Raw genomic sequence first — 72,089 nt, 5'->3', positions numbered from 1 at the left:
TTGCTGAAAATATATTCAAAATTCAAACCTGGTTAAAATAAATTTGTAGGATTGTCCAAACTAATTTGCTGCATAGCTATTAAGGAGGAAATGAATCAATAAGAGCTCAGCAAAGCCTCTACTATGGCCCTTGCAATAAGTATAGCAGTTGATCTGACTGCTATACAGATGCAATTACAGTTATTTTCTGATGATATAATGAATAGTCCAATAAATTACAGTACCTACTGAGTTAGTTGAAGTTTAAGGCGATGTGACGTCTTTACAGTTTGAAACAACTCAAATAGATCTCTTCTTTCTGGCATTGTTATACAAATGCAGACAAACATAACTATATATTATTTTGCTAAATTTTTGACACATAAACCATAGAAGAAATTGTTTTTCCCCTTTTCCCCATATTTTCATTGGTGATAGAAGTCATAGTTTTAAGGGATTACACTAATTTTTAAAACTTCATGGCTAAATTGGCAACAATGTCATGTCTAATGGGATAAAAGCTATAGCAGGAAGAGACCTAGTAGTTATGGGTCCCATAAAATCTCTAGAGGAAATTGACTTCCCTGTATATAAAAAGATATTTAAACACCAACTGTTAAAATGATGGCATCTTTCAAAACACTATTAAATAGTGCCATACAAATTGTCACTTTTATTAGCTGAGGTCTTTAAATTTCATACTTTTCATTTTGTAATGACTTTGTTTGTCAGTAAAATGAGTCTTTCTGCAAAAAAAAAAAAAAAGTTTGAAAGCATTGTTAAGTGCTGGAAGTTTTATGACGTCTATGCTAATCTATCACTGAAAGCATTTCGTTGGGAAGGTAAGCAAAAATGATATTTTTAAAAAAATAGAGCTGACTGTGTAACAATTATTTATTCTGGACCAGACAACCATGATAAAAACTTTGTGCTGATGATTTCATTCAGGATGATCCAGAGACTGATTAGGTAGGATTAACTTCCTTTCCCATTTTAAGGATGAAGGTACTGAGGCTTGATGGCTTCAACAACCTTATCCAGGAGGTTGAGCCAGAAAGAATAAGAGGGGCTCAGCAAAAGCCCCTTTGTAATTCCTGTCTTAGCCCATGAGCTCTGAAGTCCTTTGGGGTGCTGGTCCCATGCTTTCCACAGTGGGGGCTGAGAGACTAGGGATTGCTGTATGTCACCTTATCCGTAAAGAGTGCCAAATGTTATTTGTTAACCAGTCATAAATCACCAAGATCTGTGAATCAGAAAGCATTCACTTCTGCCCATGATAACATCACTCTCCTCTGGTGTGCTTCAGTGTGATTTCTGAAGTGAAGAAGAAAAGGTAGGTCAACAACTGTCTGGAGAGCATGAATGGTCTGCAGGAGTGATTTGCATATTAAAACCATGCATCAACAGAAAAACTGGCTGCACACTCAGGTGGAAACCCTGGATCAGGCCAGGGATGAGGATAAGCACTATGATGCCCGAGAATGAGCAGATGATCTCCTTCAGCAAGATTTGTCAGAGGACAGTCACCTGGCTTTGTCTTTTAGCTTAATTGTTTTCATTGGTACAGAATACAGGATAATTATTGTAATAGTGGAATTCATAGTTATATATTTGTACATGCACACAATATAACAATATAATTTGGCCGATTTCCCTGCTTATGTTACCTGGGCTCTGTTGCATTTTGTAGCACAAGTTACTTAGGTATACCATCCCTACTGCACATGCAATATGGATGTTGTCATGAAACACAGGTACAGTAGAATGACAATTTCTTTAGTCCACTATTATTTTACACAAATGATAACAAGCATAAACACCTTGTTATCCTGAGAGGTGAAAGCTGTAAAGAAATTCAGTAAGGGAAGGTGGATTTATAGATGTTAGTCCATTAATGGCTCAGACACCAAGTTCATGTTTGACTTCATGTGATTACATAATAGCACATGGATCATGTTTTTATTCATAAAAGGGAATTACTATCATTTTATAGGTTGACCCAAAGGCATTTTTCCAATCTTAAACATATCACAAAGAATTAACATACATGATCTAGACCTCCACTTAAATAACTATCTCTGACTCTTGAAGAGTGTCCTTGTATAAAATTGGTTTCATGCCCCTGTTCTGAAGTGCCTATTTTCCCTTTAGTACTTCTTAAGAATTATCTTCTAAGAAGTCCCTTCCTGATAACACAGATCTTTCTTATAAAATAATTAATGTAATGTAAAATTAACTAATAAAGCAAAGGATAAAAAGGTAACCATTTGTAACTTAAGGAGGAAGCAAGTTTGCCTGACTGGTATTTTGAAATTAGAAATAAGTTTTCATCTAAGAACCACCCAATGACAGTGCACCCAATGCCAGTAAACAGCATTTATGTTTCGGAGTCTGTAATTGGTTAAAAATATTCTCCTACCATAAAATAAACTTCAGAGAAACACACTGAGCTTTCTCATGAATTAGTCCTAATGCCAAGTTCCAGAAGCTGTGAAATAAAAAATAAATAAATAAAATTAAGTAAACACACAATTCTGTTGAGCAATCTGTAACAATTTTTCCTTGTATGAAAAGCTCTCAGAAAGAAGCAAACCTGAAATTTATGTAATGTATTCAACCTATGGGTAGTGCTAAGGTATTTTTAAGAAAGAGTTACAGAGAATGGTGACTGAATTCAATTAGACAGTCTCCAGGGCCATCCGTTTTATCACTTCCTCACATATAGGTTTAGCAGCACACGCACACACACACACACACACACACACACACAAATAAAACTGGCTTTATGAAGGTGGATCCTTGACACACATCATATGTATTTTTTTAAAAACTAAGTACACTGATGAGAATTTAAAAGTCTCTCCCCTGCTTCTCTTATTTTTCCAGCTCGGATGCATGCTTTAAATATACAATCGGCACTATTTAGTCTAGGCTGGCAGAGATACCCATGGGATTGGAGGCGCTGCCTATAACCCAAAGATGGGGGAGCATTACAGATAAAATATGACTTGCCCTAGCCCTTTCCCATAACAGATGCTAAAGCCAAACCAAAACTGCTTTGAAGAGCATAATAAGAAAAAAAAAAACTGGGTTAACTTTGGGTTTTACTGCCTTTAAATAATCATTAATCTGCAATATCTGCACTTCTGAATCCTTATAATAGCTAGGTGCTGTAAGAAAAATGCCAGACTCACCAAAAGTTGGCCAGCAAACACTTATGGAGCACCTCCCCTATGCCACTTACAAACAATCCAGCAGGCAGTTCTTTGGGGATCTCTGAAAGAGTCAATACTTCAAATCCTGGTTGCAACAAAATGAGAGTCAATACTTCAAATCCTGGTTGCTACCTAAATTTAAAAGGACCACATAAGGTAATGGATTTTTCCGGGTTCCTATGTCTTCCAGTTATCTTTCTCTTCTACAGAAAGCAATCCTTCAATTCAGCATACTCCTTTGAGAAATCTGTTACCACAGTTATAATTAGTTATTTGCCTGCCAAGGAATTCTGGTGTAGGAATCCATGGATGGTCAGGGACCTCATCTATAAACCTCAAAGACAGTGAATGATCAAAAGACAGAACTGAAAACCATGCTTGTCTGCTGTCCAGAAGGGAAATGGAAAGTCAGTGTGGGGTGTGCACAAATGGGTAACTGCGAGCAGTGTGCAATGTTCATGCACAGGCTCCCTCACTTCTGCGTCAATTATGCCCAAACTATTCACAAGAAAAATGATGATGCCTGGAAGTGGCCCAGAAATCCCAGAACTCTGCCCAACATTTGCTTCCCACCCACCCATTCTTAGAATCAGTAGTCACGCTGGCAAAAAGTCTTGCCTTTCATCAAAAATAATTACCAACTAAGTGAATTAGCTCATACAATTTTAAAAGTTATTCAGATAGTGAAAATGTACAAAATAACCACAGTCAAGAAGGAGACATTTCCTGGGAAGGCAGGTGATTCTGTTTTTAAGTTCTCCCTTCAGATCCCAACACTGCCCATTTCTGGCACAGTGACATGTGCAACCTTCTGACTCCCCCATAAACTGTATATGCCACCTCCGTGGTCCATGAAGTTGCCCCAGGGCTAATACAAAGCACCAAACATAGCTGGTGCATAGCAGAGAACAGTATGAGTCGGGCTCCATTGTCCTATGGAACCCACAGCAGACACCACCTGTTTCAGGACCACTGATCTAGTCAGCAATGGCAGGTGACCCAATGTCAACGAGGTGACATTTGCTGGGACCAGCTTGTAAAAACTAGACAGAAACAAAAAAAAAAAAAAAAAAAGTCCTCTTCTCCACTGGTATTAAAAGTTCAGAATATTTTCAGCAACACAATGTATTGTGTTTTGCTAATAGGAGCCATGTTCCTCTCCCTTGCTCCTGTCCTTAACTCCTGGAAAACATTAAGCTGTTCTCTATTACTATAATTTCTATTATTTCAATCATGTTGTATAAACAGAATTATACATCATGTATCCTTGAGGGACAGGCTTTTTCTTCATCTAGTCTGTTTCTCTGGATATTTATATAGATTTTTGCTTGCATGAATAGTTCATACCTTTTTTTTGCTGAATACAATTGCCTGCTGTGGATGTGCCACAGTTTGTTTAACCACTCACTTGTTGAAGGACATCTAGGCTGTCTTCAGATTTTGGCTATTATCATAAATATCCCATGAACATTCCAGATAGGCTTTTGCATAAATGTAAGTTTTCATTTTTATGGGATAAAATGCCCTGGATTGCAATTTCTCATGTTAGTTGAATGTTTATTTGTAAAGAACCTGCCCAACTGTTTGCAAGAGTAGTTTTGCCATGTATGTTTCTATCTGCCATATATTGACCCAATTTCACTGCATGTTCATCAGCATTTGATGTGTTCACTATTTATTATTTTAACCACTCTGATATATATATATATATATGTATATGTATCTCTCCTTTGGTTGCAGTTTCTATTATATTGATTGTTAATAACGTTAAGAACAGCTTTTTATGTACATATTTACCAGCTATGTATTTCTAGCAAAATTACTGTACATGTTTTTTGCCCATTTTCTAATAATTTGAAGTTTTGCTGTGGTGGAGGTGGTGATACTGGTGGTGGTGGTGGTGGTGGAATATTAAGACTTATACTTTATTTTAGCTATTATATTTATTTTGGATATATATCAGTATAATCTTGTCTATAACTTTGAAATATATAAATATATCTAGGCTGAGTCTTCCTACTCATGAACATGGTATGTCTCTCCTTTTGTTTAGCTCTTTGACTTCTTTCCTCAGCAATATGTAGCTTTCAATATGTAATGTATGCTCTGCTTGTAGTTTGTTATATTTAAATTTTATAGTCTACATGGTCACTGTACAGAAATACAATTGATATTTTTATGTTGATCTTGTATCCTACAAACATTGAATTTTCCTAGTTCTGAGAGCGCTTTCTTTAATTCCTTGAGATTTTTTAAGTAGATAATTATGTCATCTGAATAAAAGGGAAACTTTTTATGTTTTTCTTTCTGACATTTATGGCTTTTTTCTTCTCTTGCCTTATTTCAGCAATTAGACTTTCCAGTGCTCTATTGAACAATATTGAGAACTGACATTCTTGACTTGTTCACAGAATTAAAGGAAAGTTGGGCTGGGGATGTGGCTCAAGTGGTAGCATGCTCGCCTGGCATGCGCAGGGTGCTGGGTTTGATCCTCAGTACCACATAAAAATAAAATAAAGATTTGTGTCCACCGAAAACTAAAAAATAAATATTAAAAAATTCTCTCTCTCTCTCTCTCTCTCTCTCTCTCTCTCTCTCTCTCTCTCTCAAAAAAAAAAAAAGAATTACAGGAAAACAAGCTGTATTTCACCACTAGTATATGTTATCTGTAGAATTTGTATAGATTCTTCATTAGTTTCCATATTTTCCTATTCTTCTGAGAGTGTTTAGCATAGACACTGTTAAATCTTATTAGATTATTTCTCTGCACCTTTTGATTTGATGGTGTGATTTTTCTTCTTTTGCCTCTTTATATAACATAGAACCTCAATCAATTTTCAAATATTGAAAAATCTCACCTATACACCAGGTTATAAATTTCTGTTTGCTAATATTTTGTAAATGATTTTTAGTTAATTTTTATGAGTGATACCTATTGTTTTCTTTAGTTGTACTGTTTTTTATAGTTTTGATTTCAGTAGAATGAATTAGGAAGTGTCTTTTTATCTTTGCTCTTCTAGAATAGGTAGGTAGTTTACAATTTGTGTTCATTCTTCTTTAAAGATTTGAAGGTTTTCTCCATGGAAACCATGTGTGCATGAACACTTTCTTTGGGGAAGGTTTTCAATTACTAATTGAATTTCCTTAAGAGTTATAGAGCTATTCAGATTACATATTTCATTATGTGTGAATTGTGGTGCTTTTCAAGAAATTGGTGTAGTTCACCTAAGCTGCAAAATTTATTTGTGTAGAATTGTTTGTGCTAACCTCTTATTATTTTGATATAGGCAGTGTCTACAGTAGGATTTTTCTGGCATGAATCTTAAAACTCCTCCAGTCTCTACCCATCATCCCATTTCAAAACTGCTTCATATTTTGGAATATTTGTTATAGTAGCATCCCACTTCTTGATATTCATTGCCCTCGTTTATTTTGGTAATTATTTAGGAAAATTCATTAAACTGGGTGGCTTATATACAATGGAAATTTATTTCTCACAGTTCTGAAGGTTCAGAAATCCAAGAATAAGATGGCAGAATCAGCATCTAATGAGAGACAGCTTCCTAGCTATGTTCTTAATTGGTAGGAAGGGAGGGAATTCTCTGGGATCTCTTTTATAAGAATGCCAATACCAGTCATGAGGGCTCTGTATTAGATCTAATCACCTCTCAATATAAGCACCTTCAATTGCCTTCATGTTCAATTGCTTTCAACCTATGAATGGAGGTATGCACAAATATTCAGACTATAGCACCAGGGAACTTAAGTCTTGAGCCAGTTTGCCTTCTTCTTTCCACCTTTGAGAGTCTTCTTATGTTCACTTGATGTTCATTGCCTATTGTGTCTATGTGCATTAGAGACAGGAACAAGGAAAAGTGCATGTAAGCATCCCCCAGAGAGAAGAAGTTCTGCCATGTTAGTATCAGCTTCTCTGTAGCCACAGAATGACTGAACAAAGAAGGCAACTTTGTTCCTTGCCCTTCAAGTTGTAGAAGTACCCTGAAGCTATCTGTACAGCCAAGAGAGCCTACCCAGGCATGGGACTCTGTTATGGTTTTGCTTTTTGATTGATTGTTTAGTTTGGATTGTTGTTTTATAAACAAGGATTATGGCATTTCTGAGAAGTAGGGACTCAAAATTTTCCCAGCCTTAGAGTGAATTCCCAATTTTCTGAAAGACAGGAAGGCCTCAAACAAATATGATAATTCGATCCAGTTATTCTAAATAAATAAATGTGATTTATTGATTCACTGTAATGCAGTTCATTTATTCTAAACAAGCTATATAGATAATAAATAAATCAAATAATTAAGTGAGTTAAATATTCAACCAAGCTGTCCTAAATCTCTGGTCATCCACACGATCCATCAATCAATGCATATTCATGAACCTCAAGGCTCTGTGCCCACCATGTGCCACGTTTCATGTCTCTGTTATCTTTGCTTGGACATGCAGTTGCTGATATAAAAGCATTTTACTTTTAACTAAAATGTTATCAGTAGATAGTTCAGATGATTATCTCAAGGGAAAAAGTTATTTCAATAATATGAAGCTCTGCCCCTGTTATTCAGGTTAGAGATGTTCGAGTCTGTTAGACATAGCGTTTCCTTAGAGTCAGTGTCTCAATCTGCAAAGGGTATTAAAGTGACCCAAGTTAGGGAAATATTTCAGTTTGATAAAAGAGGTTTTTGATTTCCAAGGAGTTAGGCTTTGAAGAGGAGAGCTTGTTGAAATGTAAGCACTTGAGGTCACCAGGATGAAGTCTCCTAAGAGGCTATCTACTGGATGGACAGGAAGGTCTCTGGATTCCTTGTGCTGCATAACTACAGGGGCATCTTGGACAGAAGGCCTCCTTCCCTTGACCCTGGGCTTCCCTTGCCCAACAGGCAGAAAGTGTGCCTAGAAACGTCAGAATATCAGTTCTGCATCTACTCAGGGTTTTAACTGGAGGATGCTGCCAGCATTTGATCAAATACAGAGGAAGAGTTATGAGAGCTGGGCTGGACTTGGAAGGATTTCTCTTCCTGGTCTTTTCTTCCCAGTGATCTGCTTCTTAGAGCCTCACAGAACATCAGAATTCATCAAAATAAATGGTTCCTAAAACTTGCTGAAGTCAGAATCACACATGAAACTTTTAAAGAAACACACACGTCCTAAGGTGCTTCTCCTACATGTTTATGAATCAGACTCTCCTGGGCAGGACTTGGAAGTCTCTATTTTTCCAAAGCTCTCCTAGGGGATTCTAATGATCCAGGGAAGATGTAGAAACTACAGGTCTCCCCTACCCGCCAGGGGCCTCCCTCTTTCAGGTAGTTCCCAAAATACCTGCAAGCAGAAGTTGCCTTGGACTCATGGCTTTCTTCCACCATTGCACCCTGCAATTCACAACACACAGTCTGTAGGGAGTTAACGGTCCTATTTCAGAACTTTCTCATCTGAGGAGGCAGAGGCAGGTAAAGATATGAGCATGCAGCTCTGCCTGAAGACCACTGCCTCTCCTACAGTAGCATAAAGCATACTGAGACACCGGTGCACAACTCAGGAATCCATACTGTTTCCTGGATGGGTTCATTTAAATCTGAAATGCTCAGGTCCTTCCAGACAGAGCAGCCCTCGTCATCTGGGACATCAGGAGAATGCCCTGTTCACTCAGATAAGGCCCTAGGAGGAGTAGAAAGATCCAGAGAAAAGTCTGCTTTACAAAGACCAAGTTGAATTTTTCCAATCAGGGATGTGCATGAAAGTTTCCCCCCATCTCCACCTCTTTTTTTTTTTTTTTTTTTTTTTCTCTTTCTGAATTCTATGGAAGAGTCTCCAGGGCACAGATCCTTTCCAAGCAAGAAAAAGAGAGTGTGTGCTATGGCCTTCCGAGCGAAGGCCTGTGGGTTTGGGCCAGGAACAGGAATTCCCCACACAGACACTGAGTCGGCCGCCTGAGACAGGGGCGGCAGCTCTACAGAAAGCCATTCTGTTCATGGCCACCGAGGAACGCCTCACAGGGCATACACACAGCCGTGGAAAAAGGGATGTTTGAAAGGAGTGTTTTTTTTCCCTAGAATACACAGTGCTCTTATTTCCTTAGGGGTGCAATAAAAACTATCCATGAATAGATTGCCAAACGCAGCTAAGAGTCAGTGAGAATATTTATCTCCACGGGCTGGGGTTTGCTGGGATGGGTCGCTGGGACTGACTTTGAATACTCAATAAATCAAATTGAAAGATTAAAATAAGAAAGCATTTGCTTAACATGTTTGGAAGGAATCTTTTATGCTGCTAGTTTTTCCCCCCTGCTCAGAGACTTCACTGGGCTTTTTGAATCCAATAGAAAAATGTAGATGTGTTTGAGGTGGGAGGTAGGAAAAAAAATAAAAATGAAAAACGCGGTTCATATTTAGAGCTTTGGTTTACAAGAATTTTTGAGGTCAAAGAAAATCCAATTGCTAACTCTAAGTACATACACTATATTAACTGTTAAAAAAAACAATAACAACAACAGAAAATAGTAACATTTCCTCGGGACACATGGATTCTTAACAAATGGATCTACTGCAATGCATCCCTTGGCTTTTATTGTATTAAAATATAAAGAATCCATTTCATGTAAAAAAGTAGGGAAACCCCCACCAATTAAAAAATACGAAATATATTTTTGAGCCCATGAGCAATATATTGAGAAGCCGTGAATAACCAGAAGTTGTAACTCTCTGAGCACACATGGAGACATGGTTTCTGTCCTTCTTTCACAGCATAAGAATGCCTTATTTGTGTAGAACAGGAAGTTAAGCCAAACAAGAGGAGTAGGTCTTTCCAGCTCAGAAGCTGATTTAGGCCTAACCCTTCCTGATTTAGGCCTAACTCTCTGGGACACCCAGCAGACCATGGAACCTTTTCAAAAGGCCTGGCCACCTCCTCTGAATCCTGGAGCAACAACAGGCAGTTACTGTTGCTATGGCTTGCCTCATCCACTTTCAGAATCTTGAGCTCACCTAGGCAGTGATTGCCTTAGACTGTAAAGGACCTAAGGCTCTGTTAAGGACCAACTTGTGTGTCTTAAAAAAATCCATATGCTAAAACCTCAAAGTATGACTTTGTTTGGAGATAGTCTTTAATGAGGTATTTAAGACAAACGAATGTCATTATGGTAGGTCCTAATCCAATATGACTAATATCCTTATTAGAGGAGATTAGGACATTAACATGTGGAGGGGAGATCATGTGAAGATACAACAAGAAGACAGCTGTATATAAGCCAAGGAGCAAGAGCTTAGAAGGAATCAACCCTCCCAACACCTTGATCTTGAACTTCTAGCCCCCAAGCCTAGAGAAAATAAATTTCTGTTGTTTCATCCCTCTAGTCTTTGGTACTTTGTGATGCAGCCCTAGAAAACTAATGCATGCATCTTCTAATGCCCCGTGGCACATAATCCAGAGCTTGGAACAAAGAGATCAGAAGTTATACTATAAACACAGATGAACTTTTTTTTTTTTTTTGTACTAGGGAGTGAACTCAGGGGCACTAAACCACTGAGTCACATCCCAGCATTATTTTTTTGTATTTTATTTGGAGACAGGGTCTCACTGAATTGCTTAGTGGCTCACTTTTTGCTGAGGCTAACTTTGAACTCGTGATCCTCCTGCCTCAGCCTCCCAAGCTACTGGAACAGATGAACTTTTCATCTATTTATGCAGGGATAATTTCTAACTACTAAAGTAAGGACAAGTCTAGAACATAATATAAAATGTGATAAAGCATACAAAGTAAGCAAGGGTATATATATATATATATATATATATATATATATATATATATATAGTTATTTTTCAGATACCTAGATTTTACTGTTCACTTTGCAGAATGAAAGTTTTCTTTCTAATGCATATAATCATAGAAACCAAATCTGTACCACAGCCAAGAAATAAAGTAGTCTACAAACCAGACTCAGAGTTGGACCTGGTACTCAAATAACAGTGTATATATGTCTGCTGAAAACACTCAGCAGAAAGCCCTGTGGAAACAGAACATTCTCTTTACCCAAAAAGCTCTGTCCACATCCATCTTCCAAGGGAAATAGCTCTCTAGGGACTACAGGCTGATAAGAAATGGCAAGTGATAAATGAAGCCCTGGCGTCAAGGACGAATGGCCCCATAAGGATGAGAAAAACAAAAATTTTAATGAGGGTTATACAGGCTAATACATGTATTTCCAAAACACCACGTTCTCTCTCTCTCTCTCTCTCTCTCTCTCTCTCTCTCTCTCTCTCACACACACACACACACACACACACGAATGCACACATGGATGCCCACACATGCACACATGTGTACTTGCAAATATAATGAACACCACACATGACCCAGAATTCATCATCAGCCAATTTGGAAGGGAAAACATAACCCCTCTAACTTTGAGCTCCACACTTTTCTATCTTGTAACTAAGCAATTTAACCTCTCTGAGCCTCAGTGTCCTAAAATGTAGGGCAGACAAAATAGTAGTGCAGACTTTATAAGGTCCTCATGAGAATTCCTTTAATACAAAACAATCGTGACCACAGAACCCAGCAAACAAGTACTTACTAAATAAAGTTTGCACTTAAAATTGAAGTGTGGATCGCCTTTGTGTGTGTGTGTGTGTGTGTGTGTGTGTGTGTGTACCCTCTATCTCTAACATTTCACTTGTTAAAACCTGAACACCTGATTATAAATATTGGCAAATTCCAATGAGACAAGCTCAAAACTGGTTCTTCAGACAGTCTTGTCAAGTTACCTCAGCTGTGTTTTCAGATGCTTGCTCAACATTAGCAACCCCAACTTCGGGGAAGAAAGGGGAGGAACCTTCCTTCCTTCTGGTCTTCTGGTCCCTTTTCTCCCAGGCATAAATATCTGGGCATTAGTAAGAGTAAGGAGCCATGTCCCAGCGGTTCCAGAGATCTCCCTCCCACGCACTCAAGCCAGTGAATCCCGAGCATGAGGTGAAGAGTACCAGCGCCAAGTCTCCCGCTGGAAAGGCACCAGCTGTTTTTGAAACAAAGCACTTCCTGGCGACCAAGAAAGTCCATATTAGTAAAAGCTGCCTCTTGGCTCTTCCTAGAGAAATCTCCCTCTCCTTGTTATTTTTAGGAGTTCCTTTCTCCCTGTAGAGAGAATTCCCTGGGTAATACCTCAAACCTCACACCTTCTGCTTCTTCTGGGACATGGGACATCTCCTGGCCACAGAGGGTCCCAGAGGAAGGCTGTGAGTACAAAGCCCAGCTCTGCCACACGTTCCTTCCTGGGAAAGTCACTTAATCTCTGGGCATCCATGTCCTCACTCTGAATTGCTGTTCTGAATTAAACCACACAGTGGATAAAAGGTCTTCCCGATTTCTGCAAAAAAGTAAGCCCAAATATAGATTATGTACTTGGTAGTAGCAGTAGTGCCCTGCTTGGTCATTACATTCCAGGACCCCAGTGGATGCTTGAAACCACAGGTGGGTACTATATCCTAAATGTACTGTTTTCTTCTTTGCATCCATGATGTAGTTTGATTTTTAAACTGAGACATCATAATATATTAACAACAATACTAATAAAGTAGAAGAGTTATAACAATATACTATAATAAAAGTCATATGACTGTAGTCTCCCTCTCCCTCTCCCTCCCTCCCTGACTCTCTTTCTCCCTCTCCTCCTCTCACCCCCTCCCTCCTTCTCCCTCTTTCTCTCAGAATATCTTGATTCCCTTCTGTATCTCTACTATATAGTGTTAAGGTACTTTTTCAGGTTACACTCAACCAGGAGTAAATGAAAATTTGGAAAGTGGAACTGCAGATAAGGGGGCTTACTCTCCACAACAGAATCATCCCTTCATGTCCCAGGGGTTTGACTCTAGGACCCTCTATTAACACCCAAATCTGCAGATGCTCATGTCCCTCATACAAAACGGTGTAGGATTTCCATGTAACCTACGTGTATCCTCTCACACACTTTATGTCATTTTTAGCTGGATTATTTCTACACAAACATCATGAAAATCTTATATAAATAGTTGGTTTATTGTCGTTATAGAGAATAATAACAAGAAAGAAAAGTCTGTATATATTTATTTTAAAATAATATTTTGAACTCATGGTTGGTTGACTCCATGAACAAGGCACTTTCACACATGGAGGGCCAATGGTTTTCACTGAGGCAATCTATTGCCAATAGTTTTGGAGATTCTCTCATATAATTTTCCAGAACCTGAAGAATGATGAAAACAGTGACAGAGTCTCGATAGGACCCAGTAGACCCATAGGCTTAGCTCTGGTTATTCCTGGATTTTGTCATCCTAGTTTACTCTTGCAGCAGAAAGTCTATAAAGATGGCCATGGAGATTTCCCCCTAGCCCCTCCAAAGTTGCCATTCTTCCCAAAGAGGAAAGCAACTTCCCACCCCTGGCATCTGGGTTGGTCTTGGAACTTTAAGAAGTAGAATGTGGGGCTTTGGGGAGACGTGGCTTTCAGGAGCCAGCAGCGGCCACTTGGGCTCTTCCTAATATAGAGAAGCCTGAGCTGGCTTCCTTAAAGATGAGGCATGACCTGGTGAGAAAGACCACCCAACAGCCTGATCAAGCCCCTGGAGGAGCTACTCGGATCATCTCCCAACTGTAGAACCATTGGTTCACCTGAGGCCATCAGCACAGTCCAGGTGAAAGAAGTCCACTTTGCCACCCCGTGGAACTGAAAGCTATAAAGGACTGTGACGTGAGCCACTAGATTCTGGGGTGGTTTGTTTTGTAGAGCTAGATCACTGACACTAATGTTGCTTTGGGTGCCATGACCTCCTTGTGGTTTCTCAAGCTTGATGAGCCTGACTCAGAGCCTTGCTTCCAGCTCCTCCTGCTTCCCTCAAGTAACTTCTACTCATATTTATTCTATGATTAAATCCTTTGTGGGCCTGAGGAATTTTCTCAGAACTTTTTCCAGTGATCCCTAATCCCCAGTCTTTATTACCTTATCCCAGGACACTCATCACTTTACAGATTACATGTTATATTCTCTGGCTATTTGCGGTAAGCCTCACACAGAAGACCTCCAAAAGGGAGGCTTCCATGGGTCTGGTCCTAGAATGCTACCTTCTACCATAAGCTACATTAGCTGAATATTATGGTTTAGATCTGAGGTATCCCCCCAAAACCTCCTGTTAATGCAGGAATGTTCAGAGGAAAAATGATAGAATTGTGAAAGCTGTAACCTAACCAGTCCATCCTAGTTTGAATGGTCTTACTGGGTAGTAACTCTGAGCAGCTTTCCTTGTCCGCCATGGTTTTCTACCTCACCTCAGTCCCAGAGCAATGGAGTTGACTGACCATGGACTGAACCTCTGAAACCATGTTCCCAAAATAAACGTTTTCTCCTATAAACTGGTCTTGTCTTCTAGTTTGGTCACAGCAACAAAAAGTCAACTAACATATTCAGGAAAACTTAGCTGCAATAATGAGGAGATTCAACAACAATCTAGTGGCTTAACGTAGATTAATCATTTCTCTTGGATCCAAGGTGAATTTTCCAAAGTGACAGGTAGCTCTGTTCACAAAAGTCTTTGGGGGAAGGACCTAAAAATCAGCATACTACAGTGATGCAGCCACTTCAGTGTTTGCAGCAACTTAATTCATAATAGCCAAGCTATGAAAACAACCAAGGTGCTCGACAACAGATGAATAGGTAGAGAAAACATGGTACATATACACAATACAATATTACTCAGCCATAAAGAGGAATAAAATTGTGGCATTTGCCAGTAAATGGATGGAAATGGAGAAGATCAGGCTAAGTGAAATAAACCAGTCCCCCCAAATCCAAAAGCAGAATATTCTCTCTGATATATGGATACTAACCCACAACAAGGGAGGGTAAGATGAGAAGTTCATGGGACTAAACTAAAGGGAAGGAAGGGGAAATGGGAATAAAAGAGACAGTAAAATGAATCAGATGTATCTTTCCTATCCTTTTATATGAATATGTGACCAATGTAACTCCACATCATATACAACCACAATAATGGGATCCTAATTGGAACAAGTTATACTTAATTCTATGGATGTATGGCATGTCAAAAAACACTTTACTGTCATGTATATCAAGAAAGAACAAACTAATTAAAAAATAAACAAGGGCTGGGGGCATACCTTAGTAGTAGTGTGTTCACCTAGGCTGCATAGTCCTGGTTTCAATCCCTAGCACCAAAAAATAAATAAACAAAGAAATACATTTAAATTAAAGTAATTAGAAATATCAACATGCAAAAAGCCTTTAGGGACCTGAGTTCCTCCATGTGACTCTTCACCATATCCTGTAAGGTTGAGACTTGGCAGAAAATCCCTTTTTCTTAGCTCATGGGAAGGTACAGGGAACTTGCTTGGATATCTTAAATCTCAGACTCAAGGTGTCACAAAAAACCCTGCTCTTATGGTCAACCCTACCAATAAGGAAATATGAGGCCAGAATCTGGCTGGGCATCCATGTGCCCAGTACAAGCTCAGGAGCATGTGGAGGAAATCAGTTTTCAAGTAACAGCAGGAGACGTGGCCACAATTTCATCACAAATGGATAGCTTTCCCAGGAATAGTTCTATGGAACTTGTACCAAAAGAACTAGCACTGGAATTCATAATAAGCAGAGGAGATAAATGATGCTCATGCACCCTCTTTTCTGAGGTTCTTTGGGTTTAACTGCATAGTGGATTAGCTAATGCGATCCACCAAAAATCTGCTGAGAGAAAAACAAGCATACAGACTTGCACAGCACAGAAATCAGGAAGACAGAGATATGAGGCACGGGAGTATGCAGTGGATGAAGAACACTATTCCTGCTTCAAGTCCAACTATGCCACTGACTGATGGTTTGTGAACTAATTGATTCTGATCATTAGCTTCTTTTTCTAGAAAATCCCCCAAATAACTTTAGAAGGTATCTTTGGGAATTAAATTATGAATATGAAAGCCGACAAGAATTCCAAAGGCAGAATAAATATTGGATGTGATTTGAGCAGACAGGAAATGGCACTAAAATATGGCCCAACATTTCAGAGCTGGCTTGGGGATAGAGAGTTCTGGCCATGCCTAAACCATTGACTATGCAAAAATTAAACCTAAGTCTTGTTGTAAAGAAAAGGGAAATAATAACAGCCTCACCAGAGCCAACCAGTGTGGAGACTTCCATCATGAAGAAATCATGGTTACCATTTCCCTTCAGAGGTTCATATTAAATAACAACTTTTCAGCAGAGTAACCTCAAGTGCTTCAAAATGCATCTGCTCATACAAAACTAATAATTCTACCACTAAGGCTGGCATTTATTTTCCAAGTAAAGTCTTAGAGACGATTGTATGCAAAACCTAAAGTAGGAATTCTGTACATTTGTATTATTACAGGGCTTTTATAAGTCAGTTACCCTTTGTGTTGTATTTGTCTATTATACAGCACTTTCCAAATAAAAATAAGACTTGCCTATCTGGTATCTGGTCAAATTCCTATGCAAGATGTATGTGGATATATATACACACATTGTGACAAAGACATTTAAAAACCTGAAATCCAGGACACAAAACACTAAGGATTCAATCAACATGAAAGACTTCTACAATACAAGCTCAAATTTCTTTTTAAACTCTGATCACTATACAGTGAAAAAATCAAGTTCCTAGACTGAATTTAAAAATTACAGGATTCCCCAATTAGCTGACTCTAACACGGTTAGATTGTGAAGACCCTAGTTAACAATGAGCCATTTGATGTCCCCAAGTAGACATTATATTGAATCATTCTCTTTATATTAAGGGTTACTAGTCTCTTCTATTTCTATGGAAATTAGTAGTCCCATAAAAATTCCTAGATTTCTCAAGAAACCACACTTTCCACCCTCCATAGCTAGCTTTTCAAATGCTTCATCACCATCTGCAGAAAATCAATTAATTAATTAATCAATTAATGCCATAATGATTATAAAACAACACTGCTTAATCAGTAGCTCCCTTGAGTAATCTTTTGCAGTTGCCTTATTAACTAGGCCATCTAAATCAATATCAATCATACTTTGTTTTATAGAGCCCTGGAGTGAGTGGTACTCTTTCAAGGAAATCCAGAAAGACACATCTAATGTGATGTTTCATTGACATAGAATGAATTGATTTACATTCTCCACACACTAGAGACTTTGGCGGAAATAGCAGAAACATCAACCTTTGTATGTTGTATTAGTCAATTGTTTTTGTTGTTGTTGTTGTTGTTGTTGTTGTTTTGGATGCCAAAAGTCCTGAAAGGAACAATTTTATAGGAGGAGAAAATTGATTTGGTACTCATGGTTTCAGAGGTCTGGGTCCTTGGATAGCTGACTTCATTCCTCAGGGCCTGAGCTGAGACAGAACATCATGGCAGAAGTGTGTGGTGGAGGAAAGCAACTGAGAGCATGGCATCAGGAAGCAAAGAAAGAGCTCACCTCACCATGACAAATTTAAAACACAAAGTCATGCCCCAGTGACCCACCTCCTCCAGCTATGCCTATCAGCCTACAGTTACCACCAAGTTAATCACCATCGAATCAATGTACTGATTAGGTTAAGTTTTTGTAACTAAATCATTTTTCCTCTGAGCTTCTCTTATATTTTTTCACAATAAGCTTGTTGGGGACACCTAATATCTAAACCACAAAAGCCTCCAAAAGTTTATTCCCATCTTACAATTCAAAATAAATTTAGTCCATTTGAAGAGTTCCATAGTCTCAACAGTTTTAGGATTACCCAAAAGTCCAAGTCCAGACTCTCATCTGAGACTCAAGGCAAACTCTTAGCATGAGCACCAGTAAAATTCAAAAGCATGTTACACATATACAGTATGTAAAAGTACATATTAAACATTTCTATGTGAAGAAATAGGGGCATAGAAAGAAGGAACGGGACCAAAGCAAGATGGAAATCCAGATGAGCAAACAAACCCTATACTTCCATTCTGGCATCTGGAACCCATGGCATAGTGATACTCTCTCCAAAGGGCTTGGGTAGCTCTGCCCCTGTGGCTTTACTTGTGGCCCAGATGGCCTCTCTCTTGGCTTGTATGTGCTTTATTCCTGCAGCCTTCCTCAGCAGACATTCCATGGTACTGACATTTATTAATTTGGGGAGTCACCACTGCAGCTTTGACTTCCTTTTCACATCTGTACTTATTGCCCTATCAGCAGCAGCCAACAGGGGTTCTGACCCAATTGCATTTTGTATGGCTTCCCAGGCCTTCCTTTGAAATCTCCATAGAACCCCCCCATGACCCTCTGACTCCAGCATCCTGCATTCCAGCAGAACCAGTACCACATGGTTGCTGCCAAGGTCTGCCACCATCTCAAGAAGTAGCCAGTCCTCCAGGGACCACAGCTACAGAAACTCTGAGTGCCTGAGTTGAGCAGGGTGAAACAACTTTCTATAACCCCCCCCCATAACCTCCTTCTCCACCCCAACCCCTGCGGCAAGTAGGGTGACACACTGGTCTCTTCTTAAAACAATTGTTACTTTAAACCCTTGAGCTGGAGATGGGTGTGGTCTTGCCAATTCCTGAGATGCCCTCAAGCTCTCTTTCCTATTGATCGGGTAAAGGGTTGGGTAAAGTATTCATCAGTGTCTCTTTAATGGCTATATCTTTAATAACTGCAACTTCCTTAGCCCCAGTTTTGCTCCCACTTTTCAAATCCAAGTTTTTCAAATCTCTCCACTCTGTTTTCTGCTCCTTATTATCACAACAAACTTGGCTAGAAGATTCAAGCAGTATCCATGCCAACACCTGAAGCCTATGCTACTTTGAAATTTCCCCACTAGATTAATTAGTCCATCACTTTTAAATTCAGCCTCACAGAAAGTCCCAGGAACAGACAAAACATAGACAACTTCTTAGCCGGAATGTAACACGAGTGACCTTCAGTCCCATTTCCAATAGAATCCTCCTTCTGGTCCTCAATCCTCACAAACCCTGTCTTTACTGTCCATAGTCCTGTGGGCATTCTGGTCCCCTAAGCTCCCACCAGGAGAGCTCTCATCCATTAAGCTCTACTTACAGCATTCTAAAACTTCTCCAGGGTTCATCTCTAAACTTTCCAAAATTCTTCTCACAATTTTCAAAGAGTTCAAAAAGCTTCTGTACCACATGGTGAGGATAGTTAGAGCAATGACATCACTTCTGATACCAACTTCTGCTTTAATCAGCTTTTTCACTACTCTGACCAAAATGCCTGACAAGACCAATAAGAGGAGCGAAAGTTTATTTGGGAGCTTACAGTTTCAGAGGTCTTTATATGTAGGTAGCCAACTCCATTGCTCTGGGCCCAGAGTGAGGTAGAACATCATGGTGGAAGAATTGTGCCAGAGGAAAGTGGCCTAGGGCAACCAGGAATCAGAGAAAGACTTTGTTCATCATATACAATATACCCAAAGGCATATCCCCAATGACCCCACCACCTTCAGCCACACCCTACCAGCTAGTTAAACCCTACCAGATAATTAATTACTGATTAGGTTAAGTCTCTCATAAACCAATCATTTTACCTATGAGTTTTCTTGCATTATTTCACACATGAGCTTTTGGGGGACTCCTAATGTCTAAACCATAACTACTGAGATGCTTGAATAATCATGGACCTGCCATCAGAGGTTTAATAAGACTGTTATATTTGCCAAACTAAAACCTTGACCTCAATCAGGAACTGATTCCACCAGGGATAAATGAAGAAGGAGGAAGATGTATTTGATTCTTACTAAGCTCTCTCCAAACAAACTAAGGTCATTGTGTGGCCCCTATAAAAATCAATACTTTATTAAAGTAAAGAATCTCTAGGATTTAAGTCTTCAAGTGTAGCTCAACTGTTTGTCCAGTGAAAGAGAACAGAAGATGAATAATGTTCTATCTGTTCATTATAAATTCAGTGGGGAATATAAGGTCCACTTGTCTAGAGGCTGAGTTGCCACCAAGGCTTAAAAAGAAGGATGTACAGTCATAAAACTGTAGGAATCTTATTATCCACAAGTTCAAACCCAACTTTGACCTGTTACATGATGTCATTTTAATGAAAAGCTCTTGTTGGAACTTTTTATTGTTTAACATGATGTATCTTTAGTACAGGACATGAAATCACTCTACAGAACACAATGAAGTTCCAGGTAGACAGATGCTCAAACACAATAGAAATGAGAAAAAAAAATAGAAAGCTGATTTCTAAAGTTTCAAAAACATCATCCAAAAGTATACTTAAGTATGTTAAGTAACTAAAGAGAATTTTACATGCATGTTGGAAACTTTAAGTTGTTTTTGTTCTCGTATTGTCAGCTTCCTGTCACTATAACAAATACCTAAGATAATGAATTTATAAAGAGAAAAGGTTTATTTTGGCTGAGTTTGGTAAGATTCTGTTCATAATCAGACAGATCCTTTGCTTTTAAGTCTCTGGTAGGAGATAGCACATCATGCCAGGAATGTTAGGTATAGCAAAACCTGCTCACAACATGACCAGGAACAAAAGAAAGAAGACAAGGGACTGAGATTCCATTTTACCCTTCACAGGTACATCCTCAATGATAGAAAGACCTTTCACATGGCCCCTCAAGTCTCCACCACTTCCCAGTAGTGTCAAGCTGAGGAATAACATATGGGCTTTGGGGGAACTTTCAAATTCAAACTATGGGAGCCAGGGAGAGAATATTTCTTGTGCTGTGAGAGGGAGGAAGGAGGGATGTAATCACTTAGGGTAGGAGGAAAAGAAGTAAAGACTTAGGAGATGATATTAAATGAGATGAAGTTTTGGTTGCTGTTGTTGCTGTTTTGCTTTGTTCTTAAATTATAAAGTGTATTTTAACGAATGTTCTCAAAATAACAGATGATCGGGTATGCAAAATAGCCATGTCTATTATAGTCCCTTTAGACTGCTCTAACAAAATACCACAGACTGGATGGCTTGAACCAGCTTCCCCACAGAAAAGTGCAGACCCCTGGTTTCTTAGCATCATGTTCTAGACCATGAATCTTTAGCTTTCCTTGAATGGAGAGGAAGAACCTAGCAGAAGATAAGAGATATTGTGCAGCCAGGCCTGGATATGGCTTATCTCACTTATGCCCATATTCCATCCACCAGAACCCAGCTATGTTGTACTATTTCAATGCAAAGATGCTGAGAAGTGACTATGTGACTAGCAGGAAAGCCAAATGTCTTTCTTAATTTTCCTCCTGGTCACATGGGCACCAAATATTTGCAACATGTCTATGCTTATGGTATTTGATCAATTCTGTTTCAGGATGGAGACTCTAAAGAACAGAAATGCTGTAATATTTGAGGAGATAAAAAGCTGATTACCCAGATTTGGACATCAGAACTTGTATACATGTGTCAAATGATAACAGTATGCTTACATAAATAAGTACAAATGATATGTATCTGTTAAACATAAAAGAAAGAGCAGACATGCCATAGAAGGTATAATTCTAATACAAAAGGAAATAGTAAATGCAAAAGAAGTCATTTTAGTGAAATACTGTGAAGATATAACCAGAATGAAGAGAAAACAAGACAAAAACCATTGGATAATGCTATAAGAGATAGTACCACACATAAAATCCATCTGTACATAATTTGTAGGCAAAGTTAAATTCAAAGTGAACAAGTAAGTGATGCAGTTAGTTTTCTACAAACAAGAGCTTCATAATGTTGGGAAATCTTACCAATAATTCATAATGAGAGAGGGAGTCATGATAGAACTTTTTAGTAATGCACTGATATTTGACGATTGAATGTGGCAGTGTATTTAAAAAGGTCACATTTAAAAAGTTGTAGAAGAAGTTGTATATCATTTTTTTCCTAAAAGTTAGTATTCCAGGTTGGTTAAAGTTTTTTGGTGATATGCATCTATGACTTAATAGATACTGTGAAGCTTTCAGCAATGATGAATGAATAATAATAAAAAATTCAGCTTCCACTGTTAGGAAAAATTATCAGGAGACTTGGAGTAGAAGACAAATTTCTCCATCTAATATCATAATATATATATATATATATATATATATATATATATATATATACACACACACACATATATACATGTACACACATATACATCAAATACATCATACAGTTATTATCGTATTTAATAGTAAAATAATATTGGGCACATTCTCCATAACAGAGAACAAAGCATGGATTTCTACTTTTACCACTTCTCTTCAACATGGTACTAAATGTCCTAATCAGCAAATAAAACCAGAAAGGCTGGGAAGCAGGAGAAACAAATGTATCCAGTTTAGAAAGGAAGAATTTAAATTGCTACCATCCATTAACAACATGAAAAGTCCTAAGGAATTTCCAAAACAGTTACTAGAACTAAGAAATGAAAGGTATTTAGTGAGTTTGCAGAATGCAAGATCAAAATGCAAAACTATATTGTCTCTATATATGAGCAACAAATCATTGAAAATTAATTTTCAAAGTAATATCAGGTACAATAGCTTCAAAAACATAAAATACTTAAGAATAACGTTTTTTACAGGATGGATATTTTTCAAAAGAATAGGAATAGACCCACCTAAGATACAGTTTTCCCATACCTTGTTATTTATCAAAAAAAAAAAAACAACTAAAATCAGCATATTACAGTGATACAGGCACATTAATGTTTACAGGAGGTCAACTCACAATAGCCAAGTTATGGAAGCAGCCCAGATGCCTGTCGATATATGAATGGATTAAGAAAATGTGGTATATATACACATTGGAGTTTTACTCAGCCATAAAGAATAAAATTATGGCATTGGCCAGTAAATGAATGGAACTGGAGAACATTATGCTAAATGAAATAAGTCAGACTCAGAAAATCAAGTCAAATTTTTCTGTCATATGTGGAAACTACATCAAATTAAGGCAAAAAAGGAGAGGATCAGATCTCACAAGGATATAGGGAAGATCAATAAAGTAGAGAAGGGAGTATGAGGGGTGAGGGTTAGCAAAATAGAGGAAATGCAGAATGAATTTGACAAAATTATGCTGTGTACATATATGGATACACCACAGTGAATTCTGCTTTTATGTTTATTTATAAAATAGCAATTTACAAAACAATAAATAAATAGAAGTCAGTAGAGGAGAGAACTGAGAAGGGAAGAAAGGAAGGAAAGAGGAGGCATTAGGGATAGGATGGAGGAAATTATGCATGCATATATAATTATGTCAAAATGAACCAAACCTTTATGTATAAATAATTTTTAAAAGAATAATTTTTTTAAACTACAAAACATTAATTGCCAAGACAATTAAAGATGAAAATAAAAGGAATATTGCATGCATGTGCACTGGAAGATACAATACTGTTATGGTCCCAGTTCTCCAAAATTAATCAATATACTTGATGATATCCAAATTATGACCTCAACAGTATTTTTATATAAAAATTGGCAAGTTGATTCAATAGACTTAGAGATAAGAACCATATGATCATCTCAATAAACTCAGGAAAAGCATTCGACAAAATACAGCACCCCTTCAGGTTCAAAACACTAGAAAATTAGGGATAACAAGAACGTATCTCAACATTATAAAAGCTATCTATGCTAAGCCCCCCCCAAAAGCCCAACATTGTTCTAAATGGAGAAAAATTGAAAGCATTCCCTCTAAAAACTGGAACAAGACAGGGATGCCTTCTTTCACCACTTCTATTTAACATAGTTCTTGAAACATTGGCCAGAGCAATTAGACAGATGAAATTAGACAGACTCAAATTAGCAATTAGACAGATTCAAATTAGCACTCTTTGCTGACAATATGATTCTATACCTGAAAGACCCCAAAAATTTCACTAGAAAACTTCAAGAACTAGTAAATGAATTCAGCAAAGTAGCAGGATACAAAACCAGCACCCATAAATCCAAAGCATTTCTGTATATCAGTGACAAATCCTCTGAAAGGGAAATGAGGAAAACTACCCCATTTACAATAGCCTAAAAAAAAAAAACCTTGGGAATCAACCTAACAAAAGAGGTGAAAGACCTCTACAATGAAAACTACAGAACACTAAAGAAAAAAATTAAAGAAGACCTTAGAAGATGGAAAGATCTCCCTTGTTCTTGGATAGGCAGAACTAATATTGTCAAAATGATCATACTACCAAAAGTAATATACAGATTTAATGCAATTCCAATGAAAATCTCAATGACATTCCTCATAGAAATAGAAAAAGCAATCATAAAATTCATCTAGAAAATAAGAGGCCCAGAATAGCTAAAGCAATCCTTAGCAGAAAGAGTGAAGTAGGTGGCATCACTATACCAGACCTTCAACTATACTACAGAGCAATAGTAACAAAAATAGTATGGTATTGGCACCAAAATAGATTGGTAGCCCAATGGTACAGAATAGAGGACACAGAGATTTACCCACATAATTACTGTTATCTTATATTTGACAAATGTGCCAAAAATGTACATTGGAGAAAAGATAGCCTCTTCAACAAATGGTTCTGAGAGAACTGGAAATTCATATGCAACAAAATGAAATTAAATCCCTATCTCTCACCATGCACAAAACTCAACTCAAAGTGGATCAAGGACCTAATAATACAACTAGAGACCCTGCATCTAATAGAAGAAAAAAGTAGACCCCAATCTCCATCATATTGGATTAGGCCTGTACTTCCTTAATAAGACTCCTATAATACAAGAATTAAAATCAATAATTAATAAATGGTATGGATTCAAACTAAAAAGCTTCTTCTCAGCAAAAGAAATAATCAGTGAGGTGAATAGAGAGCCTACAGCTTGGGAGCAAAATTTTTCCACTTGCATGTTAGATAGAGCACTAATCTCTAGGGTATATAAAGGACTCAAAAATCTAAACACAAAAATAACAAATAACCCAATCAATAAATGGGCCAAGGAACTGAACAGACACTTCTCAGAAAGTGATATACAATCAACCAACAAGTATATGAAAAAATGTTCAACATCTCTAGCAATTAGAGAATAATTGCAGATAAGATCAAAACTACTCTAAGATTTTATCTCATTCCAGTCAGAATGGCAGCTCAACAGTATTTTTATATAAAAATTAGCAAATTGATTTCCAAATTGATGTTGAATTAAAAGTATATTTAATCATATTGTTCACTAAGCTATAATTTTTAGTAAGACCAAAAGTCAAAATAACATTTAAATTTTTATTTACATATTTTAATATTTCCATGTTTATATTTTACAATATACAAATGTATTAACATAAAGTAAATGAGCATTAATGCTCATTATCAATAAGCTTATATACTAAACAAGCATATATTTTGAAGTATATGCATATTTTTCCCCATAGGAATATTTGGAAACTGAAAGTGTGGCAATTGATTCTGAAGAGTTGTACATGCTGAAAAGTGTATCAAGGCACCTTTTTATGAGAGTATCATAAATTTAAAAAATTATTATTATTCTATTACAGGTTTCAAAAACCTCAGCCTTCAAGCACCTAACACACAATTCATCTTTTTAAAAAAGAGAATGGGGCTTTCTTTTGCTTCTGATTTAAATAGAGGAGCAGGGATTAGATTTACCTTCCTGACTGAAGCAACAAGAAAAGCAAGCAAAATACATTAAAAATGGCTCGGGGCTGGGGATGTGGCTCAAGTGGTAGCACATTCTCCTGGCATGCGCGGGGCGCTGGGTTCGATCCTCAGCACCACATAAAATAAAATAAAGATGTTGTGTCCACCAAAAACTGAAAAATAAATATTAAAAAAATCCTTTCTCTCTCTCTCTCTCTCTCTCTCTCTCTCTCTCTCTCTCTCTCTCTCCTCTCTCTTAAAAAAATGGCTCAGGCTTTGAACAGGAGGCAGCAGAGGATGGTGAATGCCTAGATATGGTAATGAAGGGCTGAGTCCTGCAACATCCTGACTTACTCCTAGAAGGCACTGTCCAGGCCAGAGGCAGGCACAGGCTGAATCTCATTGAGCTGAATGACATTCAGACGGGCATTCGTGGAAGTTGAGATGACCAGAAATTGGGAACCACATTGAAAGAAGGGTATCCTTGAGTTTTAGCTCAATTCTGATCTGTGCAAGCATGAGAAAAAATTACCCTCAATAGGGAAACTAAATAATAAAAATCAGAAAAAAAAATCATCACTAGAACTCACACAGAGCTAGGATTAGTGTTATGGTTTAGATATGAGGTGTTCCCCTAAAAGTTCATGTGTGAGACAATCAAGGAAGTTTAGAGATAAAATGATTGAGTTATGAAAGTCTTAACCTAATCAGTGCATTGATCTACTGATAGGGATTAACTGGATGGTGATTATAGGTATGTAGGATGTGGTTGGAGGACGTGGGTCATTGGAGGGGGCATTGCCTTTGGGGATAATGTTTTGTCTGTGGTATGTGGAGATCACTCTCTCTTTGCTTCCTGGTGCCATGTCCTGTGCCTCTTTTCTCCACCACACTCTTGCACCATGATGTTCTGCCATACTTTGGGCCCAGAGCCATAAAACCAGCTGTCCATGGACTGAGACTTTTGAAACTGTGAGTTCCAAATAAACTTTTCCTCTTCTGAAGTTGTTCTTGTCAGGTCTTTTGGTCACAGCAGCAAAAAGGCTGAGTAAAACAATTAATCGTTTCATACATCTGAGTGAAAGACTTTAATTGAGGCTCTAGAGGAAGACCTTCAAGATTTTGTCTAACAAAATATAAAGGATAGCCAATTGATTCCAAGTAACATAACTTGGATGTGAGAACAAAATGCAACTACATGTGAGTAACACAAAAAAGCAAGCAACAAATGATGTAAATGCATAACGTTCAAATCTATTCCAGCTTACCAGGAATGAAAATTAAAACATGAGATCAATTTCATGGAATGCAAATTTAATTTAAATGTAGAACATTAGATGTTTTTATTAGAAGAAATATTTCACATTGATATCCAACTTTCCACCAAGAGAACTAGAAAAATAAAAGCAGGGTAAACCATGATAAAGGCAGAAGAAAGGAAAAATGACAAGAGAAGAAATTACAAAACAGGAAATAGAAAGACAATAGAGGAAATCAATGAAACCAAGATCTTAGTTCTTTGAAATGTTAATATAATTGATAAACTTCTTTCTAGACTGAACAACAACAACAACAAATAAGACACTGATTAAAAAAACCAAAGAGACAACAAGAAGACCAGCCCATTTCCAGGGCTAGTGACCCAGGAGAGGTTTGCTGCTGTGGGGCAAGAGAGGGCTTTATGGGGTGATGGAACATTCTATAATATGGTATTATGGACAGTCACATAGAAGGATCCATTTCAAAACTCATCAAATAAAATTCTTAAGATTGGTGGTCTTTGGTTTATGAAAATAACACTTCCCGAAGGTTTTCAGGGATTTGGATAAGATTTTGTTTTTGTTAGGATGCATGCTGCAGTTAAAAAATAAAAAAAAAAATGGGAAAAGGTGATATATTTATTTTCTATTGCTGTATTACAAATTACCACAAAATTCAGTGGCTTAAACCATTCATTTATCTCCTGCTTCAGGAGATAAATAAATTCTGAGTTCTCTTGTCAGGGTCTCACAAGGCCAAAACTAGAGTGTCAGTCATCCTAAAGCTGAGAGGTATGGTAGGGGCCCTGCTTCCAAGGTCATTCAGGTTGTTGGTAGGATTACTTTCCCCATGGTTGTATGTCTGAGGTTCTCATTGCCCTGAGGTATGGTCAGCAATGGCACAAGCAATACTTTTGTGCTTCGAATCTATCTGCTTTCCTTCCCACCTTCCTCTTCAGCTTTCAAGGATTTGTGTGGTAAAACTGAACCCACTGAGATAATCTCTTTATTTGAAGGTCAGTGGATCAGTAACCTCAATGTCATTGGCAATGCCTGTATTCCCACAGAAGGTAACATATTCACAGTCGGTAGGATTAGGGTCTGAATCTTCCTGGGGACTGTAACGTTGCCCCCACAGGCTGGGAAGTAAATGGGCGGAAGCAGATCCACCCACAAGCCCACTGCTACAGATAATGATCATAGCTAACTAATGGGCATTGCGTCCAATTTGCTGTCTCCCAGAAGCTGTACTCCATGCTTTGAAGTCTCCTTACAGTTCATCTCATCAGCCATCTCATAAAGTAGGCTCTATTTCTTTAGTTATTGTGTGGCAGATGATCACAGAAGAGGTTTGAAGGTTGCTAGGATCACTCCACTAATGAATGGTAAGGCAGATGTTGCAATTCATACCTGCTTGATTGCAGAGCCATCAAAGTATTTTGGTCACTGTGCTATTGTTGTTGTTGTTGTTGTTTTGTTTTGGTACTGAGGATTGAACTCAGGAGCACTCAACCACTACCCAGCCACATCCCCAGCCCTATTTTGTATTTTATTTAGAGACAGGCTCTCACTGAGTTGCTTAGCACCTCACCATTGCTAAGGCTGGCTTTGTACTCTCGATCCTCCTGTGTCAGCCTTCTAAGCCGCTGGGATTAAAGGTGTGTGCCACCACACATTTTCTCCTAGTTGTCATCCTTCTGAAGGCAAGAGTAATGGTCTGCATTTGGCCATTACTATGCTATTCTTGTTAGTTGGTCATTAACATATTTTAATAAAAAGTGACTGTGACCTTCCATAACACTTTGCACAGCTTGTACTTATCGTTTTTCCAATTATTTAATCAGCAAATGTCTTTTCAGTGAGCAATCATGGCCCAAGACGGATCTTCTCTGCCTTTGCAGTATTGTATATCCATGCCCCAGCCAGGATTGGTTCATGGTGTGGGCTCAGTAGGAGGTTATTGACTAAATGAGTAAATACCATGTAGTATACAGCCCTCTCCTATGGTCCTCTTCAAATGCAGATCATTACTCTTGCCTTTAAAGGAATGACAGGTAGGATAAAATGCAAGCCAAAGACACCCATGAAGTCCCAGGTCTGCTAATTATTGAATTAATTATTGCATCCAAACAATGCACCTTATGGTAAGAATAGCTAGGACCTGACATCTCTTGAGTTGCCTTACTTCCCCCAGAGATCCCATTCTTTTTTTCATAATACCCCATCACATCCTGTCTCACCATCATATTTGAATGGATAAATAAGGCAAGTCTCTCCAAAGTTTAAATATTTAAGAACTGTTACTTGAACTAGCATCTCCTAAAAGACTAAATCTCTTCGTGGAACCACACTGGGCAAGTCATTATCATCACAGACTCACATATACATGACTTGATCCATTTTCCAACAAGGAGGGTCAGTGCCCAACAGACAGGGACCAGGCACAATTCATTCATAACTAACATGACACACTTTGCTATAACAGTGGACACCTAAAACTATTGTTTGAATGAATTCAACAAGTGTGGCACATGGAAGCTGACTGTGAGCCTTGTATCATTTTTTTAAAAAGTCTTCCCTGAAACAGATTGAAGATATATAACCACAATAAAAAATACAATGTTGACCAAATCCTCCCTTCAATTCTGAATGTGAAATCACCTTTCTTTATTGGCCAGTATTTTAGTACTACAAAGAAAATGTCCCTTTGAATGTCCCTTAATGAGACCTTGTGTTGCAGATTATATGGGGGCAGGAAGATGATTTTCCTTAAACATAGTTGCATTTCTCAAGTTTTAGAATGCATGTAATTATGTGTCTTGGTTAGCAGCATCCATTTTAATGAAAGGTCAAAAATACATCACCAGGGTTTCCTCTGTTAGTCATTCACAGACAGATGACAGTTTATCTAGGCAGTGAAAGCGGAGCAACATCTGCTCTGTGTAGACATTTAGTATTGCCCACCAATGCCAGCAACAAGTTGAGAAGAAACACATTCTAAATTCCATCCTAGAGCACACCAGAAGTTTAGGATGGGAATCTCAAGGAATTTGAATGATTGGAAGATCATGTCACCACTTTAAATTTGCAGATAAATGTTGGCCCTGCTTAGGTAATTTGAAATATTGGGAAAATATGAAAAGATGCAACTATCCATCAGGGTGATACACAATTGTAGTTCTTTTGTTGGTCAAAATAGTGAACGACTGACATTTTCATAAGTTTAAACCTAGTGAAGGGAAAGTAAGAGTATATGCATATCAACCGTAGTTTAGTTTCCAAGAACATCAAACAAGAAAGAACCTTAAAGAAAAGGAAGTCCAGCTTTCTCCGTTTAGAACTTGTATTTATACAGTTAGAAGAAAATATGTGAAAGCCCTCAAATGTTGATGAGATAAATGAGACAGAAACAAATTTCATACTCTTGTCAAGCAGTTCCCACAGGATAAGAGTCACAGCCCCTTCTAGATTGCATTCCATTCTTAGTGGCTCCCAGTCCTCAGTGAACCTCATGGTCTAGGGTGGCTGCTAGAGTTCCAGCCATTAAGTAAACAGGGGCAGTTCAGAGAAGAGGTTTACAAGCCTGACAAAGGTCGGACTTGGAGAACCACAAAAACCTGAACTTCATCTTGCAGTTGCTAGGAAGCCTCTTTAATATAAGATATGATTGGATCTCTATGGCAGCACCACAGATGGTTTTGAGGAGCACATGAAGGAAGACAGTAGGTCAATGCAAGAGCACAGAAGATGGTAAAGAGAGAGGTGCAGCAGTAAAGGCAGAAAGCATAGCTTTCACTTTCCGGGAAGTGTAGATGTGAAGAAAGCACAGAGCCCATATGGAAATGGAAAGGTGAAGCAAGGCCATAAGGATTTTAACTTCTTTCTGAGCATAAGTGAATTGGTATGAGGAAACAGGGAGCATCTGCCAGAGAATATTTCCAGAAGAAGCAGTACTTCAAAGAGAAGTCGATTTAGAGAAATTGTGCAAAGATGGAACATGGAAGGGTAGATGCTCACAATTGAAGAGGGGTTCTGCTAAATACAGTTAGGTCTAGGCTAGAAATAAAGTCTTATAAAGGGCTAGGTTATTGGGAGATGGGCATTTCTGGGTGCTGCCTTTACTGAGTAATCAAGAACCATGGAGGGGGCTGGGGATGTGGCTCAAGCGGTAGCGCCCTCACCTGGCATGCGTGCGACCCGGGTTCGATCCTCAGCACCACATACAAATAAAGATGTTGTGTCCGCCGAAAACTAAAAAATAAATATTAAAATTCTCTCTCTCCCTACCTCTCTCTACCTCTCTCTCTTAAAAAAAAAAACAAAAAACAAAAAACAACAACAAAAAAAAAAAAACATGGAGTTGTACGGGCTTGATTGGAAAGGGCAGATATCCACTGTCCCTGGGGTAGCTATACAAAGAGTTCAATTGCCACAACCTTCACCAAGAGTGCTCATGACCCAGCGCTCTCTTCATTCCAGCCTAACAAATTCCACAGGATTTTTTGGTGGGCTCTTTCAGGCCTATAGAAATCAGTTTCTTTACTTAATATGCTCCCAATATAGTTATTATGACAATTGCTTATCACTTAATTCACAACTTTGTAAATTACACAAATTACACGAAATATATAAGAATTCTATCTTTAGTAAATCTTGAGTATTTAACTTACCCACTGGTCACTTGATTATAACAAAAATAAAAAGTCTAGATTTGTGTTAACACCAGGGCAAATTGAGTGTATATTTGTGGGGAAAGATCAGTTTAAAGGAAAGCTCTTCTTAGCCTCCATGCTCTATTTTAGGGCCCTACTGTGGGCACTGTACCTCCTCCTGTAAGGTGCCCCCCCCACTGCATTTAGGGGACTATCCACCAGGTACCACAGGGAATTTGAGAGTTCATCCCTTGTTGAGAGCCACAGCCAAAGGGGCCCCAGCAAACTTCCAGCTGATTGGCTCACAGTGGCCCCAGCAAACATCCAGCTGATTGGCTCACCGTGGCCCCAGCAAATTTCCAGCTGCCAGCTGATTGGCTCCTCTGCGGTGATGCTCATTGGGCTGTTTCCCCGCCCTTTCAGACCATGGAGCTGCTCACTGGGGGACTCTTTTGGCTCCGCCCATGTGACCCAGCCAATGGTCCTCAAGAGCAGGAGGAGTGGGGGCATTGAGAGGCTCCCCAGAAGCCAGTGGTGGCAGTTGGGCTCTGAGGGAGGTCCTGTGGTACAGTGTGTGTTCTAAAAATAAAGTTTGCTTCTGCTTGATAAGTGGCTCCTGAATTGTGCCCAGCCAGACTGCAGCAATCCCTGAATTTGGGCATCTCTCCCACCAGTTTCCATTAATACAGCCCATACAACATGGTCTGGGGTGTTGTCAAATTTCAGAGATACAGACAATGGATAGATACAGTAGGTAAAACAGACTAGAACAGGAAGAAAGAGAGTACACTATGTAATGTACAGTCTAGTAAAGGGGAGAGATTAAAGAGAGCAAGTGAAGTTATTCCACACAGTGGCAAGGACTAGAAAGGAAAAGGTCCTAGAACAGAGAATGACTGGGGAGGAGAGAGTCAGGCGGAAATGGGTCTTTGAAAAAGAATTGCCATTGGAGGAGAGTAGGAATAAAAAAAAAATAGGATAGAAGTCATGAGTGTGACAGTGTTCAATGGGTTTCAAGCGCTAAAAGTATTTTGTCATTACAGCATTACAGCAAAGGAGGAAGAGGCCAGAGGTAGCAGTGTCCATTCAACCAAATAGTTGGCTAAACTTAAGTTTAAATTTTTCATCACTGTACTCTACAAAATAAAGTTTGTAAAATTGAATTTAAATGATGCAGATAACCAACCTTTCTATTTTCCTTCTATTAAAGCAATTTCATAATAATTTTGTAATACACAGAATTTGGAGATCAATTCTATGATGTAATTTCCTAAACAGCTTTCAAATGCCTTCATTATAAAAGGTCCATGTTAAAGGAAAACACTTTCATCAAGTCAAGGTCCAAGCTATTTATCATGGCAACATTCCAATGAATGGTGAGTCAAAGAGAAGATTGTTTTGCACACAAAATTAAAGGAAACATTATAGCATTAATAGTCACTTTAATGTATTTTTGTATTTACAAAAGCATCCATCTGGAGGTTGCTTGAATTTTGGAAAGTTCTGTGATCATTTAATGCACAGTAAAATTTGTGTCCAATACAAATTAAACACAATCTTTATTGATTGATTTGATGTGAGGTAACTATTTCAACTTAATTGCCTTACTCTGAGAAAACCCTTGGGGAAAAGCAATCTGTCTCTACTCAGCAAAAGCAGCTAAAAACTACAAAAAGAAATTTCCATTCTGCCTTGAGATGTGTTATGCTGACTCTACAGGCCTCCAGATTGTTTCTTACATCTAAAAATATTAAGTTCAATAACTTCACAAGAATAGAATGAAAGTTCTGATGTTAACCCATATTCTGACAAAATATAACCAAAATAAATATTGTACTTTCCCGATAAAGATTTGTAAGACTTTATGGTGAGGTCAATTCTGCAGCCCACAGTCTTAAAGCCATGAGTTTCACACAACAATTTGTTCAGATTCTTTTAAACTAAAAGACCAGAATAGAAGAAAGAAGAACTGGCAGATATGCCGGAGAGAAGAAGAAACCTCACAAATGTTGCTCAGCAAACTAAGAAATTGTTGTCTGCTGTAACAAAATGCCTATTGTAATCTAAACAGGCTGTGATATTGCCCCTACATTATTTTTTCTACTTTAAAGGAAAATGGATGATAGATCTTGTGAAGTAATACCTGATTAGATCACCTACTTACAGGTGCTCCCCAGAAGGTGCCAATATAGTCTGCCTTCCAAGAAGCCTGGCATGGTCATCAATGTGCTCACTACCAGTGGAGGCCTGTTCCCTAAAACACATGCACAGGGAGACTTTCAGCACACCTTTATACCCACTGCTTCTCTTATTAACTACTGACAACCACTGTGATTTCCTGTCTTTTGAAATGAGCACCTCAACAATCTATAAATTCAACATTTGCTACAACTCTTCAATCTAAAAAAAAGCCCAACCCCAGCTCTGGTTTCAGATAGCATCTCAATCTTTCATTCCACAAACAAATGAAACAACAAAAGAAAACCAGAGACCTCAACACTGAATCTATTTCATTTTGGATTATTAAGGCATGGTAGGCAGGGGTCTTTTTACTTTTAGTCTAAAGATGATAGCATGTATACTTTAAAATAGTTTGAATTTCCAAGGCATTTTCCCTTCTGAAATTAAACTAGTAGACAGTCTGGAGAATGTTGTACATTTATCCTACTGGCTGACCTGGCTGAGCTACCCGCAATCTATTGTTGTTTTAATTCGAACAGGGTTGTATCATCTGCAGTTAAGAAAAGCAGAAAGTTCCCCCAACTCTACAAGTTTAAGAACTTTTTTTTTTTTTTTTTTTTGAAGACACTGAACCTGTCTGTACCCGACACCTAAGTGGCAGTTAGCCTGTTTCCATTTGGGACAATGCCTCTTGAACTGGTTTAAAATTTGACACTGACAACCTCCACGTCCAAAGAATGGGATGGGGGGCAGAAGGAGAGGACAAAAGGACTCCAGTTTCTTCTTACTCTCAGAAATGTAACCTTAACATGAAGATACTTCGTACCAGACTTCCTCCTTGTGTCAGACCACAAAAACTGACAATCTCCTAGGTAGTTCACCAGAACAAGCTCCTCACCCTCCAGCATTCCACAGCGAAAAGCTAACACTTGATATTTCGTGAAGTTCTCCCAATTTCCCCAGATCTTCCTGAAGACCAGAAGCATTCCCTTGAGATGTGAGGCTCATACCCGCCCCAGACATTCCTCACACCGCGTGCACATCATACTCCTAGACTCTGAGGATTTAGGACGCAGAGAGGGACTGTAAACCCAAAAGACAGTGACAACTGGAAAGGAAAACTCCAACCTTAGCAATCTGAATACTGTCTGCAACCTGCGCCTGTGCGGGAGCTGAGTGACGGGCCGAGGAGCCAATCAGCGGCCGCCCCATCCGTTGCCAAGCCCACGTTGTATTGGGGGCGTGCCCGCACCCTGTGCGCCTCCGCCCGGGAGCCAATCAGCGGCCGGCTCAGCCGTTGCCAAGGCCTCACTGTGTGTTGGTACGGCGTAGGCGCCACTCGCGCCGCAGCCCGGTAGCCAATCCGCGGCTGGCCCAGCAGTTGCCCTGGACGCTCTGACTGTTAGGCCAGCGCTTGCACGGGAAGGGCAGAGACCCAGCCTGGCTGTCCTCGTCCCGGGATTCTCCAGGGTCCCCGCTGCCACGCGCCCAGAGACACTAGCCACAGCCAGATTCCATGAGCTCCCAACATGAACCGAAAGAAATTGCAGAAGTTGACGGACCACTTAACTAAAAATTGCAAGCACTGTAAGTAAGAATCAAGTGCTGAACAAGCCGAGGTTCCTGGGCCAAGTCTGCTCCTACCCAGTGCAATTTCCCTGCTGTGCCTACTTCCTGCCTCCAGGACCTGTGTGACCATGGGCCCACCCCAAACCCCTAAGAGAAGTCTGAAAGAGAATCCCAGCCTGGGATGCTAGCTCCTTGGGCAGGCACCCATGCCCAGGACCTTGAGAATTACTCTCCATGCATTTAGTTCTACCTACACTTGAGGACACCACACTTTTCTCGTTCCTCAGACCCTCTTTGCCCTTGGTCCTGGCCTTCGGTGCTGAGATTGAACTCAGGGCCTCTCACGTACTACCTAAGGTGTCTATCACTACTGACCTACATCTCCAACCCCACCCCACTCCCGCACCCTTTTCTAAAATTTTGAGATTGGGTCTTGCCATATTGCCCAGGCTGACCTCGAATTTGAGGTCTTCCTTTTTCTTGTCTCTACCTCCCTAGTAGCTGGCATTGTTTGGCATATGACAGCATGCCGGCTCTCAGACCCTCTTCTTAATTTACTTTTACATTATAGAAATGAAGTAATATGTGTTCGTGAGACATGTAGTTTTAGCCTCAGACATGTTGTAAAAGAAGTACTAAAACCCACCGGACTCAAGAAAAGAGCATAATCAACGTACATCGTGCACCTTAGCCTGCTTTTCAGCTCTTCCTAGACCAAAATAAAGGACAGGTCCAAATTCTGGAAGCTTAACAAGAGATCCATAGGGAAAAATAGTCATAATCAACTGATCATCTTTAGGAAAGATGAGTTGAAGTGGTACAGAAACCTGTCTCAGAGCAAGATTTGTTTGGAAATAAAATTGCTCAGCAAAGCTAAACATGTGGTAAACAATCTGCTCCCAACTTTACACTTCCACTTTCCAATTGCTAATATGGTGGGAAGGTAGAGAAGACTTTCTAGGTGACAAACTGAATGCTTATTAAAGACAGCTATTCTAATCTCCCCTTTGGAAAGGCAGTCCCAGAACTTCCTAGAACACTTTAGTATTGTATTCCAACTGTACTTTGGCTAGAAAGCAATAGATTTGGTTTAGAAGAGGATGACATTGTCTGGTTCCCAGGCTTCCAAGTTGTATGCTGATTGCAAAACTACTGGCCACTTGAGGAAATAGGAGAAGCCATGGTCCTCAGAGAATACCCATTATGCAAACAAGGAGGAATAAACATGTTTAAGTGTGATTAAAGGATCTAGTGCCTTCTCATCATCATTAGTATCTGATGTAAAGAGTGGTAAGAATGCTCTCTTCGTGGGTTGGTGTTATAAATAAAAGTTATATTGAAGGTATTATTACAGACCTTTAATTTGATGAGGATTTCATTCTGTTATTTTTCTTAAAACACTTTCATTTCTGGGAAAAGACTAGATATTCTTAAAACATCTAGTAAACATTTTTTATAATACTCATAAACAATGCAATAACTACTATACACAGTACTGATTTTGATTTAGTCTCTATTCAGTAAGTTTCCAATGCATTGAAAACATTCTGTGAACAATTGAAAAGTGAACGTGTATTTTAAAAGATAAATGAAAGCACGTCAGAAAAAATCAACTCTTGGTTTTTGTTCTTACAAAAAAAAATTTAAGTGAGCCTTAATAACTTTGATGATTAAAAGTAAACATCACTACGTTATGTAGAAATAGTCATAGGTCATGGACATCATAATAATTTTAAATTTCTTTAAACGGAAGGCTTTTACCTAAAGTCACATTTCTTTTATAGTTTCCAGATGATAATGCAATAGATGAAATGGATACGTATTGTTGAATCAGAGAAGAAGAAAAGAACTTAAGTGAGCATCTAGTTAATTCTCCATTCACCGTCTTATGATTCTATACATATGATCTATAGGTCACATGTAGAGTTTTCCAGAAAGATGAAAGCCATTCCATATCAATGTCCCATAATTTCATGCAGTAGGGTATTCTAGAATGTAAGAACTATTTCAGTAAGAAAAGTACTAATGGCCAACCTTTGATCCTTGAATCAATTTTTTAACTGAAAGTCAATATATATATTCAGCTTATGTTCTTTAATTTTTATTTCAGTTGAATGGAAAAAAAAATGTCTAATTAATATCCCCTCTGCTGGCATTTAATACACACGAACACAGAGCATTCTTCATGTAGGATTTTCTTCCCCAATCCCTAAAAGGTCTCTTTAAAAGTGCTTTCCATACACATGTGTGTGTCTTGAATATAACAAAAATTTGCCATTTTAACTGTTTTAAGTGTATCATTCTGTGGCATTAAGTATAGAATTCCCCCCTTATCTATGGGGAATGTGTTGCAAGACCCCAAAACAGTGTATAGTACCGAACTATATAGTACTACTTCATATATATATATATATATATATATATATATGTATGTGTGTGTGTGTGTGTGTGTGTGTGTGTATATATATATATATATATATATATATATATATATATATATCTGTAATAAATTTGAATTTATAAATCAGGAACAGTAAGAGATTCACAGTGATATCACAGTAATAGAACAACAATGACAATATACTGCAATAAATGTTATCTAAAACTTATAAATACTTTATTTCTGAAACTTTTAAAAATATTTTCAGACTGTGGTTGAGCATGGGTTACTGAATCCTTGAAAAGAAAACTTCAGACTTAGCAGGGAGACTACTGTATGTTCATACTGTTATGTAACTACCCATCCATCTCCAGAAATTTTTCATATTTCCCTACTCAAACACTGTACCTTGCAGAATAACTCCCCACTCACTCCCTCCCCCAACCTCTGGCAGCAACCATTCATTCTACTTTCTGTCACCATGAATTTGACTTCATATAACAGGAATCATGCAGTGTTTATCTTTTTATGTCTTGAATTTTCATTTATCTTAATGTTCATAAAATTGATCATTTTGTAGTATGTGACAGAATTTTCCTTCCTTTTTAAAGCCACGTAATATTCCATCGTAAGAATACATCACATTTGGTTAGCCATTCATTCACCAATGAACGCTTGGGTTGCTTCTATTTTTTGGTGATCATGAATAATACTCCTATGAATATTGGGGTACCAGTATCTGGATGAGGTCGTACTTTCAATTATTTTGTGTGTATATTCAGAAATAGAATTGCTAGATCATATGCCAATCACGTTTAACTTTTTTTATTCATTTGTTGCTGTTTGAATCAACCTTCCTTCCTTCCTTCCTTCCTTCCTTCCTTCCTTCCTTCCTTCCTTTCTTTCTTGCATTGCTGAGGATCAAACCCAGTGCCTCCCACATGCTAAGCAGGTGCTCTACCACTGAGCCACTACCGCAGCCCTCATGCTTAATTTTTTGAGGAACCATTATACTGTTGTTGGGTTGTTGTTGTTGTTTTTTTTTTTCTTTTTGGTTCATTTTAAAATCATAACCATTACATTTTCTGCTATTTAACTTGTTTAATCTTTTTAAAGTTTTAAATTTTTCCCTTAAAATGTGGTTCTCAAAAGCAGCAATCACTGGAGGCTATCCTGATCTATAGGATGAGGTGTGATTTTTTCCATTTTCATGTGATATCTTCTCACAGCTGTATACAGATTTTGTCTTTGTGTTTTGAAAATATTCAACCATAATTTTACCTGGTTTTGAAACAAAAATTATTTTTTGTATTTGTATACTTTATATTTAGATTCATTTTTATGTTCTTAATGCCAATAACCCTTCCACCTACATACTTCAAATGGCAGTTGGAACACATAATTAACTCAGTGTTTGTAAACACTGTCCTTTATGTAATCATGGGTACCAGCAAATATCTGTGTTTGTTTATATGCTTTAGATACAAATGTCCTCCCTCCAAAGTACTAATTGTTCAATGTTAATTTTTACATTGTCCTTAAGGGGAGCCATATTAGGTGCTAGAACATGCTCAAAACTTCTTTTTTTGTAAAATAGGTGTTTCTTATTTCAGAAATATGGCTTACGAATTCACAAAGATTAAAGTGAAATTAAAAATGAAAACCATTAATTCTCAAAGTATGGTATCTATTTTCTGGGAAAGCCAAGTTGTAAATCTCATAAATGCTTACCAAAATGCTGGGAAAAATTAACATTCTTAAACATTACCATTCTTATTTTAAATTATACATCTACAAACCTTATAAAATTTAGAATCTGATACCACATTCATCATTCAAATTACTAAGCTAATATTACCTTCGCCCCCCAAACATGATTGAATTTGCATCTATTTAATGTATGACTCTTGTTTGAAGGAAATGCTAGTTTTCTTAAATGAGTAATGTATCTTTGGCCATCTTCATCCATTAACTTAAGGTATGAATCTCAAACCAGGACACACACAGGTATATATATGTATATACATATATATATATGTGTGTGTGTGTGTGTGTGTGTGTGTGTATGTGTGTATATATATACACACACATACACACACAACATATACAGTATACTATACATACAGTATATATATACATGTACGTATGTATATACAGTATATATATGTAAATATATATACTGATGTATTTATGTATATATATGACATAGTCTTAATGCATATAAATATGCTTCAATTGCAATATTTATCTTATAATGTAAAGATTGAAATACACTTTTGTTTTACCTTTATTATTCTACAGTTAATAAATCTGAAGTGACATGTCTCATAAAACTTTTCTATAACTTGGTTGGAGATGTAGCAGAGAGACCAGTTGCAGTTGTTGGACTAGATCGTAACGCATTTCGGAACATCCTGCATGTAACATTTGGAATGACAGATGACATGATTATGGACAGAGGTAAGAGATATGCAAAATTTAAATCAGTCAATTCTAGGCACCAGAAAAAAAATTAAAAAGTTTGGAGTTCGGTCATAATCTTGGTAGGAGGCTTAATGTCCTACATTCTCTATTTGTTTGAATATAAACATTTAATTTTCCAAAGATAATTAGAGAAAGATGTAATGTTTTCTTTATATGTAAGAACATGACAAAGGTTGGGTAATTAGATTTCCCTTATATTGAAAAGCTTGGAATATTTCTATTTTTTCTTAGTAAACATAATGAATATAATGGCTTCCAAACTACATTTAAATTTTCTTATATCTAAATAAAAATGTAATACAGTCTTATCATGTAATAATGTTCCTTGTCTTGAGTAATAAAAATATGAAATGTATATTATGTATAAATGTATATATGTATATTTTATATTAATGTGTTTAGATTATCTAATATAATTAACATTTTAATATATCACAATATTGTATTATTAATTAATAATGTATGTATTTAGATGTTCAGAATATTCTTTCTTCCCACAAAATAGGAAGAGAAAATTCAAATGCATAATTAAAATGCATATCAATGTTCTGGTATCTCAGTTTCCTCCTTTGTCAAATGAGAATATTGGACTATAAAATCCTGACGTTTTCTCTAAATTATAAAAGCAAGCGATACTGATGTAAATACATTATTGAGAATTCAAATGCAGCACAGCTGTTACATAGTATCTCTTTCTCTTTTTAGTATTCCGAACTTTTGATAAAGACAATGACGGCTGTATAAATGTATCGGAGTGGGTTAATGGATTAACCGTGTTTCTTCGAGGATCCTTAGATGAAAAAATGAAATGTAAGAGTTCAGGTTGTCCTAATGTTCGTACATTATGATTAACATAGCCAAAGCGTTTAAATTACTGTCCCCCAACCAGCCAGTGGGTGAGTGAGTTTGTTGGTTGGTTGGTTTGGATTCTCACTAGCTTCTTTTATGGAATGAATTTGAGTCAACAGGGGATAAAAGAAAATGACTAAAAAGGAAAATCAAGTAATTCTGAAGAGTGATTATGATGCCAGGGAAGTTTGCGTAGGCGTTGCTGTACACACTAATTATATACGCATGTATTTATGTACTAAGGACTTAACATCATTTGAATTCTAAGCAGAAAAGCAGAGACTATTGATTTAAGTGTTTGATTCTTTTTTTCTTTTCATTTCTTTTGAGTGCAAGAGTAGGATTTATTGAAGGATAGAGACAGGGATAGAACTCTCTCAGTGCTAGAGAGGAAACCATAGCATATTTTCCAAAAGTTCCAATGTTTAATACTTGACTCTGATGAACTCTAAGTCATATTTTAAATCAGTGTTCCAAGAGTTTCAGGATTTAAAAATGTCCGATGTATGGTTCCTTGATGTGTTTTTTCATAACTGAGAGTAAAGAAACTTCCTGAGGATTGTTGAATGCATTCAACATTTACCATGAAAACCAGGTGACGCCAAGGTCTTCAGGGTTGATGAAGTATCAGCAAGATAGACCTCAGCCCTCAAGACTTGGTCAGAGAAAATGTTACCTTAGTGATAATATCAAATTCATAATTTGACATTTTCTTTAAAGATTGCTTTGAAGTATTTGATTTGAATGGGGATGGCTTCATTTCAAAGGAGGAAATGTTCCACATGTTAAAGAACAGTCTTCTGAAACAGCCATCAGAGGAAGACCCAGATGAAGGAATTAAAGATTTGGTTGAAATAACACTTAAGAAAATGGTAATGATTTTAAGTAATTTAGAGTTTTATATTGAAACGCACAGGTCACATATGGGATGGAAATAAGAATTTGAATAATGAGAATTTTCAGTTTCCTTTTTAGTTAACTAAACACTTGAATGGTGCTATCACAATATCCAAAATTCTTTTGAGCTGGGGGAATAGCTAAGTTTTAGAGTGCTTGCTTAGTATGTGCAAGGCCCTTGGGTTCCTTCCCCAGCAAACCCCCCCCCCCAAAATTCTTTTCAATTCTATGACTCAATCCCTTCTTTCTCTAGAACCTTTCTTCCATTAACGTTTGACTATGAAAATAACAAGCAGTTGTGGTAAGCATGTTACATGTTAACTGATGTATTCCTGCTGTCCCCTCAGGATTATGACCATGATGGGAAGCTATCTTTTGCAGACTATGAAAAAGCTGTGAGAGAAGAGACTCTTCTGTTGGAAGCCTTTGGACCATGTCTACCTGATCCAAAGGTAACAATATTGCTTTGGCTGAACTGTAACTAAAGTGTAATATAAGATATGCAGTCCAGAACTTCTTGCTTATAGTGGACCAGAGGAATCATGTTCACCCAGGGAGAATAGCTTCTCAATACTGAAAGGCCACTAAAGAAGAAACTGCCAGTTCATCTCATAGTACTTATTGTAGCCAAGTGCTTTGCTTTTCGTTCATAACTTACTCACTCATGTTAGAAAACAATTAATGAGACTTAATGTGTGCCAGATGAAAGGCTCAGTGATTGCCTTGAGAGAAAAAGACAATATGAAAATAGTTTTATAACAGCGTGATAAGTGTTATTATAATAATATTTAATGACTTATAGGGTGCTTCATCTGTGTCAGGCAGTGTCACAAGTACCATATCACCTCAATGAATCCATCTAAAACTCTCTGAAGTAGATAGTACCGTTATCCTCTTTTTACAAATGAGAAAACTAAGGCTCAGATAATTTTGGTCAACTCTTCAAAATCCATTCACTAATTGGCAGAGTGGCCTGGGTATCCTAGTGTCAGAGGAGTCTATAGAGATGTATAGAACATGATGATTGGCAAGAAGAGGGGTGTCTAAATCAACTGTATGTATCAGGCATTTGTGAGATCCATCCATCTCATAAATGCAGAGATTGGATGAAGGAAGAGATTGAGCTCTGGTCTGGGGAAAGGACTTCCAGGTAGAGGCAACAGTGAGTGCAAAAGCTGTATGGAACCATGGGAACATGGGCAGTGACATAGGAGGGCTTATCAGAACTGGGTTTTGAAGGAGAAAATAGCCAGGTCAAAATGGGGGAAAGTAATCTAAGCAAAAGGAATTTTATACACACACACACACACACAAAAGAAAGAGGCGGGGGTGAAAAAGAAAACAGTAAGTAAAAGATGAAAATACATCTGTCTTGGATGAGAACTTGGTGCATATGAGGCTGGAGATCAGGTGGCAGATACAAAGAAGGACCATATCTTGTATTGCTTGGGTTTTGTCTTAAAGATGATGGAAATTCATTGGGGGTTTTCAAAAAGATAGAGTTATGTGATTTATGAATGTTCCCATCCTTTGAAGCTTTAGTTTGTATCTCCAGCTGCCTACTTGACATACCCTCAACAAATTTCAGGTTTTCCCCAAAACCTCACCTCTCCCTCCGTCTTCCCTATTGTTAAGTGGCATTCCCATGCACCCAGATTTTCATTAAGAAGCCTGAGAACCAGTTTACTATCTGTCTTCTCCAAAATTTATGATTACCACCTCTTCCCACATGAACATGTATCAGGCACAATAATCTGTCTCTCAGCCCAGATCATTAGCTCTCTTGGTTCCATTATTTTCCCCCTACTTCCTTTGCTCCAGAATACTCAGTATGTTCAATAATGCCAATGCTACCATGCTCTATCCTTGCTCAGGACCCGCTTGTGGGTTTGGAAGTAGAAACAATGGCCTCTTTCTCTCTCTCCCCTAATCACATCTTCAACTGTCTCCCATTCTCACATAGCACTGAGCCACACCAGCCACTTTCTTTTCTTCCCTGTGTGCTTTTGCACTTGCTATTGCCTCTACCTGGAAGTCCTTTCCCCAGACCAGAGCTCAATCTCTTCCTTCATCCAATCTCTGCCAAATGTGTCTTTTATACAGCACATAGTAGATGCCCAGTAAATGATGGAAGGACATATGGATGGATGGATGGATGAGTTGGCAGATGGATCTCATAAATACCTGATGAAGAGTTCTGGATCTGTCTCCCTCCTCCTCTTTATCATTTACCTTTGCTCCCTCATTTATCTTTACCTTGACACAACCTCTTCCCTCTCTAGTAAAACCTTCCCATTAGGACTTTAAACATTTTAAACTGTCCCGTCTGAAAAACAAAACTAAAGGAAGAATAATAAATAAATAGAGATAGATAAATAAATAAATAAATAATAGAGGAGAAATAAATAAAGGAAGAAAGAGAAGAAAAAAAGGAAAGATGGAGGGACATTGGGAAGGAAGGAAGGGAAAGAGGGAAGGATGGAAGGAAAGAAAGGGCCGAGAAATTCATTTTATAGCTGTTTCTACTTCTTGTCTAATGGCTCCATCTCACAGTCAAGGTTCTTGAAAAGACTGTCCATATTTGGGACCTATATTACCCTCTACTTCCTCTCATCCACCCCTGTATCTGCTGTGGCCAGGGTCACCCCACCCTTCTGTTAATAAATACCATGAACACTCTTGGGTCTTCACCTTACTGAAGCACATCCCTTCATTGTCCAGAGCTCTTGGTCTGCCTTCCTCTGCTCCAGGAAGTCTTGCCCTGGAGAAAGTCTGACTTTCCCTCCCACTTCCCTCCATGGTCTAACTGTGCCCAGATTCCTCCTCTAGGACTCCCAGAATTCAATATGCGCTGATTCCTGTTGCAGTCCTCCTGGCCCTCATCTGTCCACCCAGTTTCTGGCCAGTCTTTGATACTAGGTTGGAAGCCCTTGGAGAGCCATGTCATAGGGTCTTGTTCATCTCTGTGGACCAAGAACCAAGCATTGTGCTTGTAATACAGTCAGTACTAATGAAATCTATGGAAGAAGACAACCACATAAACACTTGAAAGTCTTGATGCCCATTCTCCCAGCTACCCTTTCTCTCTATAAACATTAGAGAGACATGCAGAGTATTTTGTTTTGCTCTACCTGTTTTTTGGAAGTTCGTGTGTGTAAGTCGAGTCTGTAAGTCTGTAAGTTGAGTATGTTTGTTTTGCAGAGTCAGATGGAGTTTGAAAGCCAAGTATTCAAAGATCCAACCGATTTCAGTGATATGTGAATTCTAAATGCGCAATGTTTGAAGTGAGTACTAAAGAAGGTACACCTGTAGTTTATTTTTTCTACTTAGCTCAGAAAGATGATGTTGAATTGTGCATCTGGGGGTGGTGATGGGGCTCACTTCCATATATCACTTAACTCTGGTATAAGGTGCAAGTAAAACAGAGTAGACGACAAGTTTCTTGTTAGAGGGGATCTTTCTAACAAATATTAATATTTCCAATATTAGTTTAGTTGGGTTGGGTATGATTAGTTAACATTCCTAGATATATTTTCTCATTAGACTATCTTTCCAAGAACATAACTGTTGTAAAATATCTGGATTCATTAAATCAATGGACAGATTATGTAATTATCAATTATGAATACAAATATCCTTCATGTCAGAAAGAGGTTAGGTATACTTTGAAAACTCATTGAAACTACTGAATTTCCTTTGGAGAAGGTCGGCATCAAAAATAATACTTGCATTTAGCACCTAAACACACTTCTGACAGAATCTAGGGCAGATTTAAAGAAATGAAAGTTACCCTGAGGCTTTTTAATATGATTTATGAGGTTGTGTGAGGCTTTGCTTAATCATTTTACCAGCTTGTAAGTGTCAAGGGCAGGGATTTTATCCTCACACATCTTTATATCTGCCATAGCAGTTAGTCTTCTGCTTATCATGGGCCCTCTATAGATGCTGTGCATCGGATTGAAAGCTGAATATCACTACAACATAAGTACAGACTTATGATGACCAAAGAAAGAGGAACAGGTTCTGTTTCTTAGCCTTAGTGGATAGTGAATGGGCAGTTTTCAGTTAATTTTGGAGTCATTCACCTTCAATGCATTAGGGTGTCAAAGTCCTCCTCTTCTCTGTTCCCAGTGTCTCTCCACCCTAACCCTCCTTAGGGTCCCCTGGAACTGCCTGACTGCATTGCAGTGTCATAGTCCCCCACTGCCTGGATTCCTCTTCTGAATGTCCTCATCAGGGATAGTATATATTTTGTGCTAAGTGTGTCCACAGCTGTAAACTCCAGAAGACATATCTTCCTTCTCCCTTCAGCTATGCTGCAGCAGATGCTTGTGGGCATTATAAGCAGGAGAAAGACAGGGCCTAGTTAGCTTTGTGTGAGCTCCTTTCTAACACATGTAAGCAGCTGAGAGAAATAGACATGATATCCGCCCCCTACATGGGCTGTCATTTAGATTTTGTTACTACACATGCATTATTAAATGTAAACAAATAAGTATATTCTGTGAAAAACTGAACTGTTAATAATGAATAGAATGAGCAATTCTGTGAAATAAAAAAAATATTTCACTGTGTAGTTTCTAAAAAATTTAGCTGCTTGTATAGATGGGATTTGACACAAGTCTTCTATTTGCAGTTGGTATAAATAATACATCACACAGTGTTTTAAATTTTCCACCTTTGCTGAGATACAATTATCAAATAAAAATTTTGTATATTTAATTATTGTGTGCAATTTCATGTCTTGATATATGTACCTTGTGAAATAATTACCAATATAAAGGTCATTAACATATCCACTGCTTTACATAGTTGTCATTTTTTTCTTTGGGAGTACAATGTACCCTCTTAGCTCATGTTGCATAACTGAAACTTTGCACCCCAAGACTGACATCTCCCCATTTCCATAACCACCATTCTATTATTTACTGCTATGAGTTTATTTCCACATATAAACGAGATTATGCAGTATTTGGTTTTTTTTTTCTCTGTGGAGCTAATTTCACATATCACAATATCTTTCCAGTTATCCATGTTGTTGAAAATGACATGATTCCCCTCTTTTTAAATGTTGGCTAGCATTCCATTGTTTGTGTACAAATATATACATCTATACACATAATGCATATGTATATATCATAATTTCTTTATCCATTTGTCCATTGATGTCAATTTAGATTGTTTTTATATCATAGCTACTGATGCTGAAATGAACGTGGGACTAAAGATGTCTCTTTGTGATACACACTTATTCCCTTTGGATATATACCTAGAAATGGGATTGTTAGGTCACACGGTAGTTTCAATTTTAATTTTTTTGAGGAACTTCTAATTTCTCTAATTTACATTCCCACCAGTGGTTTCTAAGAGTTCCTCCTTCTTCATAACCTGGCCACCACGTGCTATTTGTTTATTTAGTTATTTGGTTATTTAATTTTGTATTTTTGATAATAAGCCATTTCAACTGAACAGAGGTTTCTCATTTGGGTTTTGATTTATATTTCCCTGATGATTAGTGATATGGAGCACTTTTTAAATATATCTCTTGGCCTTTGAAAAATGTGTATACCTTTGAAAAATGTGTAGTCAAATCCTTTGCTCATCTCTTTAGATTTCTTGCATTTTTGCTACAGAGCTCTTGGAGCAAGTACCAGCTGACAGGAGTAGCAGCTCTGGCTCCAGGTAAGGACAATGGCTTGGACTCTGAGCAGCTCCATCAGACTCATTCATGAAGGCTGCGGGTGTCTGTGATAATGGCAATGTTTGGGAGCCTCGGTGGGTGTTTTATTCAGCTTCTTCACGGCTGGGACTTAAAGACCCAATCAGAACAATTGTAGTGGAGGAAAGTTTATTTGTGGACTCACGGTTTTCAAGATTTTAGTTCATAGAAGGCCAGCTTCATTTCTCAGGGCTTGAGGCAAGGTAGAACATCATAGTGGGAGAGTGTGGCAGAGGGAAGTAGCTCATATCATGATCAGGGAGCAGAGAGAGTTTACTCACCAGATACAAATATATACTCAGAGTCACACCCCAATTCCCACCTCCTCCAGCCACACCCTAGCACTTCAGTTACCACTCAGTTAATCCCTATCAGAGGATTAAATCACTGATTGGGTTTAGACTCTTATAACCCAATCATTTCTCCTCTGAAACTTCGTGCTCTGTCTCATACGTGAGCTTTTGGGGGACACCTCACATTCAAACCATAACATTTGCCCCTGGCCGCAAAAAAGCTCACAACCCTCTCACAATGCAAAATACATTTTTTTCCCCATTTCCAAGAGTCCCCACAATCAATAGTTCCAAGATTGCTCAAAGTTTGAGTCAAAATTCTTTTCTGAGAATTTTGAGAATTCTCAAGGCAATCTCTCATTGTGAGCTCCTGCAAAATTAAAAGCAATTTACAAGTATCCAATATACAATGTTACAGAGTACACATTTCCATTCACAAATTTAGGGGCATAGAAGGGATAGGACCAAAATCCAGCTGGCAAACAAGTCCTGTAGATCCATGTCTGGCATCCAGGGCACATGACATCATGATGTTCTCTCAAAGGGCTTGTGTAGCTCGACCCATGGGGCCTTATTTATTGCAGCCCAAGTGGCCTCTCTGTTGGCTTGTCTCTGCTCAATTCCTTCAGCTTCCTAGGATGATGTCCCACATTACTGATATTTCTTAATCTCGGGTCTCCATTGGAGCTTCGGTTTCCTCCTCACATTCTGACTTACTAGGGGATACCTGCACTGCTGCAATTTGCCTGGCCTCCCAGGCCTTCCTTTGAAATCCTACTGGAAGCCTCCATGAACCCCTAACTCCAGCATCCTGCATTTCTGTAAAATTAGCACCATGTGGTTGACTCCAGGGTCTGCTGCCATCTGAGCAGTAGCCAAGCCTCCAGGGGCCCTGGCTACAGCAGTCTCTGAGTGTCTGGGTGGCTGAGCACGTTGAAAACACTTCCTAGGCCCACTTGTGCAAGCACTGGTCTCTTCTCCAGAGAATTTTCACCTTTACCCCCTGGAGCCTGAGATGAATATGGTCTTGCCAGCTCCTGAGATGACCTCAAGCCATCTTTCTCATTGTCTCTAGGAAAAGTCTAGCATTTCTGTATTGGCAGTAAAGTCTTTAACAACTTCTCTAGTTTTACTAGCCCTAATTTTACTCTGGCCTTTCAAATCCACATTTTCCAAGTCTTCCTGCTTTTCTTTCTTTCCCTGCTCATCCCAATAAATTTGGCTAAAAGCTACCAGCAATATTCATGCCGCCGCCTGAATGCTATGCTGCCTAGAAATTTCTTCTGTCAGATTAAGAAGTCCATTACTTCTAAGATCAGTCTCACAGAAAGTCTCTGGACAGAGCAGAATGAAGACAGCTTCTCAGCCAGAACATAACACAAATGACCTTTACTCCAAATTCCAATAGAGTAGTCCTCTGAACCCTCTTGAGACCTGTCTTCATTGTCCCCAGTCCTATTGCCATTCTGGTCTTCTGAAGTCCCACCAGAATTGGCCATTAAGCTCTGCTTACAACAACCTAAAGCATTTATAGCTTGCACTGTTAAACATCTCAAAATTCCTTCCACCAATTCCAAAAAGCTCAAAAAGCTTCTGAACCACATGGTCAGGTTAGGCACAGCAAGGACCCCACCCCTGGTACCAATTTCTGTTTAAGTCAGCTTCCTTCACTGCTGCAACTTAAAGACCCATCCAGAACAACTATAGAAGAGAAAAGTTTATTTGAGGGGTTCAGAAGTCCTTGTTCATAGAAGGCTGGCTCCTCAGAGCTTGAGGCAAGGCAGAACATCGTGGTGGGAGACTGTGGGCAGATGGAAGCAGCTCACGCCATGATCAGAAAGCAGAGAGAGTCCACTAGCCAGATACAGTGGGGAAGGCTGGTGGGTTCTGACTGCTTCTTCCACAGAGAGAGGTCATGGCAGAGAGGCTCCCCCTTGTTACCTATGTCAGGCTGAGGGATGTGGTAACACAGGTTAAATGCTGCCAGCACTTTTCTATGCAGCCATTCTGGGTTTTGTGCCTTAATGGATTGCTGAACCTTCTTAACTTTACTCTCTAGCTCTCCCAGAGCTGTTTTTGCTGGTGACTCATTGTTAAATTATTGCTTTTGCCAGGAGAGCAAGGGCCAGGGCCTCTTTATTCATCACCTTCCTGATATCATTTCCTGGCTTTTAATTGATTTTTTTTTCTGATTACAAAGTAACAAGTTTACTGAAAAATATTTCTGAAGTTTAAAAAATTAAAACAATAAAATGAACTATTGATTAATAATCTAATATAAATTCAGGCTTTTTATAAGTCATTTGTAAGTGTACCTATATTTTAGCAAAGTATACCTACAATTTTGAGATGATAACATTGAAAATGCATTTTTAGGAACTGCTTTTGTAGTGTGCCACTATCCCACAAACATTTTTCAGACTGTTGAATATTTGTCTACAGCCTGGTTTATAATGGCTGTCTGCTGTTTCATCACAACATACTGTGCAAAATCACTTGCCTGCCATTGACATTTTGGTTGTTCCCACAATTTTTGCTATTATAAATAATTCTAATAGTCTATATTCTTATAGTTTAATCTTTTCACATGTCTCATTACTTACTCTCTTGGTCTAAGTTTGTAAAAGTAAATCACTGGGTTAGAGACTCTGTGATTCTGAGATTTCTAGCATGTGCTGCCTGGTCACCCTCCACAAAGGCCCCTCAATTGAACTGCCTTGCCCAATGTGTGGAATACCTATCCCTTTGCCTACAGGGAGTATGTTTTTACTTTCCTTGCAAAATCCTGGATGATCATGAGTGTGATTTTTATTTGTCATTTCAAGATATATATTTGTACCTAAACTTTTTATTGTAGGTTGACTACAAATTGACCTTCAAGTGAATAACCCTCTTCTATTTCTTGACATTATTTTTTAAAAGTTAATAACCAAAGTGGTGAAAAAAAACTAATTTCAATGCAGCTTAAGATGCTTCTGGCATGTGATTGTAAGAACTCATAAGATCTAAGATCTTCTTGATGTATATACACAGAATATATCCTCTCTGTCAATGTGCATCACAATGTGCCCAGAGTATTTCTATCATTATACCTACATTGTAAGATTCTCTTATTTTCACTACTGTAGCAATTAATAGATAATTTTAAAATGAAAAATTTCTCACTGTATAGCAAGGCCCTCTGCATACACACAGAGTCCCTTTGAAGGATAGCACTGTCCCCTCCAGTCCACTCTGGGCTCTCACCTCCTTGGGGCTAGGCTTGGCATCACTTAAACTGCCCTTAGTACAACCAACCTAGAGCCCAGTTGTTGCCTACCTTTGGGGTGACTGAGTTGGGACTATAATCAAGCAGTTAAAATTTGGAGGGTTGGATATAGTCTTCCTCCTATGGGCCCCTCGGTAACCTGGCTTCCTCCTCTCCCATCATTCCAGGACTAGTAGAAAGTCAGCCTGAGCCCCTTTGGGAGAGGTATACATCACCTCACAAGCAGCACAGAGAGATTCTGTTTGGGAAACACTCAAGTGCTTTTTTTTTTTTTTTTTTTTTTTTTTTTTTAACTACAGGATTTAAAAACCACCACTGAAAACTGGTAGTCCTACATTCTTAACCCACAAATATCTCTGTGTACAAGACTGCACTTGTAAGAAACCAGGCCTGCAATTGCTCACACCATAAAATCATCCAAAACATTTGCTAAGTTTCCACTCTATGCAACACTGTGAGGGTTAATGAAGTCTAAGTCAGTTACCCCTGTCCTCAGCTTATTTATGATGGAAAATGACAATTATATACCACGCACAGATTATCACCGGTTACTGTTTAAGTTTATGGTAACAGCTCTTCTCCTTCCAACCTAAGCATAGTTACAGCATTTTAAATTAAAAACAATTGATAAAAGGAATCAAAATCTAATACAAAGTCTACTACCATCTGGACAAATTCCTCTGAGCTGCTCTCAGATTCTCCCTATTTTCAGATCCTGCACTTAGTCTAACTGGATCCTATTTCCACACGAATGACTCCCAACCTCTTCCACAGTTATCCAGAGCTAATGGCTAATTCTCAGCAAGTGTGGCTAACAGAGGTTTGGGAATTGCAATTGGACATAGACTATAAATGATACATAATAAAACAGAAATTTAAACCACAAGTATATTAGTTGCCATTTAGCCAACTGTAAGGATGTTTGGGTGATATTTCAAAAACAGACCACAGCAATCATTGTGTGTTTCTGGTGACTGCCCCTTCCACTGGAGTGGAGTAGATGACCTCCTGAAATGTTTTTCAGTCTAAGTTAACGTTAAGGAATAAGCCGACCCCAAAGCCTATCGAGTAAACCAAAGCCCTCTCCTCATAAGACATATCTCAAGGAAACCCACTTAGTTTCAAGGGAGAGTAAAAGAAAGAAGGACATCTTAACAGTGATGTGTCCTGAATGAAATTAGACATGGTTCTGCATTTGAGATGTTTTTATCAGGGTGTTATTAACCTGAGCAACAGCTAACTGCTCACAATTCCATCCTTGGTAATTTGTGGCTTTCTGGGTACCTCATGCCTCCTGCTTAATCCATCAAGAAAATATTCCTCCCCCTAAAACACACATCCTCTTGTTTATTTTTACCTCCCTCCCGCCTGCTTAGCTCCACACTGCCCCTATTATGTGGCCCCAGCCAGGCTCACAGAGAGCTCCCTGGGGTGAGGACTTGACAATTTAAAGGACCTTTGGATAGATTGGGTAAAATACAGGCTGTCCTTCCCATCCCCTGTCCACATCTCCAAAGCTTGGTGTAGATGAAGGGTATCCCGAGCAAGCTGTGACCTAGGTGAGGACAGACCCATGCGATACTGAGCCTGGGCTAGAGAAGAGCCTGGCAGGATGCAGAAAAATTCAGAAGTCCTCCCTGCCGTGGGTGTTTGGAATTTGAGTCCCTATCTCCCAGGATGAACCATTGACACAAAAGCACAGAGCAGTCTAGTGTACTAATTAAAACCATTTGGTCAAGTCTTCCTTAATGAATCTTTCAGAAACACGGTAAAAGTCAGAAAATGGAATAAAACAATCCACATAATTCCACTAACACATTATATAAAGATCCAGTGAGCACTCATGTGCCAAGCTCTCCACATTCATATAGCATTGACCTCTCACAACTATTCTAACAGGTAAACATGACCATTGTTCACTATTTTCATCTTAGAGATTGAGGAAATTGAGTTAAGGAAAATCAAGAAACTTAATATGTGTCCCAAACTGGCAAATACAATTGCCAAAATTCAGGCCCTTATCTCATTGTAGTATTAAAGATTTTTTTTTCTCTCTATCTGATCTTCTAACCACATATCCTCAAGCCATGGAGAAATTGAGTGCCACAGCTTCCTGGAGAGTCTTCAAACAGACCGTCATGGCTGTGGGTGCTGGTCACTGTGAAATGTACAGGTCTTGGGAGTGAGACCATTGTCACTTGCATCCATTCACACTTCTTAAATGAATACACTTTGGGACTTTAGTTGAAAGTTTCTTGTTTGGATGTAAAGACCTTCCTGTTTAGTACTAATAGGAGTCTAGACCTTAGACTGGAACCTTGCATTACCAAGAGTCCAGATGGGATGAACTCCATGAAATGGCCCCCAGGATGTCAAACCCTAATGGCTCCAAGGTCAGTTAACAAACAACAGAGAGAGAGGGGGGATACCAGCTGAGACCACCACTGGTTTGTGAGAAGAAGGGCAGAAGCTGAATTCCTCAAATGGGAAAGGATAAGCAATGTGTCTTTGGGTCATCTTGGGTGATGAAAAGAAGGGCTGTTATCTGGAGAAGAAGATGCCAGTAATAAGAGGCCATTCGAGCACCTGGTCAACACAAGAAATCATGGTGCTTAGTAGATACTGTTAACTAGCCTGCTCTAGTTTGGATTTGCTAGATCTGAACCTGCAGCCCAGGCTGTTAACAATGTCTAGCCTGACCCCCCCACTCATGGTCAAAATACCACATGACACTGCATAAATCACAGGCATTTTTAAAAGTCTGACATAAGTTAAAAGTGATTTATAGATTGGTCGGGGACAGTGTTTTTCGTCCACACTGAGAAGATATTGAGATTGGAAGGAGAGATTATCATAATTTACATCTGGACATGTACTCTGGAGTTGTTCCAGGAAAAGCAGGATCATGATCACCAATGTGTGGGCTATACATTACTCCGCAAATTACATTTTCTGTGAAATGGGAGTAACACCTACTCTCTTTCTCTGCATTATAGGAGGACCGAATGACATGATAATGGCAGTTACATATTTTTGTAAGCTATGATGTATGATATAAATAAATAGGTTACACTATGTAAGCATAGAGTGATTTACCATGGAGTATGCTTTGCTCTGAAGAGATGCTCATGTGCACCAATATCATGGGCATGAAAAACCTTGGCTTCTGGGCCTTGCCTTGTGCTAAATGTGTGATAGTTCTGTCTCTTGACCAATATAAGGAAATTGAAGGATATTTCTAACATACGTTTAATAATTGAATTAATTTAGATAAAGTTATCTCGTCAGATCAAGATGATATTTCAATGTAGACATCAGTAGAGTTTTCAAGAATGTTAGCCTCTTGGACTTAGTGAAATTATAATCCCCCATATGCACACAAATCACACACACATACCTTCCTCATCACCAATTCACAAACTGAAATCACATAGACGCACACATGATAGTTTATTCCATTTTAAACTAACGGGTTTATTAAGATTCTCTGAATGTCTCTCTCATTCTATAAAGATACCACTGACTCTAAAATAATTGGCATCACTATGTAACTATGGTTCTGATGAACTTACACTCAAGATTTAATGCATTTGTTATGCTGGCCTCCAAGCATCAAAATGTCAAAGAGATGTCCATTGGATGCATGACTTGTGTGATAGCAAAAAAAAAAAATCTAAAATCCCATTGAATTACCATGAACTTCATCCAAGCTGTGTGTGCTCCAGTGAGCCAAATTTATACTGTGGTCAACTTGTTGGTTCCTTCATTTGAATGGTGTTAATCAAAGTGCAATGAAGGTTTCTTCTCTCTTTTAATTTCTAGTTACTTGTTACTGTATTTCAATTCATATAAACACAGAAGGAGCACACTAGCCGTAGGAATGCTAGTTACTCACTAACCAGAAAAATGGTGCTCATTCTTTATTTACAAGGTCCTTGGGAACCATTCTCTCTGGATTTAAGCATGATGCATACATACCCCTATCTCCAATAACTGCAGACTATGTTTTTAAAAAAGCAAGGAAATGAAAGAACAACCTCCCACCTTCAAGGAGTACACAATTTAGGAACTAAGAGTTGCCTTTGTCTTGAAAAAGAAGAGAAGGAGGGAAAGAAAGGAGAACAACAGAGGGAGGGAGAAGGAGCTAGAAAAAGAAAAAAAAATTAACTTAGTAGGGGAAATAGTTTTCATGCATGGATTTTCTTTGAAGGGAAACAGAGAGATAAGCAGGAGGGCATTTCTTTTCTGTTTCTTTCATGGCCCCATGATTACAGAACATCAAATGACGGGGGGCAAGAGTGACAGGTTCGCCTCACCAAGGCTATTGAGAAGGAGGGCAGCAGAGGAGATAGAATCACAGCTAAGAGCAGGATGTGGAGCAGGCCAGGGCCTGCACAGCACCCAGGTATGTGGCTGAGAGGCAGGCGCTGGCCCGCGGCAGGTGCAGCACAGCCAGTGCCTGGCGGCCTCAGGAAAAGAAATCCTGCAGGTGCAGTCAGGACATGTCCTGAGCCTCCCCAGCCACGCGTTTTTTTTTTTTTTTTTCTGAATAGTTGTCCTATCTTCATTGTCTGCCAGCAAGATTATGATTTGCAGTGGGAGGATGCAAAGCAGGGAGTGGTTAGTGGAGTCTCCAATTCTAGTGACTTTGATGTACTACACGGTGGCTCTGACGAGGTGAGGTGGGCCTTGGGGGTCCCTGGGTGAGCATGAACTGGCTGAGGCTGTCACAGAGGGTCCATGCCAGTGGAGGTGCCCTCTGCCAGCCTCAAAGCAGCTCTCTGCCTGCTGCTTCCAGGCTATGTGAACACTGTGCTGTGTCCTGGCTGAAGCTGTGCCTGCATCTTCCTTCTGAAAGGCCACTAGTCACTGTCCTCCACATCTGAGAGTCTCTGTCTGTTCTCCTTCACCATCCTAACTCAGTGATCACAACCCTGAGATCTTCCAGGCTGCCTGAATTCCCCTCGCACATTCCAGAAGTTAACGTGGTTTAGCACACACTGTAGGTACTCTGTATTTTGTCCAATTATCTCTCAGCCCCTGTCATGACCTGTAATCAGAGGCAGTTTTGCAAATAAGCAATGGTCGTCTTCAACTGGAAACAGGAGAAAGAAATGAAGACAGGGTATCTTTTGCCAACAGTGAATGCATGGTCACAGGAAGCTCCACCCTGTTCAGAAAAGTCTAGGATATATGCGGGGAGGGCGCTGAGAAATGAAAAGATGGGAGCATCTTATCTTTTATCTTTTTGGAGCATTTCCTTGAGGTAAGAGAATTGTCGTAGCAGTGACGGTGACCAACAGAATGAGAAGGAAGGAACGTAGGGGGAGGTTTTGCTCACCCTAGACAGTGACCCAGGGAAAAAAGAAGGCTGGAGGTTGTGCAGGAAAGGAGGAGGTACTGACACTTGCAGAAGGTTCTGGAACAAAGGTTAGAGAGAAAGCAAGAAGCAAGTGGGTCTTTTCGAAATAAAAGAGCAGCTCAAGTCACAGGAACAATCCAAATAACTCTGGAGAGAGGACAGAGGCACAGAATGACAAAGAAATATGGCAAGAATGGGTAGCTGGAGGCTTTGGGGGGGGGGGCAACGTATAGGTACTTGATGGAGGAGGTGGTGAAAGAGCTTTGGGACAAGAGGAGATCAGAGGACCCAAGCATACAGTCAGGTTGGCACAGATGCCGTGGGTGCAGAATGCTAGGGAAGCTCTGCACATTGGGCCTGGTCTTTCCTCTGACACAGAGGCCAGGGAGTTCCCCAGTGACATCAGGTGTCAGGGTGGAGTGAGGAGAGGTGCAGGAAAGGTTGCATCTATGTGAAGTGCACCAGGGGTTATTGCAGTTAAATCCCTTCTTTCTTGGGCCCTGGGCTCTGGCTGCCCCGAGTCTCTCCTGGCCCTTGACCCTTTTTGGCCTCCTCAGTCCACTTGAGTCATGTGGGCAGCAACCACACACATCCTGTCAGGACCTGTTCCTTCTGGAGAAGAGTGCAAAAACAAGAAATTGCTTCGAATGCTGCAAGAGGCCAGCAACACCTGCCGAGGCGGAGGGGAGGCGGGATTGCAGGGATACGTAACAGCACAAAACCAGACTACAGAACAATTTAAGACCTGACCCCAGTTGAAGAGCTGATCCCAGCATCGAGAAAGAGAGAAAGAGAAAGACTGAGACAGACACTTGGACCACAAAAGCATAAAGAAATGGCAGAACTCTGCTCTGGGCTACAGGTGGGCTAGGCCCAACAAAACTTCCAATCCCTTTCCTTCCATCCTCACCTCAACATGGCTTGAGCTTGCTCTTAAACTTGGTGCCCTGAAACCTGTGCTCTGCCCTACACTCTGAACCCAGCTCTCACCGATGCACTCTTCAGGATCCAGCAAACAAATGCACCTTTGTTCTGGCCATGGAGAAAGATCTCCTTAGCACCATCCCAGGGAAAGTTTTTCGTCCTCCAAATCCCATCAGACTGCAAGGTATTCCCATCCTGCTGCCTCATTGTTGCTCTGCTCCTAGGCCTTCCTGAGGGTCCCAGACAAGTGCCTGGAGCACACTGTACTTAGCTTTCCATAACTGCAGTGTGTGTGTGTGTGTGTGTGTGTGTGTGTGTGTGTGTTGGTAGGGTGGTTCATCAGAATACCTTTAACCCTGTAGGGTAGGAAGATTGAAGTTAAAAAAGCACTTAGAGGGGTTCATAGGAGATACTCAATAAATGTTAGCTCTCATAATTATTACATGCAGAAGATCTATCATATAAAGATCTGTGTGTTTTGGCTACATTTCAGAGGTTTTGACCTGTCTTATCCAGTGTTGCATTCTCAAGAAAAGCCATGATATCGGTTGCTGCAGGGTTACCCCTTATAGCACTCAGATTGTGCTCAGTAAGTGCCGCTGGCCGCCAGCCCACCTGCCGCAGTTCCTGAGCAGAACTGGAATTCCTCCAGGGATCAGCGTCCTAAGTGGGCATGCCTGGAAGGAGCCAAGGCAGGTGCAGTTCAGCTGCTGTGAGTAGGTGATTAAGAGATTCCTCATTATGTGATACACGAAAAAAATCTTCCCAGGAAAAATGCTCAGCAAAGAACACAATGGTCTACTTTTAGAGAATGCTGACTCTAAGTCAAATTGGGATCCCTATGGATTGAGTACAGCAAAGTGTGCTTACAAAACTTTGCTTACCGTGTCCCCTCAAAGCACACAGGTTGCTTTCAAGAAATTCTTTCTTAGGAGCTGGGTATGTTGCTCAGTGGTACAGTGCTCACCTAGCAAGTATGAGGACCTGGGTTCAATCCCAAATACAGGGTCAGGGAGAAAACAGGAGGGGGGCAAAAATCTCTTAGACTTGTTACTAAGTGTCATACTGCAATCCATTGCTATTTGAGTTTTAGAGAAGCTTGTTATCTGGTCTTAATTTAAGGTCTGGTTGTATGTGCATGTGTTTTGTGTGTGTGTGCCTATGTACACCTATACACACATGCACCTGCCTTTACACCAATGGGACTTTTGCTTCTCTGAATCTCCCAAGTCCTTGGCTCCATCTACTATTTCAAATGCCTGCATATCTTGCCAATAAACCCAATATTTAATGCACATTGTCTTCTACTCACCTTGTTGGACTTTCCAGTCACTCCCCAGATTGTGGGAAAGTCATCTCCATGTGGAGCCCAGATAATCAAAGTGACAGGCTTTGGATCAGGGACAACAGATATGACTCTGAGCTTCTGTGTTTTGCCATTTAGAACATGGCTGCTCCTTAATACTAGCTCCTGCACAAATAACTACTCCCAACCATGGGGGCAGCAGGCACAAGAAGTAAGCTGGCAAATCCTGATGGCTGAGACCTAGGATCAGAAAGCAAAGCCTGAGCCCAACAGGTCACACAGCAGACTCCACATGGCCACACTAAGCCACTTCCTCATGAACAGTTACAGAAAGAGTGCTAGTGGAGGTCCATGATACTAACTGTCACCCGAAACCATAGAGAAACACAAAAAGCTATGCTTTCATGTACAGAATCAAGCTAGATGAATTTGAGCAGAAGAGAGGGAAAGCAACGAGAAGAAAGACAAACCAAACAACATGGAAAAATAAAATGGTGAGAAAAGAGAACAGTCTGAGTGTCGTTATCTAGGAATTGCCAGGTGTGCGGTAGAGCAAAACAAAGAGGAGGTGGGCTCTTCCTTCTGGTAAGGAAAACATGCTTCTGATGGACAGGCAGGAGGAAATGGCTAAGCCCAGTCTCCAGGAATAATAAACAAGCCAGACTGAAAACTCCATAGGGAGTAAGTAGGAAGGGGTCGCCTAGCTGACAGTGGCATCCTAAAGCATCCCATTCACATGGCACATGGACAAGCTCCACACCCACAAAGGCCATGTGGTATAAAGAGCTCTTGGGGGATGGAGTGTCTGCTTTGGAGCTCATCCTTCTCCATCAGTTGTCACATGAATAACAAGTGGTGGGCAGAGGTGAGTGGAGGGGAATAGCAGAGCACAAGCACCTGGCACTGAGCAGGGGTCCACTGTTGGGATCCAAGAGTAACCATGGTGTCCGTGTTTCAGGTTTCCATGCAGAAGTTCCCTGCTCTTGAGAACTGGTTGGAATGCAGAGTCTCAGGCCTTCGATTCTGCAACAAGCATTTCACTAGATTCACAGCGCAGGCCACACAGGTAAATGGAAGAACTCCAGATCTGGATGGCTAGAGACACACCAAGCACAGCTTAAGCATGTGGCAAAAAATGTCACAGAATGCAAGAGGATTCACTTTTTGATCCAGAGAAATGAAGACGAGAATTTAATTCAATGGCATGGAGTTCTTTAAAAAAAAAAAAAAAAAATCACCACCACAACAAATGGGGAGTTGTTTAAGCTCAATGTCACCTTAATTTTATATGTATCCAAAGAAACTTTTTAATAAAAGGAAACGGTCTTTATTGTAGCTAGAAATAATTTGTTAAGCCATAACAAGGTACAGTATACTGACGGACTGGTAACCTACCAACAGGATGTGTTGATGTCCTCTTCAGGATGTGCTAGGACAGCCTAGAGCGGCAGCAATGTGAAAACCTGAGGAATCCATGACTTAGAGAGCAGGAAGGGACAAAATGCACGTTCTCTTGAGGGCTTGCTAGTAAACCTAATATTAAAAAGAGATTTTAACCCAATATGTCCATCAAGTGAACAGAGGTTTCCATATTGCCTTTCATTCTCACGTGTTTTTCCATGTGTGGATCTCTCAACGAGAACTTCAGGAGCAGCAACACAGAGTGCCCGGGACATGCCAGAAGCCCCTCAGTGCGTCATTAGATCTGCATGCCATCGCCAGAGGCATTTGCTGCAGAACAGTGTGACCCTCTGCTTCAGTAATTTGTGGCTTTCTGTGTTCTTCATGCTGTCATTTAATCCACCAGGAAAAAAAAAAATTCCTCCCTCTAAGACACACAGCCTCTTGTTTATCTACCTCCCTCTTGCCTGTTTGGCTTCACACTGCTCTACTGTGTTACCCTAGCCACTCACACAAAGTTCTCCCACAAGGAGCTCCTTGGGTGAAAGAACATTTGAAGACATGGGTAAAACATGGCCCTGCCTTCTCCCCTTCACCTGCATCTTCCCCAAATCCCTTCTTTGCACCACCAGACGGGCAATGATGTGGAGGACAGTCCCCAACAGCCAACCACTCTTCCCATTGCAGTAGACAAAGCCTTCTCCTGGTCCTAGATAAAATGAAATTCAAGAGAAACATATATGCTCAGGTGAAGAGGTCCAGGAAATCAGGAGCAAGATTCTAAACTTCTATCACCAGGAAATACTTAGCATGTGTCAATCACTGCTTGGTTCTGAAAAGTTAATGCCACCTGCTCATTCATAGCAGAACTTTCTTATTGTTGAGCATGGAGTAACAAATCACAGAAGCCAGATTATTGCAAACTACAGATTTCAGTCCTCTTTAGTGATTCAGACAGAGCGGTCTGAGAGCTCCAAGGAGGGGTACACTGGCATTGGCAGAGAAGTCTTCTGTCTCATTTTTTTTTTATCATATACTGCTTTTTGAGTTCATACTGCTGCTTATTTCTTAGAATTTTTCTGTTTTTCTCAATAAGCCAACCACACAGTCATCTTTTAGAGCTTGAAGAAAAAGGAAAATTGTCTATCTCCAGTAGCAAATGACCTTTGGTTTTATAGAACATTTATGTGTTAGTTCTGATAGAAAACAACTGGACCCTTCTTCAAAAGAACCTTCTAAAACTTCCTGTCTGGCTGCATGATTGATTTCTCCTCTCTTCCTAGATCACCTCCTGGTAAGCACAGTTTCAACCCGAATACGTGGGTTTGCTCCTTGAAACACCATAATCAGGAGAGAAACCGACAACACATTGAACCCAGGCAAGCAAGGTCTCGCAGTGGCCTGTGGCAGGGAGGGAGAGGCAAAGGAGTGCTCTTTTACATTTCTTTCATGACCCCATGATTACAGAACATCAAATGGCGGGGGGCAAGAGTGACAGGTTCGCCTCACCAAGGCTATTGAGAAGGAGGGCAGCAGAGGAGATAGAATCACAGCTAAGAGCAGGATGTGGAGCAGGCCAGGGCCTGCACAGCACCCAGGTATGTGGCTGAGAGGCAGGCGCTGGCCCGCGGCAGGTGCAGCACAGCCAGTGCCTGGCGGCCTCAGGAAAAGAAATCCTGCAGGTGCAGTCAGGACATGTCCTGAGTCTCCCCAGCCACGCTTTTTTTTTTTTTTTTTTGTCTGAATAGTTGTCCTATCTTCATTGTCTGCTGGCAAGATTATGATTTGCAGTGGGAGGGACGTAAAGGAGGAGGGAGTGGTTTGGTGGAGTCTCCAATTCTGGCGTCTTTGATGACACATAGGCTGCTCCAGAGGGGTAGCTGGCGGAGGTGGAGAAGTTCTGAGGGTTTGAGGGAGCCAAGTGTGGGCTGGTCAACACTGGGCCAGAGAAGGGATGATGGTAGGACCCTCCTCTCTACTGGCCACATAGAAGCCCCTGGTCCCCCAGGGAAGGTACTCCTCTCTTGATATCTTGAAAAGTTTGTAAGGGATCCCTTCTCCTCACATGCATTCCAATCCGGCTCTCCGATTCTACAAAGGGTTTCGATCTTCTCCCCAGTATTTAACATTTTTCTCAGTTATTCTTGTGAAAAAATAAAACAGAAGACAAAGATAAATTAAACTAGTGAAACTTAAGAAGGTTAATGTAAAATTTGACAATGTCATCCTTGGGGCTTGCTCTGCTAATGGCTTTAGTACTATCAAAGGGAGAACAGGGCATTTGATCTATCCATAGAGGAAGGCACAGCTCAGCCAGCCAGTCTCTCATGTCACCCTGTGGTCACTCTCTGCTTTTTTTTTTTTTTCTATTTATTTATTTCTATTTTTTTTAATGATGGGAAAATTCCCTTTTGTATTGCATCTTTACAGAGTTTGTGAGCTCAGGAGAATGTTGTTTTTCAAGTTCATGGAACACCACTTTGCCTGCTTTTTTATTCTGCCCATTATTGCATGGTCTCAGTACTGTTCTGTTCATTTTGGTCATCAAACAAAATTAAAAATGTCACCATAGAGAACAAAATGGTGGATACTTACATACCTAAAACTTTGCTAAGTTACGTGCTTCTATGTATATGAATTGATCCCATTGGATATACCCTCAAGAAAAGGAAAGAAAGTAAACAGACTCCAACTACAGTGTACAGCAAATTTCATTTGAGGTAAACAAAGAGCATTCTAGCAATAATACTGAAAAAAAAAAAAAAACCCTGCCACAGTCCACTAAGAAAATGTCCAGGTGTGGTGGTGCATGCCTATAATGCCATACACTCCAGGAGGCTGAGGCAGGAGGATCACAAGTACCAAACCAGCCTGGGAAAATTAGAAAAAAAAAATGTCTCAAAAGAAAAAAATAAAAAGAGCTGGGGATGCAACTCAATGGTGGAACACAGCTGGGTTCAATCCCCAGTACCAAAAGAAAAAGAAAAAAAAGAGTAAATAAATGAAATAAACATTGTGTAATTAACAATTAAACTGTCAGCTATGCTATAATTCCCTAAGGTGGGCCCCAGCAGGTGTAAGTAACTACAGGACTCCACTAGGGTGGTGATTCTACTAGACTTCACCCCTGGTAACATTGTAACATGGAGAGGTTTGCAGTGCATAGATTTTTGGCACCTGGCTGACTACAAAATACTAACTTTTAAAGGAGATGAATGATGGTTAACAGACCAAGAAATTACATGGTAAAAGTGACGCTGGCTGAGAGAAATCTTCCTTTCGTTCACAGTACTTTTACATTCTTTGACACCCATCCTGTGTGTGCCAGTCAGGAGATGTAATGGCAGGTTGGTGCTTCTAAACAATTGCTCACAAATGTAGCTCTTTAGAACACCCTGTGCATCTATAGAGTTCCTTCAAGTCATCTGTTCCATGATGTCCAAATACTTGGTCCACCCAGGTCCCCCAATACCTCTACTCCTCCTTTACAATGGTTTTCCTTCTTCTTTCCTCTGCCTAGCCAACTCCTACTCTACCTTCCTGTCGTCAAATTTTACCTCCTCTTTGAAACCTTTCCGGTTTCTGCCATGAAGTTGTGCTACGTATAATCCATTGTCCAACCCTGCCTTCCAATATCACAAAGCTTTGCACTACTTATCAATGTCAATGTCACAAAGGCTTGGGACACACTCCCTCTCCTTGTCTGGTAAAAATCTCCATAACAGGAATGGATAAATGAAGCATGATGCTTCCACAAGAATGTCCCCCGACAAGCTGGTCTTCCTTGGAATGCATTTCTGTCAGTCTTAATCTCAGCTATTTTATTCTTAAATACAATCTCCCAGTTTCCTGCCTCTCAAACGCCAGTCTCATTTCACTTCATCTTCCATGTCATAAACAACCTCACAGCCTTAATCCCGACATTTTCTCCCAATTTATCATCTTGCACTGACCTTACTTTCTCCTCTCTTCTTGGCATTTCCTGTCCAGCATTTCCTGTCTCTGCTCTTTATCTGGGGAACTCCTCATGTACCACACTTGCTCCTGGCAGAGTCTCTGTCCAGATAATCTCTCTGCTGGGCTTTTGTGAGTTGCATCCCCCAGTAGTGTCACACACTCCAGTCACCCCCACAAGGTACTGAACCCTTCATAATTTAATTTCCTGTTAGTGGAACTTTACACTTTACAAAATATAATTTCCCCAGGACAAAATAGATCAGACTCATCTGTACTACCCATATTAATAAATGATAGTTAACCTGTCACCTTGTGTAAAACTTCTATAAGCTACCTGGGCAGGGTCTGTAGGGCAGTTGGCTAGATCCTTGGAAAGTTAAGAGCACTTCAACATTATTGCTAACATCTAAAGAAAGTCAAACCAAACTCATCCTGTCCTGCGCAGGTTTAAAATGTCTGTCCACACAGGAACTGATGTGAATTATACCTCCGCTTTCCTCCTTTACTCCCAATGCAATACAACCACCACTCCTTGGAGACTTCTGTCTGTTCCAGGTTAAACCTGAGTTTTCCTACCACTCCCAGCTTGCAGCACAGCTCACCACCTGAACTATGGGGTGCACAGACTCAGCACAAGACACTTGCCACAAAGGAAAGCAACCAGTGATGTGGCGTCTCATGGCAAATTCCAAAATATGACTCACATGAATACTCCCAATGAATTATTTGATGAGTCCATTCTTCTCTGTAGACTATCCATCCTTGAAGCTGCACCACAAATTCTACTTCTTCCATGAGACATTCATTGTTAAAAAGCAAGACTTGAAAATGAGAGGTGCAGGAATTTCCTTCTCATTCCTTTGAATCATGATGTCATATGATTCAAGTCTTTATCACCGACTTGGCAATTTTTTCCCAGATATTAGGGATGCTGATGTAGAAAGGTGGTCTTTACCACTGCCTCCATGAACATTTTTATTATAGCATTGATTAACACAGTGTCTTGCTTGAAATAGGCATTGCATAAATATTGTTTGGGTGATTAATGAAAGGAAATCATTGATCACTGATATAAAAGAATCATCTCCCAGAAAGCTGAAGGTCAGAGTTTCTAGTAAACAGGATGACCATTCTTCAGGGTTATCCTGGCCATCATAAAAAATATTTCCCAAAAGGTAGTTGTTGAAAGGTCAAATACTGAGTCAAACAGCTGGTGGGGCTGGTTAAATGGTAAGCATGCCTTATCCAGGAAAACTATAGAATTTTTATTATTTGTGTGGCATTTTTATACTCTGCAGATTGCTTTTATATCTATGACTTCATTTGATCTTTACTACTAGCCTGGAAGTAGATGGGGCAGATGTGGTGACTAATGGATGAACAAACTGAGGCCCAGAGAGGTCAGGAGACTACAGCTTCAAAGTCTGCCGAAGAGAAATGAATGAGAACAAGATGCAGCTCTGGCCCTAAGAGAGCCTGCAACTCAGGAGGAGATGCAAAATTCACACGGGGGACCACATAGAAGAGTGTGATGAGTGCTAACTGCTAGGTCTGTCTCCAGGGCTGGGGAAGTGCAAAGGAGAATCAAAGGTCTACTCCCCTGTTGTGCATTCTGTACCCCTGGAGAGGGGCCCTGACTCCCGGGCAGCCTGAGCAAGAGACTCTGGCACACAAACCTTTCCAAATGCTGCAGGTTCTGGAGGGATGAAAGGGGCTTTGAATATGTGAGCTCCAGTAATTATGTTTGCTTTAATGGAGCAATGCCTGCTTTTGTTGTGCTATGGTTGCAAAGGCCCAATTATTCAAACGCAGCCATTAGTTCCCACACAGCAGAGATGACGGCAGATGTTATAAAGATACCATCTCTTGGCCATTTGCCCACCCAACGCAGCCGCGAGGACACTTCAAACGCAAAGGCAGCTCCTGCCAGCAGCATCCACCACATGTCCTAAGACATCACAGCCCAGAGTTGACCTGAGACATCTGGAGAGAAGAAGGACCAACTGGCTGCGATCGCTGCTCCTGCTGTGGCTCCCAGGTAACTGAGGCACAGCCAGCCAGGGTGGTTTAGAAGGAAGTGACCTTGACTTCCTGGGGCCCTCTGTGTCCTGCTGGCTGTTTTCACCCGGGCAAGCAGCTCCAGGGCTGTGACACTGTGTCAGGGCACAGACACTGTGTCAGGAACCCAGTTCACACATACAGGGTTGAAAGGAAGTCATTCATTTCACTGGAGGACGAGATGTACCCAGAAACCTGTCCAACTTCTTACCGCCGCCACCAGGAGGAAAAAAAAAAAAAAGTGACTTGCTGAATTTGTAGGCATACTATTGCTCAAACATGAGCACTCAGAAGCAGGCACTGGCCTGTCTGCATTTTTCCCTATCCCAGCCCTTCTATGAGTAACTGTTAGGAAAACACAAAGGGCTTTAAAAAGTTCAAAGAATTAAAAAAAAAAAATAAGTGGCTGCATCATTATCATCACCAAACTGCTCCATATAGACTTGTGTAAACTAAAACAAGGAGAAAAAAAAAATACGTTGAGAGGAAAGCAGGGGTTATATTTTCCTCTGCACCAATCATAGCAATGAGATTTCCTGGAAGTGCAGGAAAATCTCTGGGTAACATGCAATCAGAATATCTTAATCAAGATTTCTGCCCCCTGGCCTTAAATTGCATTTCCCTCCAGCTTTTTCTCTCATGTCTGCCAAAAGATAGAAGGAATGCCTCATAAAAACTGCAGTGTGCAGAGTTCTCAGTTAAAAAGAAAAAAAAAAGAAAAGCATGGAGGGACTGGGGTGTAGCTCAGTGAAAGGGTGCTCACCTCGCCTTCACAAGGCCCTGAGTTCCATCCCAGTGGTGTGAAAAACAAAAAAAACATAACAGAAGAAAAATGAAGAAGAAGAAAGATCTGCTGTGATAATCAAGAAAGCCATCTCTCCACCATTCCCGCCAGCAAAGTCTTTGTGGGAACAATGATGTGCCCTGTCCTTCGTGAAGACTCGCACAGCAGCAAGTGGAAGGAGTCAAGGAAGATGGCAGAGGTCCTGCAGGAAGTCCCTCCCCCACAGCTTACTGGCAGATTCTGTCTGGTGGGACTGGCCAGCTCAGTGCATTACTTTTTCTTTTCTTTTTTTTTTTTCCATGTGGAGATATACAAGCAATCATAGGCAAGGATGAAGTCCCCGTTGTTGCTTTTTAGCTCAGGAAGGAGAAGATGAACTTCAGAAAGACCTGCGGTATTCGAGAGAGCTCTGAAAGTATGTCAACTTAAAAATTCAAAAGCGCCTGCAGTAAAAAGCTCAAAAAGTTTAAAAAGGAATCAAAATATTAATTGAGAAGGAGCAGTGAGCATGCTGCATAACTAACTTTCTAACAACTAAAAAGGAGAAGAAGGTGAACCCAGGCCCTTTGCTAAGAATAGGAAGAATTTCACAGGTCTGGAAAGATGGAAATAGCACTCTAAATCCATATTTTAAATCCATATTTTAATCAAGAAATCACTAAATGCCATCCTTAGAGGTAAGATAAGGGGGAGACAGTAGAGACCTCCCGAGTGAAGGCTTATCTTACAGACAAGGGAAGCAGGCCCAGAGCTTCCCAGACATATGACTAGCTGCTCAGTGCAGAACTGAGAATAGAGTGAGTCTGCTCTTCTCTCTGTTCTGTTCTTCTCCTTGTTCTACAGATAAGGACACTCTGGCTGAGTAACACATCTAGAGTCATCCAGCAAATAACTGGTATACAAGAGTTCTGACCCACACTTGCTACCTGCGGAACCTGTATCGTCAATGTCCACATAGCGCAGCTCTAGGAAATGATGGCTCATTTTCTTTCTTTCTTTTTTTGAAACAGGGTCTTGTGATGTTGCTCAGGCTGGCCTCAAACTCCTGTAATCAGGAGATGCAGATGAAGATGGAGATGGAATAACAAGCCTCTCTGAGTCCTGGGTCAACTTCTGCAAACTCTCCCATTAAGGCCACCTCCCTTTCTCCTACCCAGCAATGCCCTGTCGCCCTAGAAGAGGTCAAATTCCCCATGTTACCCAGAAATCAAATCAATGCTTTCTTTTTCTGACTAGTTTTTTTCTGAACAAATGCACTTGTTTCTTTATTTTCCACTTGGAATATATCAAAGCAAACTCCAGGACAGCTTTGATATCTTCTTGCAGCAACACAGTCACAGGTATGATGGCGGTTACAGATTTATCTCCACCTTAATAAAGAGAGAAGATGCTGCCTGAAAAGACACAGCCCACCCAGGCTGGATGTGTGGACTCCACTCTCCTTAATCCTGCAGGCTGAGTGCTCAGCTCCTTAGGCTAACAGAAGCATGTCCCTAAGTGACCATGTTACTGCTTGCTGGGACCAAAGGCCAAGCCCATTCTCCTGTGAGGGACAGAAAACTCTTTGGCGGAGGGAATTTTTCAACTACAGTCCTTGCAGGAAGAGACTAGTCATGGGGCAGGTTGAAAGGGGGGAATGTATACTCTGCTCAGGACCCAGGTGCCAGGCCTGAGGTGTACTGGGATCGTTTGGGAAAACCAGAAACCTATAAGATGGAGCTTCCTGAGGAACCCCTGACCACTATCCCAAGTTGATGGGGATGTCTGAAGGAAAAATTGGGGTTCTTAGGCGGTCTTTGTGTGAATCACTTTGACTTCTGAGAAGCCTGTAAATTCCTTCTTAGAATAATGTCATAAATACAGAAAACTAAGTGGGACAAAAGGAAAGCAATTCTATTGAAACGGGATATATCCATGCATTCCTTGGTTAAGAACTGCTTAGGGAACTAAAGAGGCCTACATTTTGACACAAAACGTTAACTGTGGGGAAAGAGTCCTTCTGAGATCTGGGTTTTGTAGTCTCAGACTGCCATGGGCCATTTGGACAGCCACTTGTGATAGAGACTACTTGGTTCTTGCAGAGCATCCAATTCAAATGACTCAGTCTGAGTGTTGACTGAGTCACGTAGATGTTGTATTATACTTGAACCTCAAATGGCAGGCTGCAATATGTCTTCTAAATGTAGAGACATTTCCATAGAATCAGATTTTAACAGTGTTGAATAGGTTTGTTTATGAAGGACATCAACTCGTTGTTTTATATTTTATATTTTAGACTACTTTTTTAATGAAGTATATACATCATAATTCAACCCAATTCAACCCTCAGAGACATATAAATGTAGGGCATCAAAGACTCACTTTAACTTTGATTTACATCTTCGTAGTGGTTTCCCAATGTCCAATGCTTGCTGTGCATTTAGAGAGTTTCCGTGGAGCCTGAGAGCTGCCCTATGCACATTGAGTTTCATTGATCAGGCTGAAGCTTTTGCTCACCTGCTCCTATGGGGCTTTGCAACTCCAACAGGCACCTGCACATTCAGAGGTGTTGTCATTACCCTCAGAGCTATGTACACAAGCGAGTCCTGGCCTGTTAAGAGTTGCCTCCAGTTATCACAGACCCAGACACATGGCGCTATGGAGGAGCCAAGGAGACAAGCAGCACCCACACCCTGCCCCACAACCAGCATCAGGACCCTGGCATACCCACTCCTCCCCATGCAGGTCTGGGTCATCCTCCCCATGCATCCTGCAACCCTGATCCCAGGTCCAACTCTGACTCCCACACAATGTGGGTGACAGGTCCCTCTGCTAGAACCATCCAAAATACACCAAGATCACTGTAGGGAAGACTTGAATCTAGCAAAAGGCCCCTCCTGGCTCCCAGCCAAAGGATTCTGCAATCTCCTACAATAACTTCTCTGCAGTGACCTCTTCAAAGGAACCCTTCCTTAACAGTTTACATCAATGCTTTTCATGCAATGTAGAAAGGCGTTTAAGACAGGTCTCTGGCTGAACTTACTTCATAGTGGCATCTATGAAAGACTTGCAGTCTCCCTGTGGTGTGGGACGTCCCCACTTGAGCTATACTCTTCCACACAATGTGTCCTATTCAGAGGACTCACCAGCTGAACTGAATTTTTACAGATGGTGGTATCTGCTCTATGGAGCCTGAGGAATTAGAGTCCTCAGAGTGTCTCAGAGGTGTCTACACTCAAGCAAGCCCTGAGTAAGGTCTGTTTCAGATCCTGGGTAAAGCATGGGGGTTAACATATTCAAGTTCTTAAGAAGTGCTGGAAGGAAAAAAAAAAACTTCTGCAGATAATAAAGTCTAAAGAATGTTTAAATATCAAATATGTCACTTCTTCACTTGGAAGTTGTCAAGTGGAAATTGACAGATTCAAAGGCAAAAGAATAAATTTCTCATCTCTAAGAAAAAATCTTGTTTCCAAGGGATATAAAAAGAATGATGAATGAAAGGAATTGAAAATCAAGTAAGCTCAGGGACCGATTTTGCTTCATGTACTCTATTCATCTGAAAAAAAAAAAAATGCAATCATTTACTCACCTCTTTAGGGGAAGACAGACCTGAAGAGAATATTCAAGTGCCAATTTCCTATTACTAATCTTTTCAATGTAGAAAAAATACGATCTAAGCAGTCTTAACAAAAGCGGGAGTAGATTATAACCTCCTGACATTGCCTTGTTGGACTTGCTGGTGGCCCCAGATGAGCCCCAGACACCTGTAACTTATTACAAATAGTGTGACAGGTAAGCCCTTAATAAAACATCAACTCTAAAACCTTGGCAAAGGCCACTTGGCTTTCAAACATTCTTTTGTGTATCAAAGCTTAGGCCTGACGCTTCCAAAGGACACACGCTGCAAGATGTTTTTGGTAGATCTTATGGCAAACCTCTTTGCAACACCTTGGCAAGGAGATCCTCATTCCCTCCAAAATACACAGGCCAATGCATGTGAGCACCGGCTCCCTCCCCTTCCATCTGAAGCATTTAGGATCTCCAAGCTTTGCTTAGGCAGCTCTCTCTGTTTGGAAGGTCCTTCTTCCTAGATCCTCTTCTGCTTATATGAGATGCAAGGATCCTTGTCACTCTACTATAAGTAGAAGGACACTTGGCCATCATGCTGTGCCTCAAGATGTGATTCTGGTCCACATTCCAATGGAGCACAGCATCTCACTCTTCCTGAAATCTCAGACCTCAGTTCTCCCCCGTGGGGTTGGTATGTTAACTCACAAGCATTGTTTTGAGAAGCAAATGAGCAATTATTATTGTGTTAGAGCCGTATATATTAAAGTAGTATCTGGTGTTAGCTATTATTTGAATCTTCCTTAATATTATTATCATTTCTCAAAAGCATTTTCTCAGATGTTGCTTTGTTTCTCTGAGACACTATTTTTGTGAACTTTTTTTGTGTTTTTTTGTGTTTTTTTTTTTATAAGAAAGTTTAGATAATTCTTCTCTTGGCCCAAGTTCAAATAATCTAATTTCCTTTTTATCGGTCCCACTTAGAAACCACAGCCACTGCATGAAATTTGCAGAAACGTGGCAACTGCCCTGTGAAAAGAACACTGGAAGATTGGGATGGCCCTGAATCTCTCCCCTCTGTCAATGTTAGTATTTGATGACCTTGTTTGTTTTTTTGTGATAGTTTTTTTTTTTTTTTTTCCATCAGCCTGGGGAAAATGGAGTATAAAGAGGTAAAGCCAGGATGGTTTCTCCAGTAGTCACTAGGGCTAGAGTGGGAACCTGTTCCTACCAAAGGCTCCAAGTTCCACCTCCTATAACAATAACTAGAATATATGTTTTCGCTGTGTACAGACCAATTAAAGTAAACTACAGGATCCACTAGAGGAGAGTGAATCTGGGAACCCACTTATGGCATGGGAACTGAGCAATCAAGCTTTTCACAGTGATTGAAGGTGCAGGTTTAATAATGCCAAGGGGTGGGCCGGCCCAGTCTCCCCATGAATTC

At 39.8% G+C, this 72,089-nt stretch overlaps 1 protein-coding gene across 1 annotated transcript; it reads left to right on the top strand.

The window, feature by feature from the left end:
• The first annotated feature begins 35,374 nt into the window (after nucleotides 1-35,374).
• Nucleotides 35,375-46,427, top strand: Clxn (calaxin). The gene is made up of 7 exons (XM_076836247.1): nucleotides 35,375-35,432; nucleotides 40,096-40,254; nucleotides 40,984-41,088; nucleotides 41,848-41,999; nucleotides 42,372-42,476; nucleotides 45,226-45,308; nucleotides 46,156-46,427. Exons 1-6 carry the CDS (start codon nucleotides 35,375-35,377, stop codon nucleotides 45,283-45,285), a joined length of 639 nt encoding a protein of 212 aa, XP_076692362.1. The 3' UTR covers nucleotides 45,286-45,308; nucleotides 46,156-46,427.
• Nucleotides 46,428-72,089: the final 25,662 nt, after the last annotated feature.

Source organism: Callospermophilus lateralis, chromosome 16 (assembly GCF_048772815.1).
Source record: "Callospermophilus lateralis isolate mCalLat2 chromosome 16, mCalLat2.hap1, whole genome shotgun sequence".
Lineage (NCBI taxonomy): Eukaryota > Metazoa > Chordata > Mammalia > Rodentia > Sciuridae > Callospermophilus > Callospermophilus lateralis.
The sequence above is the reverse complement of the archived record's forward strand: the minus strand, read 5'-3'. Positions and strand labels throughout refer to the sequence as shown.

Bases quoted from the DNA above. Each gene is read 5' to 3' on its own strand.
- Clxn (XM_076836247.1), top strand. From the start codon at position 35,375: ATGAACCGAAAGAAATTGCAGAAGTTGACGGACCACTTAACTAAAAAT. The intron at 42,000-42,371 runs GTAATGATTTTA...CTGTCCCCTCAG, and splicing joins AAATAACACTTAAGAAAATG to GATTATGACCATGATGGGAA. The intron at 42,477-45,225 runs GTAACAATATTG...TTTGTTTTGCAG, and splicing joins CATGTCTACCTGATCCAAAG to AGTCAGATGGAGTTTGAAAG.